This window comes from Palaemon carinicauda, chromosome 31 (assembly GCF_036898095.1).
Source record: "Palaemon carinicauda isolate YSFRI2023 chromosome 31, ASM3689809v2, whole genome shotgun sequence".
In the NCBI taxonomy this organism is placed as follows: Eukaryota; Metazoa; Arthropoda; class Malacostraca; order Decapoda; family Palaemonidae; genus Palaemon; species Palaemon carinicauda.
This window is the reverse complement of record NC_090755.1, coordinates 86,956,627-87,028,715: the sequence shown is the minus strand read 5'-3', so window position 1 is coordinate 87,028,715 and position 72,089 is coordinate 86,956,627. Positions and strand designations below refer to the sequence as shown.

Below are 72,089 nucleotides of genomic sequence, written 5' to 3'. Positions count from 1 at the left end.
CACATATATATATATATATATATATATATATATATATATATATATATATATATATATATATATACATATATATATGCATATATATATAAATATATATATATATATATATATATATATATATATGTGTGTGTGTGTGTGTGTATATAAATATATATATATATATATATATATATATATATATATATATATATATATATATATATATATACATATATATATATACATATATATATATATATATATATATATATATATATATATATATCAAATCTTAACTGATTGTATTTCTCGTTTGCCAACGATTATTTGATTTATGTTGATATTCATTCTTGTTTTTAATGATATTCATATTTTCATTATGCAAAAGCAAGAAAAGAATGCAAATAGGAAAAGAAGGTGCTGGTGAAGAGAACACTTAATAAAGTGAACTAGAGGTTAGAGTATGATATTCTAAAAGAAATGATCGTCTAGAATACTGTGTATAAAGGGAACTGCTAATGTTAAATACACTAAAATACTGTGTATAAAGGGAACTGCTAATGTTAAATACTCTAGAATACTGTGTATAAAGGGAACTGCTAAAGTTAAATACTCTAGAATACTGTGAACCGCTAATGTTAAATACTCTAGATTACTGTTTATAAAGGGAACTGCTAATGTTAAATACTATAGAATACTGTGTATAATGGGAACTACTAGTGTTAAATACTCTAGAATACTGTGTATAATGGGAACTACTAATGTGAAATACTCTAGAATACTGTGTATAAGGGGAACTGCTAATAAGTGCTGTTTACAAAGGGAACTGCTAATGATAAATGTTGTGTATAAAGGGAACAGCTAATATTATGTACTGTGTATATAGGGTATTTCTAATGTTAAGTGCTGTTTACAAAGGGAACTGCTAATGATAAGCGCTGTGTATAAAGGGAAGTGTTAATGTTACGTACTGTGTATAAAGGGAACTGCTAATATTACGTACTGTGTATAAAAGGAACTGCTAATGTTACGTACTGTGTATAAAGGGAACTGCTAATGTTACGTACTGTGTATAAAGGTAACTGCTAATGTTACGTACTATGTATAAAGGTAACTGCAAACGTTACGTACTGTGTATAAAGGTAACTGCTAATGTTACGTACTGTGTATAAAGGTAACTGCAAACGTTACGTACTGTGTATAAAGGTAACTGCTAATGTTACGTACTGTGTATAAAGGGAACTGCTAATGTTACGTACTGTGTATAAAAGGAACTGCTAATGTTATGTACTGTACATAAAATGAACTGATGGTGTAGAATAGTATATGCAGAATAAACTGGTGACGTTGAATATTGTTTAGAAAAGAAATCGCTGCTAAAGATCAGCTGTGTATCAAAAGAACCTCTGCTGTAGATTATTTTGTATAAAGGGAAGTGCTAAGTAAGATGTTTTGTGAATGAATTTGATGGTGTAGAGTACTGCATAGAAAGGAAACTGTTACTGTAGAATATGGTGTTTAATGGAAACTTCTGCTCTAGATATTTTTGTATATTGGGAACTGCTGTATAGAATGTCGTTTGTAAAGGGATCTTTTGGTGTATTGTTTAGAAAGTTAATTGATGGTGTAAAATGTTGTGTTTGTAGGGAACTGCTAATGTAGAATACTGCAGTAGAAAAGAACTGCTGCAGTAGAATATTGTCATAGATGGAACTCTTGATGTAGAATTTATGGTCAAAAAGAATAACTGGTATAAAATACCATGGACAAAGGGAACAGCTGAAGTAGAACACTGGGAAAAGGAATCAGCTGGTGTAGAATAATGTGGACAATGCAAAATGCCAGTGTAGAATGCTATAGATAAACGGATTTTCTGTGTGAACTGAAACTGACTGAATGTAAATATTAGATATTATAGTTCTGTTTTTAGTGGCTCATATCAATAGTGCTATAAGTAACCAGGAATTAGATGCCTTTTTTGCATTCTTTCCTCTATATATTACACTTTTTACCAGAAATGGAGGATTCATACAATCAAAATTATATTTTAAAAGTTTTATTACAGAGTAGTAAGGAAACTGCTTATACAAAATTTTGAGAAGTTAAATCCAAATCAAAACTATCAGCTATATCGGAGAGATAAAAACATGATAGTTTTCGATGTTTTCGTTTAGCAACTGAAGAAAAGAATCTTTTTTTAACCTAGGCTACGGCGGTACCAGCAGTTATCTACAATCGGACGATGAAACCTTAAAGAATATCTGACGGCAGCAATCTTTAAGGGGTTATTCGTATCTCCTCATTTCTCATAGAAGTTTTTAAAGAATTACATATTTACAAGGTAGATCACCTTACGGCCTTAGTGGACGAGTCCGACACCAAGATCGACGTGCTTGTGGACGACGGGGTGGCTGACGGAATGGTGCACAATAGGTGAAGTGATATGCTTGTGGATCACTGGCCTGTTGACAGTGGTCTTAAGGACTGGGGAGGTGATCTCCTTGTGGATCACAGGCCTGTTGACTGTGGTCTGGACAACTGGAGAGGTGATCTGCCTGTGGATGACGGGTCGGTTGACGGTGGTCTGCACGACTGGGATGGTGACTTCCTTGTTGACGACAGGTCTGTTGACAGTAGTGCGCACAATGGGCTGGGTGATGTGCCTGTCAATGACTGGCCTGTTGACGTGAGTGCGCACAATAGGCTGGGTGATGTGCTTGTCAATGACTGGTCGGTTGACGTGAGTGCGCACAATAGGCTGGGTGATGTGCTTGTCAATGACTGGTCTGTTGACGTGAGTGCGCACAATAGGCTGGGTGATGTGCTTGTCAATGACTGGTTGGTTGACGTGAGTGCGCACAATAGGCTGGGTGATGTGCTTGTCAATGACTGGTTGGTTGACGTGAGTACGCACAATAGGCTGGGTGACATGCCTATTGATAACAGGCTGGTTAACAAAAGTATTCACGACAGGGGCAGCATTGACGATTGCGTGGCTGCCGTGGAGGCCAAGTCCACCCCCATGAATACCACCAAGTCCGCCATGAATAAGATCACAAGACACGGACACCGCCAAAAACAAGAGAGGAGAAAGCTGGAAGGAAATGGTGAGAGAAACAATGAGAAAACCGATGGAAGAGTTATTTGTGTGACATCAAATAACCTCATTATCTTGAAATATAATGTCTTTTTACTTCATCTCATGGGATTTTGTAAAATCAACTTTCATAATAATGAAAGTCATAGAAACTATTGAGTTAAGAATTAGATCTTTGTTAACTGGGACAGACGAATTGATTTATTACGATTTCGCATACTTGAAAAGGTGAACACACTGTATATATATATATATGTAGAATATATAGTGGGTGTTAACACCAATCCTCCAAGCTAAGAATGAATACTAAGATAACACTGGGTCATCAATTGGCATAGAGCTCTTGACCTGATCCTAAGACATTAACTATATATGTGTGCATATATCTAAATACTGTACACATAAAAACACAACCATATATATATATATACATATATATATATACATAATTATATATATATATATATATATATATATATATATATATATATATATATATATATATATATATATATATATATATATATAATCTCATGTTATGATGATCATAGTAAAAGCCTAGGCTATGCTGTTACAAAATTCTGGTCTTCGTATTGACAAATACTGTGTAAGATAGAGGAACTAATTGCTAAAATAATTTACCTTGTCATAAACGCAAGAACTAAAAGTTATTTGATGATAGTTTATATCAGTAACAAAAAGGTAGAAGAAAACTATTTGAAGAACTGATGGAACTCTGATAGACTAAATAGATGGACGAAAAGAATAACAGAATGGGTCTCTAGAGATTGTAAAAGAAGCAGGGGAAGGCAAAGAAGATGATGGGTTGACAAACTAAGAAAATTTACTGGTATAAAATGGCATATAAAAATCTTCCTTAAACAATTTTTGTAACCCCATTCTCTGGTAAAACAGAGAAAATTGAAACAGTAGTTGATTTTGTTAATCCTAAACTACACATTGCTTTAGTTCAAAGTAGAAATGTCTATACTTACGAATTTCATCTTGAACACCTTCTATGAGTTGCTGGGTTCACCAAAAGCTGACTGACTGGATGCTTCTGTCAAGACGTCGTGACCTTATATACTTTGCCACCAGACAACAGAGTTGCCATATGATGAATTAAAAACGTTCTTTTCCTCAGCATGTTTATTCACTGTATGAAAGGCTATTTTGGGGAGGGGCAATTGGACACACTATGTTGTTGAAATAGTGAAAGAAGAGGGTCTATATCTCTTAAACTATTAATAATGTTAATAAATATAAACATTTATGGTTATATAATCGAGATAACTTAAGGAAGAGCGAAGTAAATGGAAATGAAGGCCATCCGGTGGGCACTGCATCGCTTTTTCTACCCTTTTTTTTACCCTTAGACAAGGAAATCATTCTTTCTAATAGGTGCTAGAGAGAGAGAGAGAGAGAGAGAGAGAGAGAGAGAGAGAGAGAGAGAGAGAGAGAGAGAGAGAGAGAGAGAGATAATTATGGCGTAGCACTGCAAATGATCGCCCTCTTTTCGTGCAGTTGTGAGGAACCTTATATGGTTAAAAAAAAAGATTGTCTAACATTGCTATATATTAATTTTTTTTTTTCAAGTGGATATTTTCAAGGAGGACTTATCTTTTTTTATTCATATCCTTCCTCTAAAAGCATCGAGGCAATGCCAATGTTACTGGTTGAAAACACCAGCAAAGCTTTTATGAACTTGAAGAATAGTAGAGATCTTGGAGAGAAATTATACTTTTGCTTATATTGAAAATCGGTTCAAATATTTCTTATATCAAGATTTCTTATTGTTTTTTTGTTTTTTTTTCAGAACTTGGGATTTATGAGGTGCGCAGAACAGTTAGGTCTTTATTTTGTACACAAAAAAAAAAATGCAGTATATTTTGTCTTCAGTATTCTTTGTGGTCACTTAATCTTAACACACTGGGTCCAACTTATTAGTTTTTTACCAGTAATCCTGTATCGTTTGAATATGAAAGTAAAGCGCATATTGCAATAGCATGCCTTTTGCTGTGCGAAGACAGATAGGTATTTTGCTGTGCAAAGACTGAAATACTAAGCATTTTGCTGTAAGGAGATTGAAATAGCAGGCATTTTGCTGTGGGAAGACTGAGATACAAAGCATTTTGCTGTGCGGAGATTGAAATAGCAGGCATTCTACTGTGGGAAAACTGAGATACCAAGCATTTTGCTGTACAGAGATTGAAATAGCAGGCATTTTGCTGTGGGAAGACTGAGAAGCCAAGCATTTTGCTGTACGGAGATTGAAATAGCAGGCATTTTTCTGTGGGAAGATTAAGATACTAAGCATTTTGCTGTAAGGAGATTGAAATAGCAGGCATTTTTCTGTGGGAAGACTAAGATACAAAGCATTTTGCTGTAAGGAGATTGAAATAGCAGGCATTTTGCTGTGGGAAGACTAAGATACTAAGCATTTTGCTGTAAGGAGATTGAAATAGCAGGCATTTTGCTGTGGGAAGATTAAGATACTAAGCATTTTGGTGTAAGGAGATTGAAATAACAGGCATTTTGCTGTGGGAAGACTAAGATACTAAGCATTTTGCTGTACGGAGATTGAAATAGCAGGAGGCAGTTTGCTGTGCGAAGACTGAGATGCCAAGCATTTTGCTGTACGGAGATTGAAATAGCAGGAGGCAGTTTGCTGTGCGAAGACTGAGATGCCAAGCATTTTGCTGTACGGATTGGCATTTTGCTGTACGGAGATTGAAATAGCAGGCAGTTTGCTGTGGGAAGACTGAGATGCCAAGCATTTTGCTGTACGGAGATTGAAATAGCAGGCATTTTGCTGTGGGAAGACTGAGATACAAAGCATTTTGCTGTGCGGAGATTGAAATAGCAGGCATTCTACTGTGGGAAAACTGAGATACCAAGCATTTTGCTGTACAGAGATTGAAATAGCAGGCATTTTGCTGTGGGAAGACTGAGAAGCCAAGCATTTTGCTGTACGGAGATTGAAATAGCAGGCATTTTGCTGTGGGAAGACTGAGATACCAAGCATTTTGCTGTACAGAGATTGAAATAGCAGGCATTTTGCTGTGGGAAGACTGAGATACCAAGCATTTTGCTGTACGGAGATTGAAATAGCAGGCATTTTGCTGTGGGAAGACTAAGATACAAAGCATTTTGCTGTAAGGAGATTGAAATAGCAGGCATTTTTCTGTGGGAAGACTAAGATACAAAGCATTTTGCTGTAAGGAGATTGAAATAGCAGGCATTTTGCTGTGGGAAGACTAAGATACTAAGCATTTTGCTGTAAGGAGATTGAAATAGCAGGCATTTTGCTGTGGGAAGATTAAGATACTAAGCATTTTGGTGTAAGGAGATTGAAATAACAGGCATTTTGCTGTGGGAAGACTAAGATACTAAGCATTTTGCTGTACGGAGATTGAAATAGCAGGAGGCAGTTTGCTGTGCGAAGACTGAGATGCCAAGCATTTTGCTGTACGGAGATTGAAATAGCAGGAGGCAGTTTGCTGTGCGAAGACTGAGATGCCAAGCATTTTGCTGTACGGATTGGCATTTTGCTGTACGAAGATTGAAATAGCAGGCAGTTTGCTGTGGGAAGACTGAGATGCCAAGCATTTTGCTGTACGGAGATTGAAATAGCAGGCATTTTGCTGTGGGAAGACTGAGATACAAAGCATTTTGCTGTGCGGAGATTGAAATAGCAGGCATTCTACTGTGGGAAAACTGAGATACCAAGCATTTTGCTGTACAGAGATTGAAATAGCAGGCATTTTGCTGTGGGAAGACTGAGAAGCCAAGCATTTTGCTGTACGGAGATTGAAATAGCAGGCATTTTGCTGTGGGAAGACTGAGATACCAAGCATTTTGCTGTACGGAGATTGAAATAGCAGGCATTTCGCTGTGGGAAGACTGAGATGCCAAGCATTTTGCTGTACGGAGATTGAAATAGCAGGCATTTCGCTGTGGGAAGACTGAGATGCCAAGCATTTTGCTGTACGGAGATTGAAATAGCAGGCATTTCGCTGTGGGAAGACTGAGATGCCAAGCATTTTGCTGTACGGAGATTGAAATAGCAGGCAGTTCGCTGTGGGAAAACTGAGATGCCAAGCATTTTGCTGTACGGAGATTGAAATAGCAGGCAGTTCGCTGTGGGAAGACTGAGATGCCAAGCATTTTGCTGTACAGAGATTGAAATAGCAGGCAGTTCGCTGTGCAAAGACTGAGATACCAAGCATTTTGCTGTAAGGAGATTGAAATAGCAGGCATTTTGCTGTGCAAAGACTGAGATACCAAGCATTTTGCTGAGCGAAGACTGATATGGCAGGCATTTTACTGTGTGAAGACTGAGATAGCAAGACTTTTGCTGTGTGAAGACTGAGATAACAGGCATTTTGCTGTGCGGAGATTGAAATAGCAGGAGGCATTTTTCTGTGCTAAGACTGTGAAAGCTGGCATTTTGCCATGGGGAGACTGAGATAGCAAGCATTCTGCTGTGAGAAAATTGAGGTAGCAGGACTTTTGCTCTGCGAAGACTGAGATAGCAAGCATTTTGCTGTGAAAAACTGAGATAGCAAGCATTTTGCTGAGAGAAAATTGAGATAGCAGGCATTTTGCTATGTGAAGACTGAGATAGCAGGCATTTTGCTGTGTGGAGATTTAAATAGTAGGCATCTTGCTATGTGAAGACTGAGACAGCAAAGCATTTTGCTCTGCAAAGACTGAGATAGCAAGCATTTTGCTGTGAGAAAACTGAGATAGCAAACATTACTGAGATACCAAGCATTTTACTGTGCGGAAATTGAGATAGAATGCATTTTGAAGTTTTTATAGTTTATAAATTATGAAATATCCAATTTATTGTTATTGCTGTTCTTAAAATATCATATTTTGGTTATTCATTACTTCTTTTGTAGTTCATTTACTACCTTGTTTCCTTTCCTCACTAGGCTATTTTTCCCTGTTGGGGTCCTTGGGTTTATAGCCTCCTGCTTTCCCAACTAGGGTTGTAGCTTAGCAAGTAATAATAATATTAATGATAATAATGGACCGAGTTTATAGGGATACTTCTCAATATCCCTGAGGCCTCCCTCCATATACTATCAGAAATAAGCACCAAGACAGCCCCTTTTATTATTATTATTATTATTATTATTATTATTATTATTATTATTATTATTATTACTACTACTTGCTAAGCTACAATCCCAGTTGGAAAAAGCAGGATGCTATAAACCCATGGGCTCCAACAGGGAAAATAGCCCAGCGAGGAAAGGAAACAAGAAAAAATAAAATTTTCAAGAAGCTTAACAACATTTATATAAATAACTCCTATATAAACTATAAAATCTTTAACAATTCAAGAGGAAGAGAAACAAGACAGAACAGCGTGCCCGAGTGTACCCTCAAGCAAGAGAACTCTAACCCTAGACAGTGGAAGACCATGGTACGGAGGCTATGGCACTACCCAAGACTAGTGAACAATGGTTTGATTTTGGAGTGTCCATCTCCTAGAAGAGCTGCTGACCATAGCTAAAGAGTCTCTTCTACCTTTAACAAGAGGGAATTGGCCCCTGAACAATTACAGTGCATGGTAAGCTACAACCCTAGTTAGAAAAGCAAGATGCTATAAGCCCAAGGGCTCCAACAGGGAAAATAGCCCAATGAGGAAAGGAAATAAGGAAACTACAAAAGAAGCAATTAACAATGGAAATAAAGTATTTTATGAGCAGTAACAACAATAAGTTAAATCGTTCATATGCAAACTGTAAAAACTTTAAAAAAAACAAAAGGAAGAGGAATAATATAGAATAGAGCCAGAGTGTATCCTCAAGCAAGAGAACTCTACCCCTACCACAAAACAGTGAAAGACTATGAGTCGTGGTATGACAATGAAACAATATCCAACAGATTTTGAAGATTTGTGAACAAAGCCCTCAGAAGAATATTGAAAGTTGAATGACAGGAGAGGATTAGAAATTGAACTATAAAAGAGATTGCTCGAATGCCATTTGTGGATGAAATCATGATGAGGGGTAGATGGAGATGGTTTGGGCATGCTCTTTGCACTCCCCAAAAGAGATTAGTTCACCAAAATCTCAACTGGACTCTACATGGCATTCGAAGAGTTGGAAGACCCAGGCCTACATGGCTGATCACGCGAAGTAAGAGATGATGAATGAAGAAGTAATAATTTAAAATCTCAAGATAGAGACATGGCATTAGAAGAGTTGGAAGACCCAGGCCCACATGGCTGATCACGTGAAGTAGGAAATGATGAATGAAGAAGTAATAATTTAAAATCTCAAGATAGAGACATGGCATTAGAAGAGTTGGAAGACCCAGGCCTACAGGGCTGATCACGTTAAATAGGAAATGATGAATGAAGAATAATTTAAAATCCCAAGATAGAGACGAGTGAAGGAATCTAATCGAGGCCCTTTGCGTCAAGAGAGAGAGAGAGAGAGAGAGAGAGAGAGAGAGAGAGAGAGGGGGGGGGGTGATCATGATGATGATGCATATACCCATAGTGAAAGTTATCCACGAGAAAGGCTCTTATATAATGTGTAATGTCATATTTCCAATTTAAAAATAAGGAATATGTATGATATGGTCTCCATTACTTTTATTAACTTTCTCGTGAAGTATGTACCTTTCACAGTTACTGGCGGAATACAATAATTAAGAGAAAAGGATAAGAACAATATAAAAAAACTCATTACAAAATTAACATCACTGAGGCACTAATATTTTTCTATAATAATAATAAAATAATGATAATAATAATAATGATAATAAAATAATAATAACAATGATAATGAAAATATAAATAATAATAATAATAATAATAACAATAATAATAAAAAATAGTAATAATAATAATAATGAAAATATAAATAATAATAATAAAAATAATGAAAATATAAATAATAATAATAATAATAATAATAATAATGATAATAATAATAATAATGAAATAATAATAATAATAGTAATAATAATAATAATAATGAAAACATAAATAATAATAATAATAATAAAAATAACAACAATAATATTAATAATAATAAATCTACATATATCAATCTAATTCAAATAAATTAGTTCCATAAAATATCTAATACACCACAAGTATACCAAATGGAATATTTGCAACGTCATAATAAGTACAATGAAATCTCTCTCTCTCTCTCTCTCTCTCTCTCTCTCTCTCTCTCTCTCTCTCTCTCTCGTCTCCAAGTCTGAGGGCTCCTTGGGCTGGTCTCTACTTTCTAGTAAGGGGGGAAGGGAGAGAATGTAAGAAAGGAAAACAATGAAAATAATATCTAGAAAAGCACTCTGAAGAGTGCAGACCTCCACCACGGCAGCAAATTTCTCGACCTTTTACTCGACCTTGATCTTGACCTTTGACCTACGACTTTCAAAATTGAATCACTTCCACGCCTCAACATGGCAATTTATCCCCGAAAGTTTCGCTACGAGTGAAATTGTGGCCAGGAAGTTGTTCGCAAACAAACAAACATACATACCTCAGAGAGAGAGAGAGAGAGAGAGAGAGAGAGAGAGAGAGAGAGAGAGAGAGAGAGAGAGAGAGAGAGAGCGAACACGCAAACAGACAAATGAGGGCGAAAACATAACCTGCTCCTCCCAACTTCGTTGGCAGAGGTAATGATGAGAGAGAGAGAGAGAGAGAGAGAGAGAGAGAGAGAGAGAGAGAGAGAGAGAGAGAGAGAGAGAGAGAGAGAGAGAGAGAGAACATGCAAAAAAACCAACAGACAAATGTGGGCAAAAACATAACCTGCTCCCAACTTCATTGACGGAGGTAATGATGAGAGAGAGAGAGAGAGAGAGAGAGAGAGAGAGAGAGAGAGGAGAGAGAGAGAGAGAGAGAGAGAAACACGCAAACAAACAAACAACCAGACAAACTAAGGCAAAAACATAACCTGCTCCCAATTTCATTGACGGAGGTAATGATGTGAGAGAGAGAGAGAGAGAGAGAGAGAGAGAGAGAGAGGAGAGAGAGAGAGAGAGAGAGAGAGAGAGAGAGAGAGAAAGGTGGGGCTAGTCTCTTCGTTCCCAAACTTCTCATAGGGCAGTAGGGTGGCATGAGTACCGTAGGGTCAGGGAAGGGATGCACTGATCCTGGAAGGTGGATTATAATGTAGCTTGTACTGTGATACCTACAAATTCATTATTATTATTATTATTATTAGTAGTAGTAGTAGTAGTAGTAGTAGTAGTAGTAGTAGTAGTAGTAGTAGTAGTAGTAGCTAAGCTTCAACCTTAATTGGAAAAGCAAGATGCTATAAACCCAAGGGCTCTAACAGGGAAAGTAGCAAGATGCTATAAGCCCAAGGGTTCCAATAGGGAAAGTAGCAAGATGCTATAAGGCAAAGGGCTCCAACAGGGAAAGTAGCAAGATGCTATAAGCCTAAGGGCTCTAACAGGGAAAGTAGCAAGATGCTATAAGCCCAAGGGTTCCAATAGGGAAAGTAGCAAGATGCTATAAGGCAAAGGGCTCCAACAGGGAAAGTAGCCTAGTGAGGAAAGGATTATTATTATTATTATTATTATTATTATTATTATTATTATTATTACTAGCTAAGCTACAATCCTAGTTGGAAAAGCAAGATGCTACAATCCGAAGTGCTCCAACAGAGAAAAATAGCCCAGTGAGGAAAAGAAATAAGGAAATAAATCAACGATATAAGAAGTAATGAACAATTAAAATGAAATATTTTAAAAACAATAACAACATCAAAACAGACATTTCATAGCTAAACTATAAAATGACTTATGTCACCCAGTTCAACATAAAAACACTAACTGCAAGTTTCAACTTTAGAAGTTCCTACGATTCAACTACCCGATTAGGAAGATCATTCCACAACTTGGTCACAGCTGGAATAAAACTTCTAGAGTACTATGTAGTATTGAACTTCTAGAGTATTATTATTATTATTATTATTATTATTATCATCATTATTATTATTATTATTATTATTATTATTATTATTATTATTATTATTATTATTATTATTATTATTATTATTATTATTAGCCAAGCTATAACCCTAGTTGGAAAAGCAAGATGCTATAAGCCCAAGGGCTCCAACAGGGAAAAATAGCCCAGTGAGGAAAAGAAATAAGTGATGAGAATAAATTAACAATATATCATTCTAAAAACAGTCCAGTGTCAAAAACAGATATGTCCTATATAGACTATTAACACAGTCAAAAACAGATGTCATATATAAACTATAAAAAGACTCATGTCAGCCTGGTCAACATAAATACATTTGCTCCAACTTTGAACTTTACAGTATATAGTACTATATAGTATTGAACTTCTAGAGTACTATATAGTATTGAACTTCTAGAGTACTATATAGTATTGAACTTCTAGAGTACTATAAAGTATTGAACTTCTAGAGTACTATATAGTATTGAACTTCTAGAGTACTATAAAGTATTGAACTTCTAGAGTAAACTTCTAGAGTACTATATAGTATTGAACTTCTAGAGTACTATATAGTATTGAACTTCTAGAGTACTATATAGCATTGAACTTCTAGAGTACTATATAGCATTGAACTTCTAGAGTACTATATAGCATTGAACTTCTAGAGTACTATATAGTATTGAACTTCTAAAGTACTATGTAGTATTGAACTTCTAGAGTACTATGTAGCATTGAACTTCTAGAGTACTATATAGCATTGAACTTCTAGAGTACTATATAGTATTGAACTTCTAGAGTACTATACTATGTAGTATTCAGCCTGACTATTAGAATTAACTGCCTACCTAGTATTACGAACATGATGGAACTGTTCTGGAAGATCTGAATGTAAAGGATGATCAGAATTATGAAAAACAAACGCTTGAGTGAAGACTCTGAATTCAGTTTTCATTGAATATTAACTATTAGCAAAAAGAATTCAAACCAATTCTTTTTAATACAAACACCTTTCACTGTCTTGGTTTAGAGTTCTCTTCCTTGAGGGTACACTTGGGCACACTATTCTATCTTATTTCTCTTTTTTTTTTTTTAAGTTTTTATAGTTTATATATGAAGTATTTATTTTAATGTTGTTACTGTTCTTAAAATATTTTATATTAATTGTTAATTACTTTACTTGTAGTTTCCTTATTTCCTTTCCTCACTGGGCTATTTTTCCCTGTTGGAGCCCTCCGGCTTATAGCACTTTGGTTTTCCAACTAGGGTTGTAGCTTAGTAAGTAATAATAATAATAATAATAATAATAATAATAATAATAATGATAACAATAATAATAGAAATAATAATAATAATAATATTAATATTAATATTAATGATGATAATAATAATAATAATAATAACAATAATAATTATAATGATAACAATATTAATAATAGAAATAATAATAATAACAATAATAATAATATCAAAAATAATAATGATAATAATAATAATAATAATAATAATAATAATAATAATAAAGGCAGTGGTATAACAAGGGGGGGGAGGGATGACATTGGCCAGAGCCCAATCCAGGTATCAGCTGTGAATGAGATGACAAAATTATGTCATGACTCATCGTTGTCATTAGGCTGAAAAAAATATTAAATTCTAGCCTTCTCCGTCATAAGGTTCAATACTACACAGTATTCTAGAAGTTTTATTCCAGCTGTGACCAAGTTGTGGAATGGTCTTCCTAATCGGGTGGTTGAATCAGTGGAACTTCTAAAGTTCAAAGTTGCAGCAAATGTTTTTTTATGTTGAACAGGCTGACATGTCTTTTTTATAGTTTATATATATATAAATATATATATATATATATATATATATATATATATATATATATATATATATATATATATGTGTGTGTGAAATATCTATTTAAATGTTGTTATTGTTTTTTTAAATATTTTATTTTATTTGTTCATTATTTTCTTATATCGTTTATTTATTTCCTTATTTCCTTTCCTTGCTGGACTATTTTTCCCTGTTGGAGCCCTTGGGCTTATAACATCTTGCTTTTCCAACTAGGGTTGTAGCTTAGCTAGTAATAATAATAATAATAATAATAATAATAATAATATGATAAATATAGATAAGTGAAAAATTATTAATAGTATTAATAAAACTTTCAACTGGGATCCACAAGGAACTAGAAGAGTTGGACGACCCAGGCCTACGTGGCTGAGGATTAAAGCATGAAATAGGAAATGATAAATGGAGAAGTATTGATCTAAAAGCTCAAGATAGAGATGACTGGCGAAACCTAACCGAGCCCAATAGGCAAAGGAGGAAATGATGATGATGATGATGATGATGATGATTATGATTCATAAAAATAAAATAGATAGAAATTACTAAACACGATTATGAAATTTTTATAATCTTTTTCCCTGGATTTACGAATGTAAGCTGTGTTTTCTTTTAAATGTCAAACTTTACACGCGTAAATCGACAGAGCGAGTTTTGTGGAATTTTCTCACAAATTCATGAGTAACATTTAAATTTTAGAGTTGTCAAATAATACCTAAGATATCGTAAAAGACTGTTGAATGCTGTGATACATGATACACAATTAGATGTTTTATGTAGTAAATACCGCGCAAATTTAAAAGAAATATATACCCGCGCTTAAAAATACCATTTATACCTCCGCCAAGGAAGTTATAAACTCAATCAGTTTATTTACAGTATTTATGTGTCTGTCTGACTGACTGTGGACAAGATTACGGCAAAACTACAGGACGGATTTTGACGAAATTTTCATCACATAGATTTTAGGTAAGAGACGACCCAACTAAATTTTGGAGATCATCCGGATCCGGTTTTATATATCCGGATTTGCAATTTTTCCATTTGAAGGATAACATCAAAATCAATTGATGGATTATGACATAATTTCCACCACAGATAGCTCTTGGGCTTCGGCCACACCGCACGCGATAAGCGTGGAGGTAGAGGCACGACTCGGTCGGCAGGCCAGTGACAAAATGTTGCGCGGGAACCTCTTTCCTCTAACCTCGTTGCTAGTCGCGCCTGGTGTGGCCGAAGCCTTAGGCCATGGACAACTCCATTAACTTTTGGAGATAATCCGGATTCTAGATCCAGATTTGCATTGCCACAATATTAAAGTTTACATCCAAACAAATTGACAGATTTTGACGAAATTATCACCATTGATAGATCATAGGCCATGGACGATTCAATAAATTTTGTTCATGGGCCAGATCAAGATACTGGGTTGTAGCTTAGCTAGTAATAATAATAATAATAATAATAATAATAATAATAATAATAACAATAATAATAGTGACACACATATATATATATATATATATATATATATATATATATATATATGTATTATTATGTATGTATGTATATATATATATATATATATATATATATATATATATATATATATATATATATATATTTACATATATATATGTATATATATACATATATATATATATATATATATATATATATGTATATATAGGCGTAAATATATATATATATATATATATATATATATATATATATATATATACACACAGTATATATATACATATACATATATATATATATATATATATATATATATATATATATATATATATATATATATCAGTGCTTCTCAACCTTTTTCTGGTGGTGGCCCCCCTTCAATCCAGTGCAAGTTCTTGTGGCCCCTCCATGCCAACTTTGAGTTCTAACCCCCCCCCCCCCACCCGCCATCCGTCCATCACCTTTATACGCCTGGGGAAGTAGGTATATTAATGGTTCTAGTTTGAATGGTACCATGTACTCAAACTCTAATTTCAGGCTTAAATCAAATAACAATATTAATTGGAAAAATATTTTATTTGAATACTTATTTATTTACAAAAGTAATACAAAACAAGGAATACATGTAGGTACAATTGGCTTTATTTTGAAAGGTTTCAGTGGGATCCCTGTGACTGATGCAAGGCTGCCAACTTGTCAATGTTTAGCTTGAAAGCTGTCAGAGAGAGACGTAAATCGCCTCTTTTTTTTTTCTATGGCAAGGCGATTTCATGTCTTTGACAGCAGGTACATCGCCCGACTGAAACCAGTCTCAACCAAGAAAGACGTGGGAAAGGAAAGTAAGAGCAACTTCACATCTTTCCAGAGTATTGGGTACTTCTTATACACATCTTGATTCATCCACAGCTTCTGGTGTACTCCACGCTTGATCCTTGCTTGAGCTCTTGTGTTGTTCTGAAGTTCAATGAGACTTTCTTGTAGGGTGATATCAACTTCAGATACATCAGCAATGAAGGGATTCACAAACCAGTGTGGCACAGTCATTTGGAGTAGGTCAGAGAAGCGAGTTTCCATATCATTATGCAACTGCTTCAGATGGTCAACATACATTGCTAGGTCATCATCAAGCAGCTCGGTGGATATAACTGCTAAGGAAGGAAACTGTGCAAAATCTCGTCTTCCAAGGTTCAACCAGAACAGCTTGAGTTTCCCTTTAAATGCAGTAATTGCCTCCTTGCAGGAACACAGGGTGGAGTTATTTCCTTGAAGCTCTTTGTTCTGAACATTTAGCTTTTCAAATATGTCAGACCGGTATAAGATGTCACTCTTTGCATCAACAAGTTTCTGTCCAAGTTCTGTCCCACTAAAGAAAGAGATAACACTGTCCCAAAGTGCAACAAAACGGTTCAGGCAATTACCTTTAGAAAGTCACCTGACTTCAGTGTGCAACACAAGTTGTTCAAATTCTTCATTGATCTTTTCACATAATTGCTGAAAAAGGCTACCTTTCAGTGCACTATTTTTTTATCAAGTTGACAGCCTTCATAACATGCCCAAGTGCTTCATGCAGACGTCCTGCTAGGTTTATGGTAACCAGCTGCTGCCGGTGAACAACACAGTGTACACAAACGACAATAGGAACAGATTTTTTTTTATTAAGCACTGAATCCCTGATACCTTCCAATCATAGCAGCAGTGCCATCTGTTGCACAAGCCACAATGTTCTTGAGTGGAATTTTGTTCTCAAAATAGACCTCAAGTTTTTTTAAAGATGAATTCACCTTTAGTGTCAGTTGTTAATTTCAATGCGAAAAGCATTTCTTGACATATTTCATGAACATCAAGAAACCTCACAAATGCCATCAGAAGAGCAGAATTATCAGGTAAAGTTGATTCGTCGAGTTGAAGCGAGAATTCATTCACCTGCAGTTTAGAGACTAATTAGCTTTCAACATCAGCTGCCATCTTATCAATACGGCGTGATACTGAGGAGTTGCTCAGAGGAATAACACTATAGTCAATTTTTTTTAGCGAGGCAGATTTGCATCGACTCGCAGCGGTGCCCTTTTGGCTCTGAAAAGTTTCCTGACCGCTGATTGGTTGGACAAGATAATTCTAACCAATCAGCGATCAGGAAACTTTTCCGAGCGAAAAGGGCACCGCTGCGAGTCGGTGCAAATCTGCCTCGCTAAAAAATTGACTATAGTTACCTCTTGTGGACTCTGATTCGTGACTGTTGAAAGCACTACAGCTTAATAGTTTTTGTCAAGGGTTATAGTTCACCCTTTTACCACTCTGCCACAATCGTTTCCTGCTTAAAAATTTAATTGACAGAGAGAGAGAGAGAGAGAGAGAGAGAGAGAGAGAGAGAGAGACTATTGAATATTTCACTGTCTGCAAAAATTACCTGGTATATTGAATCGAATGATGTTTAAACTAATCTCAGGCATGATAAACAGAATATTCGAAGCATAATAATGAATTATTTCAAAATATTACGCATTTATATATTTTGTGGGTCCTAAATTTTCTGTGCGCCCCACTCCATGGGCCCCTATTTTTTTCAAATTTTGCCTTGTGGCACCTGAAAAAATCTCATGGCCCCCACGTTGAGAAACACTGGTGTATATATATATGTATATATATATATATATATATATATATATATATGTGTGTGTGTGTATATATATATATATATATATATATATATATATACACAAACATATATATATATATATATATATATATATATATATATATACATATATATATATAAATATATATATATATATATATATATATATATATATATATATTTATATATATATATATATATGTATATATATATATATATATATATACACAAACATATATATATATATATATATATATATATATATATATATATATATATATATATATATATATATGAGTGTGTATATATATATATATATATATATATATGAGTGTGTGTATATATATATATATATATATATATATATATATATATATATATATATATATATATATACACACACTTACACACACACAAACACTATTATACAGAAGAACATATGTTCAAGTCTAGGGACAACTGTGAGCTGTTCCAGGTGTTATAGCACACAGTACCTGTTGCTTCAACAGGTTAATTTCGCACGGTTAAGACCTTATCTCAAACAGAAAAAGAAATAAAAGACAGTCCCGCCACTTAATTATAAGATAAGACAAGTTTATCACATGCATTATCTTATAGAAGAGAAATTATCTCTTTTCTTCTTCGAAATCGTGAATAGTGATCCGGTTAAAATTTAGCAAACACAACCTTTACTACGATTACTCTACTCTACTCTACACATCAACTGCCAAGGTTTTTAGTGAATGGAGATTTGAGTCTTGTGCCTTATATATATATGGTAAGATATGGAATTAAACTACCATTAATAATCATTAACAAATAAATTATCTTATTAGAATAAGCGGTTAGCGTAAATTAATATCACCAAGTATTAAAATATGATGTTTCTTCTTCGAAATGTTGAATAGTGATCCCGTTAAAATTTAGCAAACACAACCTTTACAACGACTACTCTACACGTCAACTTCCAAGGTCTTCTAGTGAATGGAGATTTGTCTTAAGCCGTTGTGCCTTTTATATATATGGTAAGATATGGAATTAAATTAGAATTAATAATTATTTACAAATAAACTATCTTATTAGAATGCATGGTTAGTGTAAATTGATATCGCCAAGTATTAAAATATGACTTATTGGAAGGCTTACCGGTACTTGTGATAACTTTTATTTCTAGTTAAGTAATGTTTAAATCGTATTTCACCAGAGGATTTACCCGGTTATTCTTTATTAATTGTATAATACGACATTATTAATAGTAAGGAAATGACAAGATGCGAAAATTAAAAGTAACAGTCAATGTAAGCTCTGGAGAAAGTAAATGATACAATGGAACATTTTTTTTTTTAAACTTAAATTTGGAAAGTAATCGAAGTTATGGGTACAGCACAGCAGTAAAAATTGAATAACCAAAGGATATAACTCAATATATCTAAGTAAGTTAATGAAATATTTAAGTAAATATAAATTAATGCTGTCTATATGAAGTTACTAATAAGTTTCACGCACTTGTAATGTGCCCACAATTATGGGTTTTACTTTACTGTAGTTAAAATTTGGTTTTTGTCTTAAACTTTGGAGATACGTAGTTTGTAAGTTTGGAGCCTTTGTACATCAGCGGCCAGTTCCTTCCTTGTGCATAAAAGATGGATACAAACTAACCTAAACTTCCCCACCTAACCTAACCTACAAGCCGTGTCCTTACCTACTTACCTAATACTGTTGTATTTTTAGTCGGCCGTCATAATACATACAACCCTTAAGTTTTTTGGACTGGTTTAATTGGAAAATTGTCTGAAAACCCCATTTTCAGGAGTGGCTCCATCTGGGAGTCAAACGCAGGGTTGCGATTTAGTCATAGAGTTAGCTAAAGATACTGTGGTATAATGGGAGGGAGGTTACAGAAGGCTTTGGTAGTTACATAGGTAAGGATACAGTGGGGTGTATGTCGTTGGTTGGGACGGGCGTAAACTTTCTTATTACGTGTCAAATCGTTTTTCACTATGGCAAAAATTGTTCGGAGCCTTTGTATATCAGCGGCCAGTTCCTCCTGTGTGCATAAAACATGGACAACAACTAACCTAAACTTACCCCATAATCTAACCTACAACCCGTGTCCTTATCTACTAACCTAACAGGGAGCCAGCACCCCCTGCGATCCCCCTTACACTGTCGTATTCTAAGTCAGCCATCATCATACATACAGGTGGCCGCTATCATACATACACCCCAATTGTTCTGTATCTGTCTGAAATATAATATTGTTTAGCTAGTTTTATAATTTACAAATTATTATGATATAGTGTTACCTTGCCAGGAGTGAAACTAGTTAGGAAGTAAATACAGGATTGAGGCTCAGTCTTAGGGTAAGCTAAGGATACGGGTAAAATGGGGACTTAGACCCCCAAGGTAGGTAAGGGTATGATTCCTTGGTTAGGTTAAATGGTGTTTTTGAATATGTATCTCTTTAAAAATTGTGCTTTTTCAATACCAACCAACTACAACAGCTCCAATACGGCTCCTATGTTAGGTTAAGTGGTGCCTTAAATACAATTTTCCCTTAGGATTCTCATCAGAAATATTCAACGTACTGAGGTACACAAGGTTTACAAGCTTAATTTGTTCTGGGGGTGAACTTATAACCTAAAAGGCTTGTAAACTAAAACAATTTTTCCCTTGAGAAATAAATGGAATTCACTCGATGCATTCCACACGTCCATAACTACACGTACGTTCATTTCTGAAGGTTGGTAATGATATTTAAAAGAAGAAAATATAACCCCCTAACATCAGAAATAAATATAAATTAATGATTCACAATAAAGAATTGAATTATATCGATAAATTAACTCGCACTTCAAGTCGTTGGGTCTTGCACAAGGCCAACTGACAAAGGACAGAAGGCCATGTGTTTCTCCTGGTTTATCCTAAAGAAGGTGATTTTTCTGCCCTTCATAGTGATGTAGGCAATCCTGTGTTAGAGGCTGATCCTCTTGCTATGTCTTTGTCGAGTGTGCTCCAACTGATGCCCGCTACACACTGGCTGAGAAGCGCCATGTTGCACCATTACTTTCACCACTTTTCAGCGCTCTGAATTCGTACGACCAGCTGTTTATCTCTTTACCTGGGTTCTTAAAGCGAGATCTCAGGCTATATGCCACTGGGTTGGCCTCTGTGCTTTTTAGACCATTCTCCTGAATGTTTGCTAGAGTGCAATCCAGTGTGTATCCTAGAGCGCCAACCATCACCAAAGTCCAAACCATCGCCATTCTTGATGTCTTATTCCTCGCCACCTCCTACAAAGAAATATGGCCTTCCACTTATGTTATGTGGGCCTAAAGTCCTCTACTCTTACAACAATAATCAAGGTATGTCAAGAAAATCTTCTCCGAAAGTGGCATTGAGAGTGATGATCAAGGGAGGACTCCGAGAGATTAACATCGTAAGATTTTCACCAAGCCAGAGCGCCAGCAACAATTGGGTAGCAGCATAGTTGCACGTCCAATCTCCCCCAAAATTCGGGTCAATCTACCAAGAGATTGGAAGCAAGTTCTCCAAACTGCAATTCAGAGGCACGTCTGCCAAACTACAATTCCTAAACACGTTTGCCAAAGTGTAGTTTTGGGGAGCTATTACTCATAGTGGTAACGAATTAACTCTTGGTTAAGTCTCGGGGCAGAGAAACTTGCTTGTTTTTAATAGAAAAACTGTGATTCACTCAAATTTACTCAAAGTTGACGACCCTATGCTACACCTTTGGACTTCTCTTGGACTAAAGGTTATTCTATCAAAAGAAGGGCCAGCTTTAGCACTTAATCCCACTAAGGGGGTTTTAACAACATCATGTAATTTTAACCTTTAGCATGATCTCGAGTGGCCAGTCAACATTCTACCCTCAAGTCAGACTTCCTTGTTTGCCCTACACCCTACGGGGTTGACGAAGAACTCCGTATCAGAAGAACCTAGCTCTCCTTCCCACAAGAGATTCCATTGCCCCTCCAACTATGATGAGTGCGCTTGCTCTCACAAGTCTCTAGAACAGTATGCACCCTAAAATTCTGGTACACGTGCTCGCAAGCAATACATCTCTGAGGGCACGAAATGTTTGATGAATGTGCTGCATTTCGAATACCTTCGGCTCTGACAATGTCAGAAGATTTTACCTCACCTAATCTAGTAGGTGATGTAGTAGACATCATAAAAGAGCTTGTATATCACCTTCTACATTAGGTTCTCATGCACACCTATAACAGGCACAACAACGACGCACTCAACACTAGCGTGTATAGTTTTTAAGAGACGCGTGATCCTGTGAATCCACAAGCTCCAACTTGAGTGTATTGTCCGGTAAGAGAAACAACTTACATTGCCCAATCAAGCGAGCAGTATCTTCAGGATCACTCGCCTTGGTGCTCAATGCCCAAATACTCTAGACGTGCACACAAGAAAATTAGTGTTCCAAGTTCACTTATTCCCTTCACAGCAAGACAGGGAATAAACCATAACAACACAAGCAACTGAGAAGCTACCACGTGCCCTTAAGCTAAGAGTCTTATTCCGAGGTTACCATTTTTGGAAAGGAAGGAAACTACTCTCACAAGAATAACTAAACACGCTTTCAAACATGTCTGATCTATGATAAAGATTATGGATTTTCGGCCACTTAAATCTCGTGCTTTACCTGATCCCCACTAGTTTCAGGGCTCTTTTGGAGCTTCAAATTTTTCCAACTAAATTGTTTCATGAATTCAACTGGCTTTCATTAGATCAGAGTTAAACTAAATGTAGATAGCAGGCTCTGGTAGCCTGCATCATGTTGAAACGAATGTAGTAAGTAACAAGGTTTGTACTTAATGTGTAGTGCGTGGATGCAACTTGCAAGCTTGGGTATAGGGAAACTTTCTCCCAGCAGTTCTACTTCACTTTGTATGGAACATCATTAGTAAGGCATGTTTGAATTCCAGACTAGTATGATTAATTGAGACAAAATAAAAGGGCATTAGTTATTAAGTAGCTTATCTAATTGAATACCTGATAATGTAATTTATGACTAAAGGTTCCATTTTTATGCAAGAATATACCTTTTGTGAGGAAATATACATCCATATTTCAATCAATTTCTTTAACAAATATTTTGTTTTCAGAATAGTGTAGTAAATGAAAGAGCAAAATGACTTTAGCTGACTACAAAGAAATTGTTGCGGTCTCAGCTACAGTTGTGACCATTATTCAGTTTCTCAGTGGCATCGATATATGCTTCAAGATAGCAAAACAAGGTTCAACGGGCGACTTGTCCGGCTTCCCATTTGTGGGCGGAGTATTTTCAACATGGTAAGTCTTTTCAGATTTTAATTATCTTGTCCGGCTTCCCATTTGTGGGCGGAGTATTTTCAACATGGTAAGTCAGTTCAGATTTTAATTATCTTGTCCGGCTTCCCATTTGTGGGCGGAGTATTTTCAACATGGTAAGTCAGTTCAGATTTTAATTATCTTGTCCGGCTTCCCATTTGTGGGCGGAGTATTTTCAACATGGTAAGTCTTTTCAGATTTTAAGTATTTTGGAAGTTGGTTTGATTTATATCTTTACTGGTAAGCATAATTTATTGACTAATAATCTTATAAAATCAATAACTAAATTGATTAACCCTTTTAACCCCAAAGGACGTACTGGTACGTTTCACAAAAGCCATCCCTTTACCCCCATGGACGTACCGGTACGTCCTTGCAAAAAAATGCTATAAGAAATTTTTTTTTCATATTTTTGATAATATTTTGAGAAAATTCAGGCATTTTCCAAGAGAATGAGACCAACCTGACCTCTCTATGACAAAAATTAAGGCTGTTAGAGCAATTTAAAAAAAAATATATTGCAAAATGTGCTGGGGAAAAAATAACCCCTTGGGGGTTAAGGGTTGGAAATTTCCAAAGAGCCTGGGGGTAAAAGGGTTAATTATCATCCTAACTTCTTAATATGGAAGGTCAGGTAGCCTATTATCATGTCACCTGGTAATAATTTTTTCCTTAGGAAAGAGATTGAATATAATTTATCGACTAATATTCTCATAAACCCGATAATTCAATGGACCAATTTCCATCAGACTTTCTAATATAGAAATTCAGTTACCCTGTGGTATGATTTCACCTGGCAATATTTTCTTCTTTACGAAAGAGATTGAATGTATTAGTTATAGTTACAATGAGGGTTGTTTACGTATTTTGAATTGTATTAACGTATGCGGGCCTTAAGGCCTGGCCCTGGGGCATGGGAGGGTCTTCCATACCTATGAAGAACTATAGTCCATTTCTTTTAGCGATGCAGATTTGCACCGACTCGCGGCGGTGCCCTTTTAGCTCGGAAAAGTTTCCGGATCGCTGATTGGTTGGATAAGATAATTCTAACCAATCAGCGACCAGGAAACTTTTCCGAGCTAAAAGGGCACCGTTGCGAGTCGGTGCAAATATGACTCGCTAAAAGAAATGGACTATAGGGTGGGGAACCCTCAGTTGCATCACAAGAGGTTTAGAATCAACATGGAAGAAAGGAAGCAGGAACAGAGGTTTAGTCAAAAGGCTAAAAAGTGTAGCTAGTGACCGAAAGAATGCTGCAAATACCTTTTAAGTAATGCTCATAGGGTACCGACGGCACTAACCCATATAATTTGGCTACTACAGTTATGTTGGGCTGAAATTTATTTACTTTTCCTAAACGTCATAAACGTTGTAGAAGTTTTCCGAGGAAAGAACTGCCAGTGATTTCGGCCTCCTTGAAGCGTTGTAAACGTTGAAGAGGCAGAACGTTGAGTGAAAGTGGTGTTCTAGCCAGTGATTTTCGTACAAGTTTCAGGGTATAGTCAGAATCCACTGCTTTCACTACAGAACTTCATTGGTGCTTACTATAAAAAAATTACTTCTGTAATTTCTTAAGTCATATTATTTTGATTGTTATCATGAACACTGGGGCCAGTCTTTTAAACTCTGGGATTCAATAAATTTTGACTTTTGTACTAATGACTTTTGAGTCTTAATAGAAAGCTATTGTACTGCTTTTCCACACTTACTAAACATTGACTCTGCTGTTTGTGTATCTGTTTCATGGGTGAAAGTCCCCAGATGGTCCAAATTCAAATAAACCGAAGAGAACTACTGTCCGGCTGGGAGGAACGGAGAGAGTAAAGGTCCCCATTTTGTTTTGTTTCATTTGTTGATGTCGGCTACCCCCCAAAATTGGGGGAAGTGCCTTGGTATATGTATGTATGTATATGCAGCTTATCGATTCATTATTTTTCTTTCGTACAGCATGTGGTTATCATACGGATGGGTTTTACACGACATATCCATGTCCGTCACTAACGGAGTAGGACTCTTCCTTCAGGTAAGTTTGTAATATGTTCAAGTTGCATAGTATTACAATCGTAAGATCTTTAAATTTGCTTTCAGAGTTCAGGCGATCAGATTAATGTACGCTAAAACATCTGTAACTGACGATTCTTTGTCCACATTGATACCATTATGAAAAATATAGATGTACGCTAAAAGTCACCTGTAAATTTGCAAGCACTGGGTAAAATGTATCGCTCGGTATTGTGGGGTACTGTAAAGTCATGCTTCCTAACATGGAGATATGACTGTGAAGTCCACTTTACGATATTATACAAGAACTGTAAAACAGATTCCTTTTTTCTAGTAATGTAATCATAATCATGAAGTTCTTTTCTTCAATTAAGATTAATGTAATTGATAATTTAAAAGTAATTTTTTCATAATGGCTCTTTCAGGCAACATACCTGCTAATATACATTAGGTACTGCATTGCTTTAGGACCTTGGTACTCCCTGAGACGTCAGATGGTCGTGCTATTCTCCGTTGGGCTCACAATGGTGTATTTGACTTTCTTCACAGGTAAGTGTTTTATGGTATTTATAATATGAAGTCGATGTCTAACAGGATGTAGATACAGGAAAGGGGGTTCCCAGCCCCCTCGTCCCGTCCCTTTTAGTCACCTCTTACGACACGCAGGGATAACGTTGGCGCTATTCTAAATAGTGGCACCCTAGCAGTACCAGCTGAACTCGGTTGAGTCCCTTGTTAGGCTGGAGGAACGTAGAGAGTAGAGGTCCCCTTTTTGTTTTTGTTTCATTTCTTGATGTCGGCTACCCCCCAAAATTGGGGGAAGTGCCTTGGTATATGTATGTATAATATGAAGTTACATTAAAAGGCTTTTGTGTGTTGAAATTTTGCAAATTACAGCTTATTAGTGATATACAACTTGAATTGTTTTTATCAAATTTTTCTAACTAGTGTGTTTAGGATATTCCTCATATCCTATAGCCATGTCGTCCTGATGGCCCGCCCGTTACTTCTCTTTCTCCCACCCCTTTGCTCGTTGGAAGCTTCTACTTCACGGTAGCTCAGCTGCAGCGTGGAATGAAGTGGCAGGGTCGTATGGGAGCACCGAAAGGCGATAGGATATGTAATGGCTCCTCACTTATCCTTCCCTTTAGAGGATTAGACTGAGAAAGGTCTGTTCGGGGTGCAGATACCTGTGGTTATCTTAGGATACGTCCCTAATTATACACGATATTTTCAGATAGTCGCTCCGGGGTTAGAACCCTGTGATACCTGACGGTAATTCTCTTATAATATCAATCGCAGAAATATTATACAGTAGAAAGTTGCAGGAGGGAACTTCCATCAGGACGTCATGGCTATCTCACCCATAAATAGATTTTTCCTACGTCAAAATCCCTTTTATAAATATGTTTAGCCTGGAAAAGACATGATTTACTATTTCATTATATTCCAAGGTAAATAGATATGGGGTTTTTAATGACTGGATGCTACCAAGATGGCTGAGATAGATAGAATTTGAAAAATAGATGATTTCATTTTAAAGTCGAGACTCGCTTGCGACTCGCAAGTACAGAAAGTTCACAGCTTACAAACTTAATAGGTTCCAAGAGGCGGCTTGTAAGTTGAATTTTCTTGAATTCTGGCCTAAGGTAGGCCTTGCTTAACTCGCATGCCTACGATTTTCAGCTGTAAAAGTCACCAAATAGTCATGTTTTATATTGCCAATGTTGTTTCACTTAATGTATTAGATTACATAATATATTTTTATTAGAGTATTTCATCATGAACTTTTGTTACAATGTATGAGATTTATTATTTCAGTTAGATTTGAATTTCGAATGTTTGCTAAGTTGAAGACCTTTTGAAATAATGAATTTCATCAAAATTTTGTTTATAATCTCTGGTATATATTCAGTTACCCCTTTTACCCCCAAAGGACGTACTGGTACGTTCCACAAAAGCCATCCCTTTACCCCCATGGACGTACCGGTACGTCCTTGCAAAAAAAATGCTATAATTTTTTTTTTTCATATTTTTGATAATTTTTTTGAGAAAATTCAGGCATTTTCCAAGAGAATGAGACCAACCTGACCTCTCTGTGACAAAAATTAAGGCTGCTAGAGCAATTTAGAATAAATATACTGTACTGCAAAATGTGCTGGGTAAAAAATAACCCCTTGGGGGTTAAGGGTTGGAAATTTCCAAATAGCCTGGGAGTAAAAGGGTTAAGTTGAAGACCTTCTATTGAAATAATGAATTTTATTAAAATTCTGTTTATAATCTCTAGTATACATTCAGTTACACAATGAAATTCGATCAAACGTATCTATTTCAGACGTTGCTTCCGAGATAAAAGAGTCCCGGCTGGGTTTGGTTTGCTGCGCTGCCAGTGTTCTCTTTTGCGCCTCTCCTCTGATATCCCTATCGGAAGTCTTTAAGACTCAATCGACGGAATGCCTGCCGCTACCTCTAATTTTCGCGACTTTTATAGTGACCGGATTGTGGTGGCTGTACGGCGTCATCATTGAAAACAGCTTCGTCCAGTACCCTAACCTGATTGGCTGCGGACTATCGGGTCTACAGCTAATGCTCTTCGTTATTTATCCAAGAAAGAGGAAAGGTAATTAATATGTAACGTTTGGTTTGAAGTTGTCAGTTTTGAGATGATAAAGAAATGCATGTTTTTTGAGTTTATATAATACAGTATACTATTACTGTTAAAGTTTTTGCTGTTTTATAATACAAATTGCATTATTTGTTGTTGATTTATATTAGTTTTCTGTTACATAGAGCATGGAAATATTATGATTTTATGTTAAATATTTAGATTTATAATTAGATAAGGTCAATAAATTATGTGTAAAGTATCTGAATAAAATTGTAGTTAATTTTCAGAAAAATAAATCGGTTTAAAATTATGAAAGATTCTTCATTGCAAATGCAAAGGAAACACAATGCTATAATTTTTAGGAACAAAAATACATTTAAATTAGGAAGATAAAAGGAAAAAATCATGAAAAAATTTCATGGTTTTTACTTTTTCATACAAACTGTACCTTTTTTCCTTTTAATATGAAGGTCAGTGGACTGGCCCTTAATTCAGTATGTCCATAAGGGAGAATTAAATTAGAATGGGACTTATCCCTTATGGAATTGAGAGCCCCAGTTTCATAAAGTTTAAAATGTTACACTCAATGTTCCAAAATTGAGGTGCACTTTAGAAATTTTGGTTTAACGATTCAAGACGCTTTCTTGGTTGAATGAAGGTTTTGGTTTTGGTGTGTGGATATGCATGTTATAAATTATATATTATTTAAGGTTTATTCAGCAGAGAAACATGTACCAGAGTACTTTGTATCACATTAAATCCAACCTTTTATAAGGAGATATTGTCGGAAAATGTGGTTTAACGATTAAAGATGTTTTCTTAGTTGAATGCAGGTTTTGGTTTTGGTGTGTGGATATGCATGTTATAAATTATATATTATTTAAGGTTTACTCAGCAGAGAAACAGGTATGAGAGTACTGTTTGTATCACATTAAATCCAACCTTTTAAGGAGATATGGTAGGAAACTGTTAATGATGTTAGTAGCATCGTATTTATTTTGGTATTATTTTCGTTACCCTTATCTGGGAGTCACATAGCTATATCGTTTATAGCAAGAGCTCATTAAATGAAAGTATTATTCACCTTCTCAGAAGGAAAACAACTCATACAATTAAAAATATTTCATATGACCGTCCAGTATTCTACTAGCAATGAAGAGGTCTTACAAATAAATCTATAAAAACGTTGCTAGTCTTTAACATTTCCAGTTTATCAAGTCAGTGAATTTTAGAATTGTAACAGAAAAAAAAAATCTAAATGTGAGAGCACCTTAGAGTTAAACATCTGAGCTAGTCTCATGAAACTTGAGAATGGTAACTCATTTAAAAATGATACAACACTGTATACTACAAACCCATTATTCCTATTATTGCCATCAATCCTAGTCAAAGGATAAAACACAGACTTGTATGAGAGTTATAAAAAGCAAAGTTTCCCCTAGAGTCCTAGCATCTTGCTATTGGTGAGGGCTCCTGAGAACTGCTACCTATGTCCGACTTATAACTCGACCCTAAATAATTGCTCTAAACTAAGTTTGCTAGACATTTTATTACCTTTTTTCAATTCCATTCTCTATTCTCAGATTAAAGTTTTTTTGACATCATGGGCATATGCTACCAAGGTCTAAGCAATGTCAGGCAAGGCAGCCTATCGGGACTATGGTCTACCCCAAAGCGAAAGCTAAAATCCATAAAAAAGAAGGCAACCGTGCTTACCCCCATACACGTTAACCCTTTTACCCCCAAAGGACGTACTGGTACGTTTCACAAAACCCATCCCTTTATCCCCATGGACGTACCGGTACGTCCTTGCAAAAAAATGCTATAAAAATTTTTTTTTTCATAATTTTGATAATTTTTTGAAAAAATCCAGGCATTTTCCAAGAGAATGAGACCAACCTGACCTCTCTATGACAAAAATTAAGGCTGTTAGAGCAATTTAAAAAAATATATACTGCAAAATGTGCTGGGAAAAAAATAACCCCTTGGGGGTTAAGGGTAAGAATTTTCCAAAGAGCCTGGGGTAAAAGGGTTAATAGAAGAAGTATGTGTTGGAACATAGATTGGGTTACTCTCAGAACCTGAAGGACAAAAGAATTGTACAGCATGCCAATATAATTCAAATCTTTGATAAGGCGGAACAAGGTTAAAGTCTAACACCAAGCTCTGCATTTAGGACTGGGTCCGATTATGATGGACTGGCCAACAAGAACGCACTGAGAGCATTGTGTATGTCAGATGTCTATTGTAAGCTCTAGGGCAGCCTGTCAAATAGAGCTTTAGTATGGTAGACATCTTGGAAAAACTTTGGTAACCTATATCCTATGATGAATAAATTATATTATATTCCAATATCTTTAACTACGGTAAGCAGCTCCTCTAGGAGAAGGACACTCCAAAATCAAACCATTGTTCTCTAGTCTTGGCCAGTGCCATAGCCTCTGTACCATGGTCTTCCACTGTCTTGGGTTAGAGTTCTCTTGCTTGTGGGTACACTCGGGCACACACTTCTCTTATTTCTTTATCTTTTTTGTTAAAGTTTATATAGGAGATATTTATTTTATTGTTGTTACTGTTCTTAAAATAGTTTTCTTTTTCCTTGTTTCCTATCCTCACTGGGCTATTTTCTCTGTTGGAGCCCCTGGGCTTATAGCATCCTGCTTTTACAATTAGGGTAGTAGCTTAGCAAGTAATACTAATACTGGTGACCTCTGCATGGAAACAAATATTCTGAGGACTCTCTCTTATGAATTAAACAGCTTTTAATGTGAGTAGAGGCCTATGAAAAAAAAGGCCTAGCTATGATTCATTTTGACTCCACTTCATTGAGGAAAATCCACACTAAAACAGAGAAAAGTACACCTGTACCACATTTAAAATGAGAAGAATTATTAGTAAATTGACCTTAAAATGTCTTTTAGACAATCAGAATAAACAGAATGCGTAATAGAAACTAATTAAATTCAAATCCTAAAACTATATATCAGTTAATCAATTAAATAACCCCAAATGCCAGATTTACTAAGCATATCACAATGAATAGTATTCAAAGCACATTAGTTCTACTTAAGTCTGAAGAGGACGAACCATTCTGTAAAAATATGGCTTCTTCCTACTCGACAAATATTTTGTCCTTTTAAAAAAGATGACTTTAGTGCCACTTGAAACAACTTGAATCATTGATAAGTTAGTTGGCTTACAACTGATGTGTGAGGGGGAAACTCTACCCTCTTGTCTTCCACAGACTGTCCACTTTTAACTTTTCTGGAACCATTACGGACGTACTGTTGCTATGCTCTTACACTGTTGGTTGTTTTTTTTTCTACTTTGATTTGTTTTATTTGTGAATCCTCGTGTGTGTGTACTTTTTGTGAAGGGAAGACTGTACACAGTACTCCCCCCCCTCCCCACACCCCATTGGAGGTTTCATTCACACTTTTCCAATGAGAAGATGATAAATTCCACGGAGTGTAACTCTTCATGTTCTGGTAGTAACTATTCCATGGGAGAGAGTTATCCAGTTCAAACTGAGTGTTACACTTACTTGTGTCTGATAATGAATATCAATTTGATCTGACATGCACACCTAGTACTGCTAGTTTGTCCCTGAGTAGTGACTTCTGATTAATACTCTGTAGTGAGGTGCCAGTGCCAGTGTGTGTTCCCCGTATTCACCTTGTGGGAAAACCACATTGAAGTGGTCTATGTTGCTGAGGAGGCCATTTGTGAAGCTTCCTCTCCCAAGGGAGAACAGTCATTATCGGTTGGCCAGACCATGACTCCTCAGTGGCATAAAAGAAGAACGTTGGCAAGAGTAAGAAGAGGGAGTTTGCTCTCTCTACCAACCTCTTCTCCCTTGTCGAACACTTCTTCAAGAAAAGGAAGAACAGTAGTGTGGGAAGGCCTTTTGCTAAAAGTTCCTCAGGACTTATAGCAATTGCTCTCCTTTCTCTGAAGGGAGTGACAGTACTCGCGTGTTAGTGGTACCACCGGGTTACGTTGAGCTGAGCACAAGCCCGTTTTACAGTTACTGCTGTTGCACCGGGTGTAAGTGGATGAGCCTACATGGACCAAACAACAGCAGCATAGGCCAGTGAAGGGTTGAGTATATGAACCCACTTTACCTGTATTGTTCCCTAACCTTAGCGCATTGCTCCATACAGGTCAGAAATAGCTTGCCAGCTGGTACCACCTTCATCAGTTGAATGATCCTGCCCGGACCTATCTCCAACACCAAATGACATGCCAGTAAGGGAATTGATCACGTTACCTACTTGAGCTGATGTTTAACTCAGCCCCCCAACCAGTACCTTCAAGGGCAGTTAGTGATTGTAATAAGCCTTGTGTAATAGCTACTTCTATTATCATCTGTCACAGGTGAGCAATCCTATCCGGACCAATCACCAGCACCATAAGGTAGAAATGGAGGCCACAGACGAAGCACCTGCCTCATAGGCTGATGAGAATAGGGATATCCTGTAGTTAGAGGCTATCTTTCTCCTCCAGAAGGGAGGCAAATATCAGTATTACACTTGTACCAGTAACAGGGGAGCAATCCTTTATGGGACCAATTGCTAATTCAGTCCTAGGGGTATGAATCTTTTGTCCTCCCTCCTTTTTCTTCTGATACCTTGAGGACTGTCTTCTTTCCTTCTTCATCACTGGCACTGAAATGTATGAAGGGAAAAAATGGCATAGCCTAACAATTCCCCATGCCCTTGCTCGAGAGGTTAGTCCCTTGCTTTTTTGTCATTAGTCCATGATCATCAAAGCCAGGCCGGTCACCGTCACCCGGAGTGAGTGTACGTAGTACCACTCCATATTTCAATCAACCAGTGGTGCCAGAGACCGTCTCCCAAATGTGGAACAAGATCTTTTGCGGCCCGACCATGTTTTCCATTTATGTATTCCTAGATCCATTTTTTATTTGAGAACTTGTATTATGGGAAATGGAACAATCCAGGGAGTGAGCTGACAAGCACCGATTCCTTGTGATGGGAAGAAGTCTCGGAGGTCTCTGACCTGAAGTAGTTGGCCTCTGTCAGATGTGACACAGACTTTTTAAATGTCAGACCACTGAGCTGGAGCAGCCTTTGACAGCCAAGGCACCCACAATCCTTGAAAGCTCTAGTTGGTGAGAGAAATTCTGACGATCCATGTGGTACGGAACCTGACTGCAAGTGCCCAGGGTCGGACCCTTCTAGCAAGGCCCTGGATAGGGTGAATGTTCTAATTTGCTGGTATGAATATTTACTGAGGTTTGGCTTATCTAGAAAGTCCTTGGCTTTCCTGCTGGCACTGAATTTAATATTCTTCAGACAGACACTGTAAAATCATACACCCATATGTTTATCGTAATACTGTACTGTTTTTCACTCAATTTAAGAGTTTTTATTACACTGGTAAATGAGACTCCCAAGATGCTTTACACAAATCATATCACAAGATATAACAAGATCTATGCTGGTATTAAATTCAGCCTCTGTTTATCCATTCAATATACTGTATGGCTGTAATACCCAGCAGAATTCCTTCACACTGTATTCATATCAACTATTTAAACAGCCTTATAAAAATGCCTGCACATTGTACCAATAATTACAACTCTTACTGTCAAACACACAAAACTTCCTGGTGTGTTTTGACAATATCCAAAGGTCTGCAGTTAACTCTGTTGTTAACTCTGTTGCATTCCTCACAAGAACATCTGAAGGTTCACAAATATCAGAGCATACACAAATACGTTTCAAAGCCAATTAATTCTGATGACTTAGAAGACAGGGACAGGCCATGTATGCTACCTTTATTATAGTGTTAGCACGTGTTTTAGCAATATCCAAAGATGCGCAGTCTAATCTGTCACATTCCACGCAAGAACCTCAGAAGCTTCACAAATACCAGTGCATAGACATATAGGTCTCAAAACCAATTAACTCTGATGACTCAGAAGACAGAGGAAGGCCATGTATGCTACAACAGCACAACATTCAAGCTAAAGAATACGGAATTGTGAAAGAAACACAAATGGGAGGCAAAGAAAAAAGTAAAAACCGTACATAACTATAGTCCATTTCTTTTATCGAGGCAGATTTGCACCGACTCGCAGAGGTGCCCTTTTAGCTCGGAAAAGTTTCCTGATCGCTGATAGGTTAGAATTATCTCGTCCAACCAATCAGCGATCAGGATACTTTTCCGAGCTAAAAGGGCACCGCTGCGAGTCGGTGCAAATCTGCATCGCTAAAAGAAATTGACTATATATTACTACATTTATTTACTACATTGTTTTTTCACGTTCCATATTGATCTCTGATGTTTAACCCCCAAGAACTTTGAGGGGTGGCTATTTGATAGTACACTATAAGAAGCCCATAACTACCAGTCAAGGGTTGAAAAATAGTTAATGTAAGCTGCCTGCTGCCTAGGATTTGTTAGTAATATTATTCATCATCTTTGGCATAGGATTGACAAGGTAATTTTGCTATTTGTCATGGGTTTTCCCCTAAGAAAATCTTTGTTGATCTCCTTACTTTTAGATACTGTAACATTAACAACTTTTTTGGAAAGTCTGTAACTAAAATTCAGATGGTTAATTTTACATACTGTACTATAGTTTGAAATTAATGAATGAGCTTCCACATTACAAAAGATTTTATATCCTTGCTTTTAGAGTACTTGGTAATGAATGAGCTTCCACATTACAAAAGCTTTTATATCTTTTCTTTTAGAGTACTTGGTATAAACTACTATACTTCACTTTCTTGGTCTGGATTATTATTCTTATTGCTATTTTTATATATCATATCATAAACCAGTGAATGATAAGAGGCTTTCTTAACCCTTTTACCCCCAAAGGACGTACTGGTACGTTTCACAAAACCCATCCCTTTACCCCCATGGACGTACCGGTACGTCCTTGCAAAAAAATGCTATAAAAATTTTTTTTTTCATATTTTTGATAATTCTTTGAAAAAATTCAGGCATTTTCCAAGAGAATGAGACCAACCTGACCTCTCTATGACAAAAATTAAGGCTGTTAGAGCAATTTAAAAAAAAATATACTGCAAAATGTGCTGGGAAAAAAATAACCCCCTGGGGGTTAAGGGTTGGAAATTTCCAAAGAGCCTGGGGGGTAAAAGGGTTAATGTAGATCAAACCAAAATTTTATTTTGTAGAGTAGTCTAATGTTGCTTCTTGGAGAAATTAGGTACGTAGTATTTAAACAATAGCTATTACCAGTACTTTAAAGTATGTGGTTCTCATGTAATAGCTATAGTGATCTTGTTATTAAAATAGCTTTCCATTCTCAACCTTTTTGTTTCTTTTTGTAGGGTTTAAAAGATCCAGTTATTCTTGCTTCTACGTTTAGAAACTATTGTAGTAACTTCAAAGGTCAGTAGAAAGCATGTTTGGGACTAAAATAAGCGTTTCCCTTTATCAAAACTCATAGACGCTTGAGAAAATACTTTTCCACGGAATCAAAAGTTAATTTTTCTTGCATCCTTTTTCACGGCGTAAAGTAAAACACGGAAAATTTGGTTTCAGTTGGTTCTTTTTGAGATTAATTATGTTTGTTGAATTACTTTTTTTCTTTTTGTGTTTGAATAAAAAATCCAGATTCTGCTGATTTCAACTTCGGATGGAGAAAAGTTTAACTTTTGTTTGAGAATGTGCTCTTTACATTCAAGTACTAACGTTCCAAATTCTAGTCTAGACACTGAAGTTCCATGAATAAGAACTTTTAACCAACCCTTCCAGACTAAAATTATTTTTCTCATCCTTACGAATTTGGTTATTGAAACCTGTTGGTTTTCTTTCTTACTCATATGTTTCGTAATAGAATAACATTACTAAACGTGCATGTTTTGCTGGTTTTAATGGATAATCACATTGTTTAATTATTTACATGAAATCTCACATGGATTTTATTTTCCAACTAGTGAAGTGTATACTACGCTTTGAAGTGTCCATTGTATCTCCCTGTTAACAACTTTTTTCCCCAAATACAAACTACAATTTCATATACTCTATATGGTACTTTATTATCTAAACTATTTGTAAATGAAAGCGGCGTCATCATCATAATTAGCATTGGAAGAAAGTATGTAATCATGGTGAAATGAGTTTATCTACCTTGACATGTGCTTTCCCTATTTAAACTGTCACCCGGTCGATGTGGCTTGGCACAAACAAAGTGTCTATATACTGTGGTATTATCTCCAAGATTAGTACTTTATTTAAGCTCGGTGATGACCTGTGATCGGTTGTCAGAAGAATTTCAGCATAACCGACAAGAGCTTTGAATAAAAACCTGCTCGACTAATGTCGCCTAGAAAATTAAGTCTCTAAAAGTAATCATGTTATCCAGTTACTGTACAAGAGAAGAGAACAAACTTCAATATTAAATTTTGCATGTTTACATTTTATGTGGACATTGTACGTACGCAGTGAGGGAGATGGTAAGCAAAGGCCAAAAATGTACGAGGTTGAAAATTAATACCAAGTAAGGGCAAAATACAGGAATACAGAAGTCCCTCAACTCACAAACATTTAACAATCACAAATCCAGCTGACAATAACAAAAATAAGATAAAGAAATACAGTATTAAAACAATATTGTATCATTTCATACAGAAAGCAAAATGTCATTTGTAATAACCAGATATCTATTCCTTATGAAACTCGGCTATTTGTTGACTTTTGCTGCTAGAAATCATAGACATGGGATTCAAGTTAGGCCTATGCTAGGCCAAAATTTAACAAAATTAAACTTACAAACAATTGGACTTGCAAACAGCTTCCTGGAACCAATTAAGCTTTTAAGTTGAGGACCCTCTGTAATCATGGTACCAAAGTAATTTGAAACATCACAACCAAAGTCATTTGAAACATCGCGACCAAAGTAATTTGAAACATCATGACCAAAGTAATTTGAAACATCACAACCAAAGTAATTTGAAACATCACAACCAAAGTCATTTGAAACATCGTGACCAAAGTAATTTGAAACATCGCGACCAAAGTAATTTGAAACATCGCGACCAAAGTAATTTGAAACATCACAACCAAAGTAATTTGAAACATCTCAAACAAAGTAATTTGAAACATCACAACCAAAGTCATTTGAAACATCACAACCAAAGTCATTTGAAACATCACAACCAAAGTCATTTGAAAGATCGCATAGCCATAAAAGTAGTCATTTTAGCACAAAACAGAATAACAGGAGCACAGTTGAAAATATCCGACTGTGCTCTACTCGACGTAAAAATTGACAGGACCAAATGATTGGGGGTGTTACTGGCACACCAAGCCTAGAAATTGCGCAAGAAACAGACACAAAAAAGTTCAAGCCTGGCAATTCCGGAAGAGGAATCTATAGTTTTTGCTAAATGTAGATTATTATTAAAGGGATGGAGATTTACGAGCCCCATGAGTCAAATTTATCAACTACAGAGCTGGTAAATTAAGGAGATAAATATATAAAAAAAATAAGAAAGAAATTAAAACCTATTATAAATAGATATCTAAATTTTGTCTTTTAAACTAGTGTTTCTTAAAAACATAAAAACAGAAAACTACTCAGAATCAGATAAAATGTCAGTTAAACTTATCTAACCAAAACATAAATCTCTGTTTTAAAAAAAGTACATTCATAAATATATATGTTGGATGGTTAAAATAGTGCCACACCCACTGCACTTGAAGACAGTTTTGTGAGGTGCACGCATTAAAAGCCATGGGTCCACTTTGTATGACCAATACCATCCTCCTATCTCTTTGGCATGACAATTCCCATGCAGAAAAGATCTTCAAAAACACAAAATAACACAGAGCTATGAAAAAACACGTCTAAACCTTCACAGGTGCTTAGAAGGAATGATGGGAGAAGAATGGGTAGTGGTAATGGTGGGGGGGGGGGCAGTAGCTGTAGAGAACGGCACCTCGTAGTAACAGGGGATGTTGAGGAAGGAGAAGACTAATTGGTAAGGGACCTCTGGTAGTGGTTTCGCACGCCCCAGTTATTATACCGACACCCTATAAGGGTGAGCGAGCTGGGTATATTCCTGGTATTCCACGCAATTTTTTTCTCTGGTATATTTAGCAGTATTTATACCTTAGAAATGGTGTTTTAAGGCGCATTTCACGGAGCGACACAGGTCCCTCGCCCAGAAATAGATTTTTCCTTCGTCAAAATCCCTTTATTTGCTTTTAAACTGTTGGTATCAGGTTCATTATTCCAGATCACTTTCCGTTTAGCTACTATGAAATGTTTCATGGTAGTTACATAATCTTTAACCCTTTTACTCCCAGGCTATTTGGAAATTTCCAACCCTTAACCCCCAGTGGTTATTTTTTTTCAAGCACATTTTGGAGTATATTTTTTTAAATTGCTCTAACAGACTTAATTTTCATCATAGAGAGGTCAGGTTAGTGTCAGTCTCTTGGAAAATGCCTGAATTTTCTCAAATAATTATCAGAAATATGAAAAAAAAAATTTTATGGCATTTTTTTGCAAGGACGTACCGGTACGTCCATGGGGGTAAAGGGATGAGTTTTGTGAAACGTACCAGTACGTCCTTTGGGGGTAAAAGGGTTAACTTGTAGTTTAATGTTCTTTCGTGGTAACACTACTGTATTGCTAATTTAGTCTTTTCATTACCAAAAATCCCAATATGTATGTACAGGAATCCTACAGTAAATATGCTTAACCCTTTTACCCCCAAAGGACGTACAGTGGAACCTCTACATACGAATTTAATCCGTTCCAGAACCAACTTCGGATGTAGAAATTGTTCGGATGTAGAAACGAATTTTCCCATAAGAATACATTGAAATAGGATTAATCCGTGGTTGAGCACAAAAACTTATGATAACTTCTTAATAAACTACTACACATAACTTTCCCATGAGAATAATGAACACTAAATTAGATAATAGACATGTAAATAAGAAGAATAGACATGTAAATAAGAAGAATTAGCAAAAAATGATAAATAAGAAACGGGTTTTTAGCGACACTTTACCTTAGAAACTCCAGCGCAGGTGTTGTTCGTCTTCGCTACGCAGAGAGGAGAGAGGAGACGGACGGACGGCGAGGAGGTAGAGAGGTTAACTACGATAAACGTAACACTACCGTAACTTATTCTAACTTACACTAAGTGAACTTTAACATAACTTAGCTTATTTTTTTTTTTTTTTTTATATTTTATATTTTTTTTTTACATTTTCTTTTTTTCTTTTTGATGATTATGTAATTTTAATCACTATCACTTACATTTAAAATTGACTGAATTTCTTTTGCTTCACTCTTTTCCGTTTTCTGTGTTTCACTTTCTTCCTCTTCACTCTTTGCCGTTTTCTTCGGTTCACTTACATCCTCTTCATCGCGAGTTCGCTTCGCAGTTTTTTTAAAGAAAGCATCGATAGATAATTGCTTCGTACGGCTTTTCAGAATGTTTCGAAAGTGCGTTAGGCAAACATCATCGAATTGAGAAACTACACGACAAACCTGCAATTTATTTGGATGGTATTTGTCGATGAAGTCGACCACGTCTTGATATTTTCCTAACACCTCTTTTATTTGCGCTGAACCTAACACATGTTCTACCTCCTCGCTCTCTTCCTCGTCATCACTCATGTGCTCCGACATAGCATGGAGTTCCTTGAGCTCATCCGTCGTCAGTTCGTCGTGATGTTCGGCGACGAGTTCCGTAACGTCATCTGCGTTGACCTCCAGACCCATGGACTTGCCAAGGGAGACTATTTCCTCTACGGCTTCCGCTGCACCGACCACGGGATCAGGTTCGGGGTCAAAACCCTCGAAATCTCGGGGAGAAACTGCATCAGGCCACAGCTTCTTCCATGCAGAATTGAGGATCCGTCGAGTTAATCCCACCCAAGCCTGATCAATGATCTTTAAGCAGTGCACGATATTGAAGTGGCCCCTCCAAAATTCACGCAAAGTTAAGTTGGTGCTTTGCGTGACATTAAAGCACTGCTTGAATAAGTGCTTGGTGTACAGCTTCTTAAAATTAGAGATGACTTGCTGGTCCATGGGCTGGAGGATAGAGGTGGTATTTGGTGGAAGATACAGCACCTTTATGAACTTGAATTCATCGAAGATATCATCTTCAAGTCCGGGGGGGTGAGCGGGTGCATTGTCAAGGCATAGCAGGCACTTTAAAGGCAATTTCTGCTCATGAAGATACTTCTTCACAGAAGGACCGAAAACTTGGTTTACCCATTGCACAAAGAATTGCCAAGTGACCCAGGCCTTCGAGTTGGATCGCCAGAAAACATGAAGCTGATCCTTATCGACGTTGTGTGCTTTAAAGGCCCTAGGGTTCTCCGAATGGTAAACAAGCAAGGGCTTGACTTTAAAGTCCCCGCTAGCGTTGGCACATAGAGCAAGAGTCAACCGATCCTTCATTGGCTTATGCCCAGGCAATTTCTTCTCTTCAGCAGTGATTTAGGTTCGACTCGGCATCTTCTTCCAAAACAGCCCAGTTTCATCACAATTGAACACCTGCTGCTCTACGTAGCCTTCTTCCTTTACGATATTTTCGAATTTCTTAACAAAGTCAGTTGCAGCCTTTGTGTCCGCACTAGCAGCCTCTCCGTGGCGAACAACTGAATGAATCCCGGACCGTTTCTTAAATTTCTCGAACCAGCCACGAGATGCCTTGAAATCATCTGAGGAAGGCTCGGTTGAACTCTCCCCAGCATCACCCACAGAGCTCTCCTCCTTCAAGTCCGTAAAGATGGCGTGCGCCTTCTCGCAGATAACGGTTTCGGTGATGGTGTCGCCAACGATCTCTCTATCCTTAATCCACACTAGTAGAAGTCGTTCCATCTCTTCTATGATAGGGGTACGGCGTTTGGAAATTATAGTGATCCCCTTAGAAGGTTTCACTGCTTTAATAGCTTCCTTCTGTTTAAGGATTGTCGAGATCGTCGACATATTACGGCCATACTGTTTAGCAAGTTCACTCACGCGGATGCCACGCTCATGTTTTTCAATAATTTCCTGCTTAATTTCTATAGAAAGCATTTCCTTCTTCCTTTTCTCACCACTACCACTACCACTGGCAAAACTAAGCCTTTTTGGACCCATGATTTACGTAAATTATCGTTAATGGATGCACGTAAAAAATCACGATTAATTCACAGTTAATATCAGAACGCAAAGAGCACAACCGCAAGAAGCCGACGAGAACAGAGGACTGACCCAAGCCGCGCTAATTGAGCGTCCCTCCGAGGTCGATGTGCTGCCTTCTATCGGCGGAAATAAAAAACACTTCAGGCGCTATGAGCACCGACTACGCGTACGAGTATTGTTTACTTCGGGTGTCGAAAAAAACATTCGGGTGTAGAGTCGGAACGTGTTCGAATTGTACTTCGCGTGTCGAAAAATTCGGATACAACCGGTACGACGAAAATTGCTACTTCATGTGTCGAAATAAAATTCGGGTGTAGAGTAAAAAATTTGCTCGAATTTTACTTCGGGTGTTGGAAAATTCGGATGTAGATACGATCGGATGTAGAGGTTCCACTGTACTGGTACGTTTCACAAAACTCATCCCTTTACCCCCATGGACGTACCGGTACGTCCTTGCAAAAAACTGCTATTTAAATTTTTTTTGCATATTTTTGATAATTTTTTGAGAAACTTCAGGGATTTTCCAAGAGAATGAGACCAACCTGACCTCTCTATGACAAAAATTAAGGCTTTTAGAGCAATTTAAAAAAATTATACTGCAAAATGTGCTTGAAAAAAAATAACCCTTGGGGGTTAAGGGTTGGAAATTTCCAAATAGCCTGGGGGTAAAAGGGTTAATGTCAACATCTCGCACTTTGTAGATCAAGGCAATATGATTTAGAGGTAAGATTCATCAAAATAAACGTCTTACGTGCACATACTTTTTACGTATACAGAATATAGAATTTTCCTTTTTTTGTATAAAATATTAAAATATAATACAATTTTACAATAAGAGTTAATGGTTGTCATCAGCAGTCAAAAGTGTCACCAATGATTGTCCTTATTCTGTTTTTTTAAACTTTTTATATTGATGGAAGCCGTTTTGGTAACGAAATACATTCACAGAGTCACATACCATATTTAAAAAACTCAATACAGGATATATGATATGGATATATGATTACTAGTAGTTTCCAGTTTTGCTAAATTAATCATAAAAATCTACACTACGGAACTAGCGCCCTCAGTGCCCCTCATGTGATGTACTGTTGGCATTTAACTACACCCACATTTTAATCCTCTATCTATGTTCCTTCTTCCTTCTACCTTGCCAACCATTTTCCCTCAACTTTCACTCTATAGTGCAATAGAGGAGTGGTTTTCCTCCAGGTACACTCTGTAGTAAATTAATCTCCCCAGCTCTAGGCCGTATAGCCCAAATTTAACCCTTTTACCCCCAGGCTCTTTGGAAATTTCCAACGCTTAACCCCCAAGGGGTTATTTTTTTCCCAGCACATTTTGCAGTATATTTTTTTTTAAATTGCTCTAACAGCCTTAATTTTTGTCATAGAGAGGTCAGGTTGGTCTCATTCTCTTGGAAAATGCCTGAATTTTCTCAAAAAATTATCAAAAATATGGAAAAAAAAATTTTTATAGCATTTTTTTGCAAGGACGTAGCAGTACGTCCATGGGGGTAAAAGGGTTAATACATGTAAATCAAAATACATTATTGTACGATACTACTGTGACAGAAAGACTGAGAGGATGAGAAAATAGTGTGCTACTATAATTACCATTTACCAATAGATCGCTTCATTACTGTACTTTACTGGAGTTTTTTAAAGTAAAGAAAATGGGAAAATTTTGATAAATTCGGGTAAACGTCGATAAACCAAACTTCTGGGGGAAGAGGCAATATGAACATCAGGGAAGTATAGAAGTAAATATTTCATTATCAAAGTTATGCTTTTGGATATACTTAGTTATATGTAAATGTAGTATTTGAGGAAGAATTAATGTAAGCAACTGATCATTTGCATAGAATTACTATATTAAATTACACTGTACTATCAATAGTAAAATGCATGAAGTTGCATAGAAGTATATTTTTATGAGCTCCTATGATATCAGAACCATAGGTGATCCTGTAAGGGAATATTTAATATATATGTTGACTTTCTAATTGAATTATAGTCTTTTTAGAGTTTATATATGACATACAGTATTTGTTTTTGACGTTGTTAATAGTTTATATATGACATATCTCTTTTGACATTACTTTGTTTAGAATGATTTATTGTTAATTTGTTCTCTTCAGTTATTTATTTCCTTATTTCCTTTCCTCACTGGGCTATTTTTCCCTATTGGAGCCCCTGGGCTTATAGCATCTTGCTTTTCCAATTAGGGTTGTAGCTTGGATAGTAATAATAATAATAATAATAATAATAATAATAACTGACTTTTCAGGAGAACGCCTGGGAGAGTCGAGAGCGATTTAGTCTCCCATCGATATGAAGCATATGTCTGCCCTTCGATCAAAACCATTAAGTGTTTCAGAAATACCTTTCCGGCCGAATCTCACGGTTTTGTATGGAATTTACGTGGGGGGAGAGTTAACCCTCCTTTGCGTACGAAACAGGCACACATTTGAATCAACTTTTTGAAGATATCATATTTTTTAATCGACGTAAGTGTTGAATAAGAGAAATAAATTCAGACTTCTGGTAAAGGATAAAATATTTTTTAATCGACATAAGTGTTGAATAAGAGAAATAAATTCAGTCTTCTGGTAAAGGTTAAATTTACATAAAGATTTCGTATTTTGAACAATATTTTTGCATTTCTGGATGTATATTTTTATACAATGGCCTCCGATAGAAAGGCAAACTGACAATGTTACAGTTTTGCTCTTGTATTAGATTGTAGTGTTTGAAATTGTGCCTGTACCTGTAATCATACTGTGATCTAGCAGTGCTAAAGAGCTATTCAGAAATGGTGTTTTCCTTCAGATACGCTTCCTTGAAACGAGGTAAAATATTTTGATAATCATAGAGGAATGCAGTAATTGAGACGAGGTATACAATATACTTATTAATATTTGTCTTCCATGGATTAACCCTTTTACCCCTACCATAAGGTTAAATTTCGAGCACATTTTGCTATATAATTTTTTTTAAATTGCTCTAACAGGCTTAATTTTTGTCCTAGAGAGGTCAGGTTGGTCTCATTCTTTTGGAAAATGCCTGAAGTTTCTCATAAAATGATCAAAAATATGTAATTAACAGTGTTTTGCAAGAATGTACCGGTACATCCTTTGGGGGTGAAAGGGTTAGGGTACTTATAGTAGTCAATTTAGATGAGAAACTAGTGAAAAGCGAATTATAAACACATGACATTATCAGTTAAGCAAGGATATAAAGGAACTTGGTGAATACCATAATGATTTTCATTATAATGCACTAGATTGTCTCAGTAGCCTTTTGAAATGCCATGTAAGTTATTTATCCCAACTCACTATGTAAGGAACTTAATTTAATATATTTTATTAAATTTTATTTATTCACTGTTTTGTTTTGGCGGCACAGCGTATGTGGGGTCTTAGCACCGTAGATTTTTTTTATGACTATTTTGGAGTAATATAACCATTTATTTCTCAGGATGTCATCAAGTTAGCAATGACCTCGGGTCCTGATTGATTTTTTACCTATGGTAAAAAAAAAATTATGATGCTTTTTAATGTTATGATAATATAACTACTGTATTTTATTAAAATTATACATGTATTGTTATCCATAATTGTATTTTCACATGGAAAAGCTGTGAAGTGCTTGACTGATTCCCATTTTGCTTTTTTGATTTTTTTTCTTAAAACTTATATGCTTGCTTGAGTGTATGGTAAGAACCACTGACTTTGTATTGTATACTTTATTGATATCCAGTGTGATTGATGATTGTAAAGTTTTTAATTTTGTTGTCTGTTAAATGCAATATATGTGTTATTATCCATTCAAGAATATAAGCTCATGGATGTAGATGAGAATTTGATAAACAATTCATTTTTCTTTTTATCTACTGTTGTCGTCCCTCGGCCATACGTCCTAAGAATGTCAAGATCAGTTAGGCAGTTCGGCACTACAGGGATTAGTGAATATTCTTCTTTGCTTTCAGCTTTTCCCATTTCTATATGGGGTCGCTGTATCTAGTCAGCCTTCTCCACTGAAAAAGATTCTGCCTTGAAAAGCGACAGCTTGTAATGACCTTTTGTTTCTATCACTGGTGCTATTTGTATCACTATTTTTTTTCTTTTCTAATAACCGTTGATATTCACTTCTACTTTTACTTCTTGTAACACATTCAACCCAATATTAGTTTCTCTCTCATTATTTTCCTCCATAATTTATTGGATTCTCATCTATACTATTTGTTGAAGCCAGGTGGATTAGGTAGAAGGTTATACATATCATATTTTCCACATGTATATTATTTCCCACATGTATATTTTACATTAATTTTCAATGGTCTTCCATTATACACATTCATTAATTGCTTTGTACAACTTGACTCGTGTGTAGGCTAGTGCTTCCATATGACTACTATGTTTGGAGGCTTTTTGGCCTTTTTATTTTTACTTTCTCTCCATGATATTATGCTCTCCATAGCTAATTGCTTCCATCATTATTTTCTCAATGAGCTCATCATCCTGTTAAGAAACTGGACTACACAACACTTTTGGTATCTTGATTGTCTTAGATTTTTTGGACATCTTTTTATTTTCATTTCTTAAATTAATCCTCTCTTGGGGTCATCTTGTCCGTTTCTTTTGAGCATTATTGCTTAGTCGTGTTTTTCTACTGCCTCGCATCTAAGGAAGCAGGCATTGCTACACTTAGCATTTCCGTACGAGGTTCACTCCATGAGAACCATCCGTAATATTGTGGCTTAACACCATTAGAGACCATTTCTTCCCAGTAATACTCCTTTCCTTCACCATCTCAGTGTCAAGGAGTTGAATGCGTTTTTTGTTATATGTCTGGATTAGTGCCAACTACTGACCATCCCCACTTCCCTTCACCATACCTCACATAACCAATATGTTTATACCAATGGAACGATTCCGAATGCAGCTTCGGAAGTGAACGTGACCATCCTTTGAAACTTGAAGAATTTCTGGTTCTTCCATTTTAGTAACTAGCGTGGCCAAGGTTTGTGTGTACACAGTCATCGAGTTCTCAACCTCCAGTCAATGGCCTTCCCTCCTAGAGGATAGACTGTGCCCTGTAGAAGACTTGCTCATTTCCAAGCCCCAGTTGAAACAGTTTTAAGAATGCTATAATTTTCTGGCCAAAGCTATCATCTCCATAGACTGAAGTTCATTAACTTTATGTAGGAATATTTATTTGAAAATCAATTGTCAATCGATCTTTCTCTTTCTCTCAATGCTCTCTTGTTGCAGTTGACTTATATGTGAATCCTTTGTACTTTAAGGGTTATACATCAGTTTTGTGGGACTTAATTCAAGTTATCCACTTCACCAATATCACCCTATTCCTTCTGATAAGGAAGGCTTCATTTTTTGTGGGACTTAATTCAAGTTAGCCACTTCACCGATATCACCCTATTCCTTCTGATAAGGAAGGCTTCATTTCTTACCGCCTGTTCATATTGAACAGAACGAGATCATTCCTAACCTGTTCATATTGAACAGAAACCAATAATTGCAAACAGAATATATTCCTCTATATCAGTGCACAAAGCATGCTGATGAGACTCCGACTTCAACCAAGGGATTAGTGCCTCACATAGTAAACACTATAGTTATTACTAAAAGATCTTTTGCAGTGCCATTTTGGTCACTAGCTCCATCCTATTTTCGGCTCTTTGATTTTCCTCCTTATCCACTTCCATGATTCCATCTTGCTCTTCAACTTTTAAACTATTGTACATACATACATATACCAAGGCCCTTCCCCCAATTTTGGGGGGTAGCCGACATCAACAAAGAAACAAAAACAAAAAGGGGACCTCTACTCTCTACGTTCCTCCAGCCTAACAAGGGACTCAACCGAGTTCAGCTGGTACTGCTAGGGTGTCACAGCCCACCCTCCCACATTATCCACCACAGATGAAGCTTCATAATGCTGAATCCCCTACTGCTGCTACCTCCGCGGTCATCTAAGGCATATTGTACACTGTATATATTAAAACTGCTACTTTTGCTTCCAGTTGGCTTGCCCTTCATGGAATAGTCTTCTCCAAATTTCTGTCATCCATCCATTGGAGAACGTTTCCTTTTAAATGGTGTTTGGAAATGGTGGTGTAATTCTTCTTACCAGTGGTGTAAATTACCCTCGAGTCTTCATACGAGATGAAAAGTACAGAATTACACGAGTTTGTTCCTATGCATTTAAACCTTTTGTCCTTGAAAATAAGGGATATAGTATGTCTTCAGCAGCTCTGGAACAGTTATTTAATGGTTAACAAGGTAGCTAGTTAACAACAAATTGCTGTGTGACAGTGATTGTTCCCAATGCTTCCCTTGTAACAAGACCCCAATTTAGTGGTTTGTATTGCTGTGGAGGCAGCTCTTGTAGCTTCTACTCAAAGAGTGGGGTTTTCATCGGTTGCCCACACCATGACTCCTGTCTGACAGCAAGAAAGAATTGTTGGCAAGTAGGACAGTTCACCCTCTTTTTTTTTTCTCTATCAATCTGTTCTCCATCCTCCATTCCTTTTGCCGAGAAGACAACGAAGAATATAGTCGAGTGGGAAGGCCTTTCCTCAAGACTTATAATAATAACTCGTCTCCTCAGGGAGGGAGTGACAGTACTTGCCTGCTAAAAGGTACTTTTAGGGTCAGTCAAGCGAGAGTAAGCTGGTGTTACAGTTAGAACTGTTGCACTTGGCAGCAAATGAGTGGGCCTCTTTAACAAAACATAACAAAACATAACACTGTAGGCCAGAAGAGTTGGAGTGTATGCGCCCACCTGTAGTCAGCAATACACTTTATCTGAAGCAAGCCTAGTCTCCAGTTAGTGTATCCAATCCTCCCCAGGTTTTGCTCAAGTTTTTCCGGGATGACTCCTAATGGTTCCTAGGTTTTTCTTTCCATAATCTTCTTAGTTTCCTCTTCAGTTCATATTTGTTGATTTCTCTGTGCCTTTGTCCCTAACTTTGATGCCCCGTTTTAGCTTCATCAATCAAATATACTCTAGGTTTTTTATTCACCCAGATTAGGTCAGGTTTGCATGACCATTTCTTACATTATAGTTCGATGAACTAGTCTTTTCTGAGGGACTATGACTACCACTTATCATTTACAGTAGGTTATATTCTCTGCAGATCTTCCAGTGCAAAACCTTTGATGGCAGCACTATACATATGGTTGAGCATTCACTTGTTATTGCTGTATGGTTGACGGTCTTGATTTTGTTCGCACTTGTGGCCTATAAGCAATGTTGATATTTGTCCAAATATTCCGTTTTGTACTTATCGTATATGTAATGACTGGTTTCATGCAGCTAATAAAATATAAAATTACAGTTTATTTCCTCTCTACTTGCTTGCATTTCATAATGTAGTTGGGAGTACCTATTTTTTTCTTATTACATAAGTGGTTATTATTTCTTCTTATGATTACGTTTTCTCATTCTTTTTATAGAGCTAGACAAATTTTACCTCTTACAATTCTATGATTGCTTAACTTTAACTTGTTTAGCAGTGTTAAATATTTAACTAAATTAACGTTTTCCCTGAGAATAAAATCTACATTGTTTTTCGTTTCTCCATTTAGGCTTCATGTCTAATTTTTATATTTATTTCTATTAAAAATGGTGTGCATGATTTTCAACTACCTTCAGTCTCCTTGTCACCTATGGCCAATTACTATTTCCAGCTACATCAAGCGTGTGTCTCTGGTACTGACCCAAACAGATGTTTGTTGTCAAAGGTCTCTTTCCTTCGCATTTCAGTTCTTTCCTTTTTTTTCTTTTCAGGATCTTCATTAATAGAGGTTTTCTGTTTCAAGGTGCTACTGACTACTCACTTTCACTCTGCTTGAGATGATATCCAAGTGTTCTTTTTTATTTGTTGATAGTTCATTTCTCTTCCAACATCTCTACTTGTGAGAACCTTTCCACAATTGCTCTTGGGTTTAATGCTTTATTGATAGTATTTTTTTCTGGTTATTCTGTTCATGCTCTCTATGTCTTCCTTTGTCCAGTCAACTATTCCTATTATATCTTAACCCTTTTACCCCCAGGCTATTTGGAAATTTCCAACCCTTAACCTCCAGGGGGTTATTTTTTTCCCAGCACATTTTGCAGTATATTTTTTTTAAATTTCTCTAACAGCCTTAATTTTTGTCATAGAAGTGTCAGGTTGGTCTCATTCTCTTGGAAAATGCCTGAATTTTCTCAAATAAATATAAAAAATATGAAAAAAAAAAAGTTTATAGCATTTTTTTTGCAAGGACGTACCGGTACGTCCATGGGGGTAAAGGGATGGCTTTTGTGAAACGTACCAGTACGTCCTTTTGGGGTAAAAGGGTTAATACTGGTATAGCCCAAGTATTGATGGCCTTCAGTACTGTATTTCCTTAATCCTGGAGAAGTGTTTTCTTCTGATGTTTACTTTCATCTCTTTGACATTATCAGTTCCCAAGACTCCAAGGTATCTGTAGCCAGTCTCTCGATTATCTTCAATAGAAATTAGATTCCTTCACTTTGGACATTTTTTTCATTTCATTATATTCAAAACTGCATATTTTGAATGCCAAACTCCATTTTCATATCCTTTATGATCTGGACTGTCAGTGCAAGGGAGTGCAAGCACAGCATCTTTTGCAAATATCTTAATATCACCCATGAATATTATGTGCCTGACGACTGTGCCCTCTTCCCAGTTAGTAGCCATTCCTAGTTTAAGGGCCATTGTCATTAGTATCATGGAGACTAAGAACAGCAGTGGTGATAGTGAATCTCCTTGGAGGAGTCCTCTCCTGATATTAACTTCTGCCCGTGTAGTTCATGAAACTCGTAAGGTAGATTTCCTGAGCTGGATTGTGTTGGTGATAGGTGTCTATTCCTCTTATGCATCTTTAAGCATTCAGTCAAAACATGAATTAAGAACCATATCGAATACTTTCACGTAGAAAATCTATGCCAAACCTAAGTTTGTCTTCCTTTTCTTACAATTTCTCATCATCATCTTATCTAATACAGTGACACCTTGGAGATAAAACTCTCCAAAATTTAAAGAATTCGGTAATCAAGTAAAATCTAACAATTTTTACCCCGGGGATAAACTAAAAATTAGGAGGTCAAACAATTTGAAAGAACCTGTATTGTTCGAGACACTTGGCGAAGGCAAATTACATGAAGAAAAAGGCGACTAGCCTAGATAACAAGTAGTTCTTGTCCGGTTCAGACTTGCAAAACATTTTTCCATTAATGTTTTTGTTAATCTTGTTTACCTTATCGTTTTTAGTGTTATCCGTAAACAATGGTTCCTCAAAAAAGTTGGTTGTAGCAATGATAAGCCAAAATAGGAAGGTTTCAAGAACCATTGTAGAATTAAGAAAGGAAATTATTAAAAAGGCAGCAAGAGGTGGCAACGTTACCATTATTTCCAAAGAGTTTCCTTAACTGAAATTGACAATTTGCAAGATTTTGAAGAATAAATAAGCTAATGTATCAAAAGGAGTAACATCTCTATCTAAACGAACAATTAACCCTTTTACCCCCAAAGGACGTACTGGTACGTTTCACAAAACTCATCCCTTTACCCCCATGGACGTACCGGTACGTCCTTGCAAAAAAATGCTATAGAAAATTTTTTTTTCAAATTTTTGATAATTTTTTTTAAAAATTCAGGTATTTTCCAAGAGAATGAGACCAACCTGATCTCTCTATGACAAAAATTAAGGCTGTTAAAGCAATTTCAAGAAAATATACTGCAAAATGTGCTGGGGAAAAAATAACCCCTTGGGGGTTAAGGGTTGGAAATTTCCAAAGAGCCTGCGGGTAAAAGGGTTAAGATCATCCAGGAAGCTGAGAAATTGTTATTGGAATAATGAAAAATAGTTTGTGTGTAATAATAGTGTTTCAGAGACAATCGTATGTGAAAAGGCAAAGCAAGTTCTTCCACTGATTCAACTGCCCTATTAGATCATTCCATAATCACAGCTGGAATAAAACCTTAAGATAACTGTGTAGTATTGAACCTGATGATGGAGAAGGCAAGACTGAGAATTAACTAACTGCATACCTAGTGCTGTACTACTTCCAGGATGGAAGAATCTGGGAAAATCCGAATGCAGAAGATGGTCAGAATTATGAACAATCTTATGCAAAATGCATAGAGAACTAACTTAACAACGGTGCCAGAGATTAATATCCAGATAGAACAATACTCTAAACAAGGTAGAATGAAAAAATTGAAACATTTCTTCAGAATGGATTGATCGCAGTCTTGATTCTACTGAGAACCTGATCTACTTCTTTGGTGTTCTCTCCAAGTAGCCTCACTATTGTGTCTATTTTTTGTGGCTGCCTTATTTTTCAGCTCATCTATGATACTCGGCTTTTTTTTTTTATTTTTCATCAATTTCTTTTCTTTTGGCTACTGTAAGCTATTCTGTTTTGATTACTGGTCCTTTTTTGTTCTGCTAGTATTTATACAGTGGTTTGGTTTCCTTATTGTTCCCACAAGGCTATCATCCTTCGGCTGTACTGTACCCTCAATGATTTGGGTTACCAAGTACGCAGCATTTCAACAATTCAGTGTTCTACATTTTTGTCCCGTTTCCTTCTTACTGGTTGTCCATGTGGCTAGTACTGATTATTGTCAGTAGCAAGTGGTGTTTATTCAATTTAATCCCATTTAGGCCAGTAGCTTCTTGGTAACACTCTGACCACCTATCTGCATATGAATGGTTGGTCTGATTGCCCGATTTATTATTATTATTATTATTATTATTAACATTGGTAAAGGTGAAGTAGCAACGTCAGTCATGTTGAATTAACGACAATCACTTGCGAAAAACACCAAACAAAACAATTAACGTCTTAGCTGGCAAGTCCAAAACAGAAGGATGACCTGGAGGGCGCACGTAGTAGGTGTCGGTGGGGTAGTCCAACTGTGTTCTCTAGAGCCTGTCACGGCCCTCCCCTTTGATGAAGGGATTATCTAAATGGAAGACAGCCTGTGAATAGTGGTTTTCACACGCCCTTGTTGTATACACGACACCCACAAGGTGATCGCGCGAGGGTAGTAACCTCTGCATTCCATGCTTTTATCTTTCTCTAGTATATTTGGAAGATTTATATTAGAAAAGTGTAAAGAAGGACCCTTTTCACCGGGCATCACAGGCCTCTTCCCAGAAATAGATTTTTCCTTCGTCAAAATCCCTTTATTATTATAATTATTATTATAATTACAAATTCTAGTTGCAAAAGGAGAATTTTAAAATCCAAGGGCCACAATGGTGAAACCAGCCCAATGCATAAAAAAATTTAAGTGAATAAAATATAAGAGAAACAATAAATTATCAAATCAAATTAAATATGTACAAAACTGATGTCTTAAGTGTTCAAATACGTGCTTTAGCAATGTCTGTTCCGTAGCAAAAATGTATAATTCTAAAAAGCTTTAATAGTTATGAAACTTCAAGAGGGAGAAATAGGTTTTCCAATATTATGACTTTAGATATTAGATGTAGCATTTTTTACTATTGTGTATTTAAGGTGTATTGATGTACTTAGGGGATTTTTCGATTAAATCATATTGATAACATGAAATGTACTATGTGATCTATCATGAACAGCAACGAATGCAAAATAAAATAAAAAACAGACTGTATGTTTTGATAAATTCTTTCAAGCCTTTAATTTTTGGGGTGATATATGAAATAAAACATTTTATAAATTGTCTTGTGAATCATTTCATACTTATGGTAAGGTTCTGCCCAAGAAATTCAGATAGCAATTTCGTAAAATCTTCACTGCAATTTATTTTGATGAGCAATATATTAATTATTGAAATTCATTTTTTTTAAACTTTATTTTATAAAGCCTAATTTCTGCTTCAATACTTAATCGATTCTACTGAAATCTCTTCCTGTTTCTGCATTGAAAAGTATAAGCCATATGTACCCATCTTAACCCTTTTACCCCCAGGCTATTTGGAAATTTCCAACCCTTAACCCCCAAGGGGTTATTTTGTTCCCAGCACATTTTGGTTTATAATTTTTTTTAAATTGCTCTAACAGCCTTAATTTTTGTCATAGAGAGGTCAGGTTGGTCTCATTCTCTTGGAAAATGCCTGAATTTTCTAAAAACAAATTATCAAAAATATGAAAAAAATAATTTTTATAGCATTTGTTTGCAAGGACGTACCGGTACGTCCATGGAGGTAAAGGGATGGCTTTTGTGATTGATTGATTGATTTAAAGTTTTCAGGCATCCTGTGGCTTTTGTGAAAACGTACCAGTACGTCCTTTTGGGGTAAAAGGGTTAATAAGAAATTTTCATTTACCTATAGACTATCGATCTAACTCAATTTCATACATATGGTTTCCACTTTCATACTACTCCCTCAACTCTTGCTTCTGTCTAGTGTCTCTCCAAGGTAACAGACATGCTCTACTTCTTCAACGACCCGCCCATCATTCCCATCAAGATTGTCAACTCGTATATGCCCCCATTTGTGCTTTTTAACCCTTTTACCCCCAAAGGACGTACTGGTACGTTTCACAAAAGCCATCCCTTTACCCCCATGGACGTACCGGTACGTCCTTGCAAAAAAATGCTATAAAAATTTTTTTTTTCATATTTTTTATATTTTTTTGAGAAAATTCAGGCATTTTCCAAGAGAATGAGATCAACCTGACCTCTCTATGACAAAAATTAAGGCTGTTAGAGCAATTTTTAAAAAAATATACTGCAAAATGTGCTGGGGAAAAAAATAACCCCTTGGGGGTTAAGGGTTGGAAATTTCCAAAGAGCCTGGGGGTAAAAGGGTTAAACATTTTGGGCATCTAAAATATCTCACTCCACGTAGATTTCCTAATCCAGAGAGCCTCTAGTGACATTCTGTTATATCAAGTATCCAGAATAAAGTTGTTGCATTTCTCACAGCAACCACGTAACCACTTTCATACTGTACTCTTTCCTTTGCTTCCTTTTAAGCTACAATTCGATTATATTGCTTTCAAGTCCTCTCCTCTTCATACTACTCTTGCACCTTTTCAATCATTCCCCTACCACTTCCTCCGATTCTGCTAGAATAAGATTTAATATACAAACCATTTCGAACAAGATTAGCACAAACATTTAGTCAAAGCACTTACATATTCAGTATGACAAATTTGTAGATAATTTATATTTTTCCCTAATACAAACCTGGAATTATTAATCAAAGCACTTACATAGTCAACCAATCTTCTATTTCTGGGCTCAATCCCTGTGCCGCCCAGTGAAATGCTCCTTATGCACCATTTCAAAGGAATATAACTGCTAATATTACCAGAGAAAAAATGTAAAGGAATGCTAGGTTGAACTAGCTCGCTCACCTAATGGTGTCGGTATAGACTGGGGCGAAATACCAGAGGTCTCGTACCATTTAGATTTCTCCTCTTCGAAATCCCCCAATAGTGAGGTGCCGTTCAACCTCCCCTGCCTCGCAGACCAGTACTACTAACTCAACCCACGCTTGCCCATCACTCCTTTCAAGCACCTGTTTGATATAAGTCCAAGTGTTTTATTTCGTGTGTTTCATTGGATTTATCATCAACTTTCTCTCGATGGCCGATTCCCAAGATACCCATCGAAGTTAAGTACCTTATCCATGAGTTTTTAACGAGATTGGGCAGTGTCATCTTTGTTTTTATTATTTAGAAGTGTTTATATATGAGCGGCGTCCCCGTTCTTTCTTTCGCCTCTGCCCTTTGTCTCGTTAGTTCGTCCGTCTTTTATATTCGTTCGATCCTTTAGGAGTTTTTTCCTTATATTCATTTAGTACACCAACTTTATGCTTTCATATAGCAATATTCATTTAGTACACCGACTTTATGCTTTCATATAGCATTTATTTTATGTTATCCTATGATATCGGTGTTAGCGTTTCATCAGGAGTAGGTTATGTTGGTATGCCTGCATTCGTGCGTGTTGGTGGATAGCGTCAACATTGAGATTGTTTCGCTAGTTCTAGGAGCTTTAATTTCGACCATCTCACTTATTATTAGTAAAACCTTTTGTTTTATTACGCTCCACCTAGTTTTACGTTTGGTTCGAGTGGGACTCTCGCGTATTTTGTTGTTTTTACTGTTCGATCTACCGCTTCAGTAACTAGGTTGGTACCCCTGCTTTCCATCTGCTGATGGCGTCATGCTTCCTCCCCTACCACTCGCCCGAGTCCCTCTCTCGCCATTTTTTTTTTTTTTCTGCATGCCTAACCTTACTTACGTGATTTCGCTTTTAATTCATTAATTATTTTTATGTATTTGTGCATTGATATTATATTTATTGCTTACTCCGTTATGATCATATTTTTGGGATTTTCATGTCATGATTAGGGGATCTCCAGTTGGTAGCCCTGTCTACCACTGCGCACTGGCGATTTCCCTGTACCATTACACCCCCCCCCCAACAAGTTGGGGAGGTTATTCCATCCCCCCCCCCTTCAGTGTACACCCTTCCTCTCACTCGATGGTTGTTGGTTATGATTTACGGGTCAAATATGCTTGTACCTCAGTCTTCCATCAACGTTCCGACATATTGAGGACTGAGTATACCAACGGGGTATGACTTAGTCTCATTCATTCATACCGGGCGGTTTCGTCTCCCCCCTCCCGTCGCCATCGGTCGGGGAGGGGGAAGGCCGGGACCACCGGGGACTATCACACGTGATTAGTCGGTATATCTGCACCTTGGTGTAACCTTGCTTTTAATTACGGTTGTTAGAATGAGCACTTATATTAGGAGTGTCCTCCCCTACGGTACCTCATGCTATTATCGTCCGTATAGGACTTATTATATCCCATATCATTATTTTATATTCTACATGAATCATTACCTTTGTCCCGGTACCTCAGGTAAGGTAGGGGGGGGTTCCACTGGCTCCCCCCGCGCTCTCCCGTTGTACCCTCCCGTCATCAGACATCGGAGCCGCCGAGCTCTTAACTACATGATCGGTTGACACTGACACGGTTTTGATTAATATCCTCCCTCCGGGAGCCCTATTCATTACAGACATTAGTTTTTGATCATAATTGGCGTTTTCTATTTATGTACTTTAAGGATGTATCTTGGGTACTTTAAGTTTACTTTAAGTTACTTTAAGTTTACTTTAAGTTTACTTACCAACCCTGTTCCCCGGCCACGGGGGCCCCGGAACTAGTTATGATTATATATTAATCACTGTTTTTTGCATCCTTTTTCATACCCGGCTCTGCCGGATTGCTATTGGAATAGTCTCAGTTCTCTGCATGTTTAGTCTAAGGCTATACATTTATTTTATTAACTGGCAGGTCCCGGACCCTCCGGGACCCCTTATAGAGAAACTAGTAGATGCTCATGGACTATTCCTTTTACAGGTGGTCCGTTGCCGTGACAGCCTGCGCGGCCGTCCTTCACCAGCCTTGCGGCCATGCTGTCTGTCGGTCCCACGCGGACTGTGGGATCCAGATGGACGATATTTTGGTATGGCACCCTGACAACTGCCTTATCTGTTATGACCTTATCTCCACCCTCGCTTCAGATTCGGTGAGCCTCTTTCAGTCATTTTTGTATTTACTTCCCTTCACTGGGCGACATCAATATGATAGATAATCATTGACTTCTGTTATGAATCTTCGGGTTCATTTATCATTTTGTCCTCGGGTTTGCTAACCTTATCCCCGTTCTTTCAGAGTTCCCAGGCGGTTAAAACTTCAGCAAGAGCCACTTTGAAATTGTGGGTAGGCGGCTTCGCCCGTAACGTAAAGGCCAGGAAGCCCTACGTCCTCTCAGAAGATTATTGTAGACTTATCTACCCGAACGCAAAATCTTCGGCAGCAGTGCCTAGGCAAGTGGCGGCTCCTATAATTGCTGACATTGCGGAAATCGTAGAACTCAATCTCGTCCAGGATACAGACATCCCTGACGACCCGGACCCCATTGAAGACAATGTTACGGCTCTGACCTTAGACATAGAGCCCATGGTTTTTGACGAACCTGACACAGGTAAGGTTGTAAGTGAGGCAGGTGGGTCTGGCGCTAAGACCTCTCTTCTTAGCCCCTCTTTTTCTCCAACTTCTAATAATTTTTCCTTTCTTGGTTTTGAAGGGAACCACGAATCCTCCCCAAGATCGCTCTCGGTTCCTGCCAAGGTCAAATCTCAGAAAAGACCTTTAGTGAGGACTCGTCAGAATCCTACACTACCTGGATCATCGAAGCCCAAGAAGGCTCCCCTCCCCGGAGCTCCTAGTGACTCGACTAGCACTGCCCCTATGTCTCAGGACCCGGGAGTGCAGTCATCCCCCTTAATTACCACAACCAACCTCGACCCGGAGGCCCTCACGAATATGTTGTCGAGGGTCGTTACAGAGCAGATTAGTTCTATACTTTCTGCCGTCACCAGAAGACTAGATACCCTGGAAAGTGGACTGCCTCAACAACAGCAGTTCCTCATCCCGGACGCCTCAAAACTTCCACCCTTCACGAAGAACAACCCGTGGAAAATGGCGCTCCACTGTCCTTTCACGGACGGAATGTTGACCATCGAGGGTTTTGGGACCAGGCCCATTGAAGATTTTGAGTTCTTCCCTCCCGGTCTTCAATTTCCTTTCCCCGGCTTCGCCCGGCTTACGGAAGAGGCTCTTGTCCGACTAGATAAGGTCCCTAAAGAGACCGTTATCTTTCCGAAGGAACAGGCTCAGTCTGTTTGGGTTCGAACCTTAAATGAGTGGGGTTGTACAAACACCATGCTGACCCCCCACAAGAGTACTTACACCATGTTTCTTGTGGACGAACAGACCCCCACTCCTTGCGTCACCAAAATGGTTGAATTAGCCCTTCAGGCAGTGACCGAAGATAAGCCTTTGCCACAACTCCGGGAGACAGATCCTACATCTCTGCTGTTCCCATCAGATAATGAATGTTGGCTTAACATTCAATCGACATTCACTTCTGGTAAGCTATCCGCGGACTGTGCATCGACGCAATTCTGTGAACGCCTCCCAAGACTACCTGAAACCTTAATCCGACTCGAGTTCGAGTCCCGGTCTGGGTTTAGCCGGAGCCTCAACATCTCGACTATGGCGGAGATGTTTTCTCTTACTTATGACGAGGAACACTCTTTTAAAGTTATGACTAAAGCCACCCTGCAATCTTTGTTAGCAGACTGCTACGACTTCTTGGTGACCAAAAGACGTTGCCGTAAGCATGTCTTATCTGAAGCCACTATCCGCCATGAGCCAAATAAGCTCATTAAAGCCTCTGCTTGGGGTCCGGACCTTTTCCCGGAGGACATGGTCAACTCGGTATTGAGCGAAGCTGCCAGAGTGAACCAGAGCCTCAAAGTCCGTTGGGGTCTCACTCCCAAACGGAAGTTCGAACAATCGAGCATTCACTCCCGGGGCAGAAAAAGGCTACGCCCTTATAGCTCTACCCAATTCCGCCAACCTATTCAAGTAGTCCAGTCGGCCCCGGTCTCTCAGGGCATCCAACCCTCCACCTCCAAGTCTCAGCCCCAAGTGAAGTATGTCCTCGTCCCTGAAAACCAAGTGGCTTCGAACTCGTTTACCTCTCCTGTTTATAACCCGGTCTATGAGTCCCGGTTTTCCTCCCAAGGATACCAACGAGGCAGGGGCCCCGGTTCGAGGGGTTCTTTTCAGAACAGAAGCAAAGGGAGATATTTCTCCCGTGGAAAAGGGTCACGTGGTGGCCGAGGCGGTAAAACCTCCAACTACTGACGGTCTTCAGGTAGGAGGGAGACTTTATGTGATCCGGAGTCGCTGGAAATTCAGTCCTTGGGCCTTCAGCATAATCTCCAAGGGCCTGGGGTGGAGTTGGATAGAAGGGCCTCCTCCACCGAACAGATTCCATCAACCCTCGACACCGGACCTACTTTTGTTTACCCAAGATCTTCTTCGCAAGAACGCGATCAAGGAAACGAAATATCTGAAGTTTCAAGGTCGCTTATTCAGCGTTCCGAAGAAAGACTCCGACAGCCGAAGGGTCATCCTCGATCTGTCTCGACTAAACTTGTCCATTCAATGCGACAGGTTTCACATGCTTACCGTCTCGCAGGTGCGAACCTTGCTTCCCCGTGGGGCCGTCACCACCTCCATCGATCTTACCGATGCTTACTATCACGTTCCAATAGCGAGACACTTCCGCCCATTCCTAGGATTCAGACTGGACGACAAGGCTTACACGTTCAAAGTGATGCCTTTCGGGCTCAACATCGCGCCCAGAATCTTCACGAAACTGGCGGAATCGGTCATTCAGGAACTCCGATCCCACGGAATCCAAGTCGTCGCATACCTGGACGATTGGCTAATCTGGTCAGACAACGTCGAGGATTGTCTCAAGGCAACAAACAAGGTGATCCAATATCTTCAGTTTCTGGGATTCCAGATAAACTTCGGAAAGTCTCGTCTGACACCAAAGACCAAATTTCAGTGGCTGGGATTACGGTGGGACCTACGTTCTCACACTCTATGTCTCCCCAGGTCCAAGAGGATAGAGATTGCGAAAAATACCAAACGCTTTCTCGGGGAAAAGGTAACTTCCAGAAGGAACCAGGAGAGGATTCTAGGGTCCCTACAATTCGCTTCAGTGACAGACCTCCTTCTGAAAGCGAAATTGAAAGACATCAACCGAGTTTGGCGCTCCAGAGCGAACACCAAACGTCGGGACAAGAAGACACGCCTTCCTCCCATTCTTCGGAAGAGGCTTCTCCCATGGACAACCGCCAAGAGCCTATCAAAATCGGTTCCGTTGCAGTACCCCCCTCCAAGGATAGTCATCCACACGGATGCCTCCCTATCAGGTTGGGGAGGCTACTCCCAACACAGGAAAGTTCAGGGCCTTTGGTCTACAATGTTCCAGCAATTTCACATAAACGTCCTGGAGGCCATGGCTGTCTTACTAACCTTGAAACGTCTTTCCCCGGCCAAGAAACAACATCTGAGGATAGTCCTCGACAACGAAGTCATAGTCCGTTGTCTAAACAGAGGGGGCTCCAAGTCAGGTCCCATCAATCACGTGATGGTGGCAATCTTCTCCCTGGCGGCCTCAAACCAATGGCACCTATCCGCCGTTCATCTGGCTGGAGTTCGGAACGTTGTGGCAGACGCACTCTCCAGGACGGTACCGTTGGAGTCAGAATGGTCACTAGATCGCAAATCCTTTCAATGGATCCTCTTCCAAGTGCCGGATCTCCAGGTAGACCTCTTCGCGACGGAATCCAACCACAAGCTGAAATGTTATGTGGCCCCCAACCTGGACCCTCGGGCTTACGCCACGGATGCCATGTCTCTCGACTGGAACGCCTGGGAAAGGATTTACCTTTTCCCACCGGTGAACCTACTGATGAAAGTGCTGGACAAACTTCGAACCTTCAAAGGTCAAGTAGCCCTGGTGGCCCCCAATTGGCCCAAGAGCAATTGGTTTCCTCTTTTACTGGAGCTGAATCTCCACCCTCACCAGATTCCCAACCCGACTTTGACCCAGATAGTACAAACGTGCACTGTGTTCGCTTCCTCAAACATTCAGACCACCCTAACTTTATGGACTTCATGAAGTTTGCGGCACACAAAGGGGCTAACATAGACCCCCAGAATACTTTATTTTTAGAATCTGACAAGAGAGACTCCACTCTTCGTCAATATGACTCAGCGGTCAAAAAACTAGCTAAGTTTTTGAAAGATTCTAGTACTGACTTTATGACACTAAACCTAACGGTAACCTTTTTCAGAACCTTGTTTGAGTCGGGCTTAGCAGCCAACACTATTACTACCATCAAGTCTGCCTTGAAGAAGATTTTTCTAATCGGCTTTAATATAGATCTAACAGATTCATTGCTAGCTTCGATCCCAAGAGCCTGTGCCAGACTGAGACCATCTTCTCGTCCTAGCCCGATTTCCTGGTTTCTCAATGATGTTCTTAAACTAGCGTCAGAAACCGTCAACGATTCATGTGAGTATATCCCTCTACTCAGGAAAACTCTCTTTCTCGTGAGTTTGGCATCTGGCGCCAGGATTTCGGAATTAGCTGCCTTATCAAGGGATCCAGGCCACATAGAGTTCCTTCCGTCAGGAGAGGTCCTCCTCTCCCCAGACAAGGTCTTCTTGGCCAAAAATGAAGACCCTCAGAATAGATGGTCCTCCTGGAAAATCATCCCTCTCCTTCAGGATCCTTCCCTATGCCCGGTTACCACTCTAAAGTCCTTTCTATCAAGGACTTCCTATAAGACCTCGGGACCCTTGTTCATCAGGGAGCGGGGAGGGACTATAACTTTGAAAGGGATCAGACAACAGATCTTGTATTTTATTAAACAGGCCAATCCAGAGTCTTTTCCTCACGTCCACGACATTCGGGCGGTAGCGACCTCAATAAATTTTTTCCATCATATGAACTTTACAGATATCTCTAAATATACCGGATGGAAATCCCCCTCAGTGTTCAAGCGGCACTATCTTAAACAATTAGAGGCCCTTCAACTCGCTACCGTAGCTGCAGGGAGCGTGGTATCCCCCGGACAAATTCCTTCTAACTAATCCCTGAATCCTATATCTTCCACCTTCTTCCTCTTACCTGCCTCACTTACAGTTCCTACCTGAGTTCGGTTTGTTGTATCACACCCATGGGTGTTCCTAGTTCGTAACATTGCCATTTTATTATTGTTCAATTTATTCTTCCATACGAACTGTATTTCTTTAGTGTTCAAGTGTATGTAATTTGTTCCAGTGTTTGACCTTAATTGGTTTTGTTTTAAGTTAATGTTCTTTTGTCTTCCCTTCCTGGGATATTATACCTTATCATGCTGATGTTATTAAAGACGTCCGTCTTCTACGTTAACTTTTGATTAAACCACTGTTTGTTATGTTGATTTTTATTCGTTCCCATATAGTTAATAAAGTTTGGGTTCGTTTTCTCTGGTACTATTTCACTGCGCGGCACAGGGATTGAGCCCAGAAAAGGGATTTTGACGAAGGAAAAATCTATTTCTGGGCGAGAGACCTGTGCCGCCCAGTGAACCCACCCTATTTGCTCCCCCCCTGTTCAGACCCCAAACTTAAGGGTGCTGTAAGGAGTGATGGGCAAGCGTGGGTTGAGTTAGTAGTACTGGTCTGCGAGGCAGGGGAGGTTGAACGGCACCTCACTATTGGGGGATTTCGAAGAGGAGAAATCTAAATGGTACGAGACCTCTGGTATTTCGCCCCAGTCTATACCGACACCATTAGGTGAGCGAGCTAGTTCAACCTAGCATTCCTTTACATTTTTTCTCTGGTAATATTAGCAGTTATATTCCTTTGAAATGGTGCATAAGGAGCATTTCACTGGGCGGCACAGGTCTCTCGCCCAGAAATAGATTTTTCCTTCGTCAAAATCCCTTTATTACTACATTTCAAGGAACAAATTTCATTATAAACCCCTAGAATTCAATAAAATACAGTGCAGTGATGATGGCGATAGATCAGTTTAAAGTTGGTTTCACATACCGTATTTACGGGCCTTCCAGTCCGAATTAAATTTACGCACATCACTTGAAGGGCACGAGGATACAAATTTTATCTAAACTTACCTTAGAAGTCTTCAATCTGGAAGTTTAAATCGCAGGAGGAGGAAGACCCAACGCTCCACTTGTATCTGTAGTAGAATGTCCTTGGAGAGGCAGTGAAGTGTTTTGCTCAATTCCACCCAATTCTGTTTATGGAGTAAATATTTACTAGTTAGTTATATATCTAAATGCTTATTTGATTAATGCTGCCTTGTTGAGTTAATTCCTTTGCTAATACGAGGCAAAACAATCACATTGACTTGCACTGAACCGAAATCTAATGCAGAATGTATTTCAACATGAAAATATTCCCCTGAAGAAGAATACAGTATATTGTTTTTCTCAAACTTCTTCAAGCTGTGTTATGTCTAAATTAATACTGTTTTGGCTTTTACCTGCTAATGAGCATGTATCGGATAAAAATGACTTACCTACCATAGCTGAAGTTTGTGCGGCAGCTGTATTCACGGTTAGTCTCCATCCCCAAAGATGAGTATCACACAGCTTCCCTCTGCCCAAGGAATTTTCGTTTTCAAACCATTAACTATATTTGCTCTGGAAAGAATCATCATTACATTATGGATTGGTTTAATAAATTGGAACCTGAAACATTCTACATATAAAAATCATTCATTTGTATCTATCAGTTACATATGCAGTTTCTAAAACATAAGTCTTGTACTTATGTACGTCAGGGAAGCAGTAACAGCTTATGCTACTAACTCAACGCGGGTTCCATTTCAAATCAAAACAACAGCTTAGTATAAAAGTTACCAATTACTCTTTTTGTCATAAATTGAATTTCCATAACCTAGTCCTTGATTTTTGTTACAAGCACAATTCTAGAAGTTTTTTTTTTCCTTCAATAATTAATGGTTTTCTGAATTTGAGTCGTAAGGTGCCTGGAAGGACATTAATCACAAGTGCCTAGCCTAGGTACAATTGAGGCCAAATAGAAACTGCAAAAACTGCTAAAGGTCCACTTATGGTACAAACCCTCAACTTCAGATAATTAATAGACCATCTATAGTCAATTTCTTTTAGCGATGCAGATTTGCACCGACTCGCAGCGGTGCCCTTTTAGCTCGGAAAAGTTTCCTGATTGCTAATTGGTTGGACGAGATAATTCTAACCAATCAGCGATCAGGAAACTTTTCCGAGCTAAAAGGGCACCGCTGCGAGTCGGTGCAAATCTGCCTCGATAAAAGAAATGGACTTTGTCCCATTCATAACTCTAATATTGCTACAACAATCTCACAGTCCTGCCTCAGCATTTGCAGGAGTTTCATACCCGAGACCTGTGCAAAAAGTGAAGATCCAGGTAAATTGGAATAGCGAATCATCCAGAATCAAACTTGGAGTTCTTGACTGCAAGGTTCTGGGTTTTTGCCACAAACTGGGATGAACGTAAAAGAAATCTTTATCAATTGGAATGAGATACATGAGAAATACCATAAAATTTGCCTACTCTTTTTGCTGAGGCTAATTCCAAGCGAAAACGACTTTAGAGCGAGGTCCTTATCCAATGCTTGTCATACTGCTTTGTATAGTACAGTACCCTTCTTAGGGACCTAAGGACTCTCTATATCTCACGAGTGTATTTCAAGTTCACTTGGTGAGTAAGACTTCTTAAAGCTCCTCATGAGTATGGACAATTCCCATGATGAAGAATGGTGCAAACACTTCAGTTGGAAGACCTAACTCAAGGCTGAGCAATAGCCTTTCACCTCTTATGACTGAAAGGAGCTTCTTTAGGTGAAGGTAGAGGAAAAAATCTGCAATCAATTGCAGAGAGGCTCCAACTGGAGAATTAAACCTTTTAAGGCGCCAATCGCAGAAAATTATACATTTGGCTTGATAGACTGATGCAGAGCATTTCTAGAGATAACGAGATTTCTCCTTCGAAGAGCCTAGTAAAAATCCTCTTTCTCAGAGGAGATGCTGGATAGTCTCCATCCTTGAAAAGTCAGGGATGTCAGTGAGCTGTGGAATCTCTGCATGTGGGACTGGCAAAGCAAGTTGGGCCATAGGGGAAGTTTCCTTAACACTTCTGTCAGGAGCATTAGCAGGTCTGGGTCCCATTCTACTTGTGGCCATTCGGGAGCCACCAGGGTCATTCTGAGTTCTGGCGTAATAAACATTTTACTGATTACCTTTCGAATAAGGCAAAACTGAGAAAAGCATACGCATTGAGGCCGTCCCACTAATGTTGGAAGGCATCCCCTAGAGCTGCTGCTGAGTCAAGGATTGGCGGACAATAAACCGAAAGCTTGCTGTTGAGTTTTATGGGAACCAGGTCTATCGACAGGGAAGCCCAAAACATAAGCAGCCTCTTTGCTAAAAGGGGATAGCAAATACTCCACTCCTTCCATTTGACTTTGGTAACTTAAACTTGTCAGTGATTACAACCCTCTTATCTGTATTAAATCCTTCCAACAGCTCCCCCAAGTTGTCTGGAACCCAGAAGTGAGCCCATTTCACCAACTCGCAAAGGAGGTATAAAACAGTACTGTACCTCCTTGTTTGTTAACGTATGCCACTACAGTGATGTTGTCGCTCATCAATGCCACATGGCCTATCAGCTGTTGTTAAAAAGACTCCAGGGCCAGGATCACTGCTTTCAATTCTGATACATTGATGTGAAGTTATCTTTATTCCTCGGACCAACACCCTCAGGCTATCTCGTTCCTCAGGTGTGTTCCCCACCTTTCCTTTGATACGTCTTATAGTGGTGGCAGGGGATGTGGTCTAATTAATTTCTGGAGTTCAGTTAATTCGAAACTCTCTTATATTCAATATATGGGGCTTTATTTAATAATCAATTTAAATGAATCAAAAGTATCATTTCTTTAAATAAAGCACTGCATCATTTAGATAATCTTCAATCCATTACTTTTAAATGTCTGGAGTCCCTTAATTCAAATCACACTTGATACATTATAAAATGTCCATTGCCCTAAAAAGAACGTGATTGGAAAAATTAGCCCCTCTAAAGATCCGTTGCTATAGGGCCAAAAAGGGGAAAAAGGGGTGAGGAAATGCACATGAAAAGAACCGTTGCTCCAATATCTCCGCAGAGAAATGGCCAATTAGAGGGCACCGGTACAGGTAAACTTAATCATTAAGCAATCGACACATCGATTAATGAGCAAGAGTCTAAAGTAACCCGTAGGTTATAAAAGCAAGGTTATAACCTCAATAGAAAAAACTCGGGAGGGATAACTAGCCTATAGAGTTACCAACCATCTATTCAATCCACACCCTCAAAGAGAAATGGACAAATTGGTAGAAAACCAATAACCATAAGTAGTAGTTATTCAAAGCAGGAGCCTAGAACACTTTCATAGAAGGAGTTCCCAGCCCCAACCTACATAAAGAAACCTCAAACGTTAAAAGAGTAGGGCTTTTATGTTAACCTGTAGTAGAATTCACTACAGTAAGTAGAGAACTCATCTTAGTTATGTAAGATGGTCTCAGATAAAAAAGGGCAGAAAGGCCTGTGCCCTAAAGGTACCGGTGTTGCCGGTACCCCAGGGGGGGAATAGCATTGCCGCCAACATCTTCATGTGCCCAAAGGCACTGGTACCGATATCCACACCCATAGACTAGTACTAACCCCGCCGCCAGTAACGATAATGCCGTCAGTGGCAAAAGTGCCCAAGGGCGGCGGAGATAACGGTCAAGGGATTCCGCAGAAAACACCTTGCCAAAAGATAGGCAGTGGCGCCAGTGGCGGCACAGCCGTAAGCAGCAACATATCGCCAGAACGGGTACTATAAAAGATTTTGCACCAGGACGACATGGCTCGAGCCCAAAAGATGTAGGGGTAGAGAGGGGGGATGTTGATGAAGGAGAGGTCTAATTGGTGAGGGATCTATGGTCGTGGTTCAATCACGCCCCGGTTTTCTATACCGACACTCAAAGAGTGAGCGAGCTGGGTTTATTCCTGGCATTCCATGCATCTCTTTTTTTTCTGTGGTATATTCAGCAATAACTATGCCTTAGAAATGGTGCTAGAGGAGCATTTCACGGAGCGACACAGGTCGAGCCCGAAAATAGATTTTTCCTACGTTAAAATCCGTTTGTTGGAATCTAAACCAGGTAAGTAAATCTTAACCACGTTACATTACTCTGACTTGAAATTATCCTATATCTTTCCTTCAATGTCAGCTCACCTCCCACAATGCAAGAATTAGCAATATGAATATCAGGGGAGGTAAACAGAATTTTGAATCAGGGGAGGTAAACAAAATTTCAATACTAAAACTTCTTACCTCACCTGATGTTCATATATATACTCACCCTCCTTGCCACTTACAGAAGGATAGGGATAATTTCAACTTTGAAACTGAAGGGACAAAGAGTACTGTATCTGGTGCAGCCATTCTACAAAGAGTACCGTATCTGGGACGGAAGTTCTGGGCTTCTTACAACTTACTGCTAGAATGTTCCATTCCTTTACCAAAGGTGATAATTCCTCTCTTTCAAGGTCTCCTTTTTTCTTCATCCTCATCTTCCTGTACCGCAGGTTAAGCAGAAGGAAAATCAGGTGATTTCTCTGTTTGTTTACTTTTGTACATAGGGACTGCTGCGCATGTGTGCAGAAGACTCGTTCTGGCAGTTGATACACAAGCCTACATTTATCACGCTAGAATTGACTCCTGATGAACTAGCATCTGAACTTGCAAGCAAACGACGTACTGTACACTGCCATTCGAAACGTGATGCAAACGTTTGACTTTAGTTGAAATGTTATTCATCCCATCGGAATTTAAGGGAATCAAACAATATGCCATGCTATCCACATAACTAAAATGCGGTTGTTTAGGAATACTTACTTATGCAAGTGAAGGGAAACTAGGATCTAGACCGCCCATTTGCTATTCTGTCTCACGATCTAACTGTCTAATGGAGCGATAAGGATTGTGGCATTGCAAGGGTTTAAAGTAATTATAAAATTTGAGGCTCTTGGCAAGGCTTGGGATTCTATACTGTAAAGCAAACCATCAGAATCTTTACTGAAAGAAACACTATTAACATTAGACTCAACTTGAGAAGTTAGGTTAGGTTTGGAAAAATGGCAAGTAGGATCAGAACTACTGCTTTCAAGAGAGAATTCACTGAACTTCTGAACTTCAATAAAGGAAGCTAGCAATATCAAGAACTTATGAAGCTCATTATTATCAAAAGTTGGTTGATGGCTGATTATGTAAATCATCTAAGGGTGGAGGCAGGTCATTATCGTAGTTATCCCCGATACAATCAACGAGCCTTTTCTTCCCTGGTAATCAAAGAATTTGACACTATACGAGAGGAACTTGACTCCATGGCGCAGCGAACATTCAGAACCATTACTAAAGAAATGCTATGGTATTAAGCTCACTAAACCCAACTATGGAAGTCAGGTTAGTGTAAGCAACCAAGAAGGCAAGTCAGACTTTTGGCTTATAAGCAAAGATTCCTTGGCCTTCCGAGAATGACAGAGGAAGTTGAATAAGTTCAGAGCTCTTAAGGCTCATCGTTAACAAAAATTTATCAACTCCGGAATGAACAACTAATCTCTTTCCATTGAACTAACAATCACTTTCCCCAACTGTCATGAGAATCAAATAATTAGCAATGAACTCATAACAAATGTAATACAAACTATATAAGATCCTCAAAGTAAGTCTAATCAAACCAAATAGATACAAAAGGAATAAATAAAAGGAAATACAAAAGAGAACGGAATTACGTGGTGTCCGTGATGCCATCCCCGATGTCGATATCTTGCCAATGCAGGAGCTGATAACCAAAGTCAGATATAGCTTACTATTGCTCAGTCTAGGTTATCCAGTTCCATAAACACTTGAACTTAAAGCATATTTTCCCTCAGAAGAACAAGGAGACATCATATGCCTCATGCCAGTTATCTAAAATAGTCCTTTACCTATGCGGGAATGCTAACAAATCAAGCAAGGAAGACAAGATATAATAAACACTTACACTTACCACAATATAGAAGGAGGATAAAGTCTTGGTTTTACAATAGCGACGGAATTACTAAATAACAAGAAACTGCTTGTACTCCAAACCATTAACCATCAAATTGTTTAATTACTTTATGGGGAGCATGTATCACCCGAAAGAAATCGCCGGGAAGTTCAGACCACGCCTGAGAACATACGAGGACAGGACCAGACACTTCACGCCCAAGAACCTAGCTGACTGCGACTACGTCTTCATCCGGGTCGATGCTCACTGCCAACCCCTGACTAGACCTTATCGTGGCCCTTACGAGGTTGTCAGAAGAACAGCCAAATCTTTCCTCTTGAACGTCCACAGACAAGAAGATTGGGTGACGATCGACCAATTAAAACCAGCGTACCTTGAAAGCAACAAGATCCCCCCAGGCCCTGGTAAACCCAGGATTCAACCTCAGAACAAATCATCCACCAGATGGGAGAAAACCACGCAACGACAGGAGAAAACAATTCCTCCGAAGGAGAGCAACCTTCCCCTTCGCTCAAGCACCAGAGGGGGATAACGTCGCTCTCCATGATACAGGGATTAATCACATCAACCATCTCCGATGCCCGCTGTCGGGGGGGGGGGGGGGGGGGGAACTTGTAAGGATATCGTCTTACCTGCCGTGTTTCCTCCCCCTGGACTCTTTTCTGTATATTGTAACTTTATTATTTATTCCACACAGTGGATTTTTGTATAACGATGTTGCACTCTTTGAGAGCTTTATTTTCATATATAATAATGTATATTTTATTAAGCTACTGCCTTGGTATATATAATTTATTTTTGAATGAAAACACAAATGATTTTGGCGGTTGGAAAAGTTTCCCTCCCGGGCTACTTATCCGTCTGCACCGTGTAATATAGTGACCGTTGCATGTTCAGTAAATTGTCAGTTTCTCTCTGCTCGTCTTGTTGTCCTCACAAAGTTCATAGAAATAAGCATTTTTTTTTAAATGGGCAGAGGATACCATTAGGCCTATGACTGTTACAATATCGTAATTGATTTTGATTTGCAATGCTGTTAAATTGCTAGAAAATAGAAATACAAGTATACAGTATTGCAATTTTGCATATAAATTGTTAATTATCACCATAAATACTATTTATTCCCATTTCATAAAGGGAAAATTTCCCACAATATTTTGCTTGTAATATTGCTTTATTTGCAATTTCACATGTATTTTGATCCTTGGCAATGCATAAGGCACATTTAGAACGAGTTTTCTTAGTTTTTTCCTACGGAGGAAAACCGTATGCCCTGGATTTGAACATTTATCTTTAATGAATTAGTTTGGCTTCCAATGTTACTAGATATCAAGATTGCAATTCTGCCCATAAGTTAGTGATTAGCAGCCAAGAGAACTGTATTTTTTACCTCTTTTAGAGGAAAAATGGCAGGTTTGACACAAAGATGATGACCAATGGCTAGATTGGCCATATCCTTGCGCTATTCAATTACTCGAATGATTAAATGACAGCATTAAAAAAGGGATTTTGACGAAGGAAAAATCATTTCTGGGGAGAGACCTGTGACGGCCGGTGAAAAGAGTCCTTCTTTACACTTTTCTGATATAAATCTTCCAAATATACCAGAGAAAGATAAAAGCATGGAATGCAGAGGTTACTACCCTCGCGCGAGCACCTCGTGGGTGTCGTGTATACATCAGGGGCGTGTGAAAACCACTATTCACAGGCTGTCTTCCATTTAGATAATTCACCCGCCATGAAACAGTCCCATATCAATGTTCTCGAAGCCATGAAAAGCCCGGAATTTGAAAGGCAATAAGAGTACATCCTTACTATTTGCTAATCAAGTCAAAAGCACTAGTCTTGATGACTGATAAGTCACTAGGTTTTAATGGCCATACCAACTCTGTATATGTCAATACTCCACATAAGAGTATACACGAATACAGACTATGATCTACGTTCGCGTAGGAAAAAGTCTACTGGTTTTTCAGACATATTTTCATTGGTTTTCGACAGTGTTGAGTACTTTTTTTATTACTGGAAGTTTTTATGTTTAGGACCGAGGGAAAATAGGTAAATATTCATGAGTAACCAACAATCCGGTCTGAAAATTATAGAGATTTTTCTTTTACATTTTATGGTTTTTTGAAAAATTTCTGTGTTAATAATTGCTGGATCCCTGTACTTTTCAAGTTATGAGGACATATGAAAAACAAGAAAACAATATTTCACAAGGCAACCAAAATCAGGGATATGATCTAACCTAAAATTCACCATCTAACCTACCTAATGGTGGTCTATTGGAAATGTTCCTGCCTGGCGTCCTGCCAGACGAGTCAAACTCAAACTCGATAGTTTCTTGTAGTGTCTGCAACCTCCCCATCCTTGTGAGCTAAGGATTTGGGGGTTTGGGAGAGCCTATAGATCTACCCGCTGACTCATCAGCAGCCATTGCCTCGCCCCCCCCTGGGTCCTAGCTTGGGGGGGGAGGGGACTTGGGCACTGATCATATGTATATATGGTCACTCTTTAGGGCATTATGCTGCTAGTTAGGGCAATGTTAATGTCCCTTGCTTATGCCATTCATGAGCAGCCTTTAAACCTTTAAACCAAAGGGGAAGGTGGCTACAACCACCAACCACTTAAACTAAGTGTCTTTTAGGTTAGGTCATGTTCTAGCCCCAATGCAGGTAGGTTAATAGGTAAGGCTACGGCACTTAGGTTAGGTTAGGTTAGGTAAGGTTAAGTCGGGAACCTCAGGTTAGGTGGCGTTCTAGTTTGTTTCCCTTTTAAAACTTTTTCACTCATAACTTTTGGAGTTTTAAAGGTAGGTTAATAGGTAAGGCTACGGCACTTAGGTTAGGTTAGGTTAGGTAAGGTTAAGTGGGGAACCTCAGGTTAGGTGGCGTTCTAGTTTGTTTCCCTTTTAAAACTTTTTCACTCATAACTTTTGGAGTTTTAAAACATCTATAATTTGAAAAATATTGGTTTCCCCAACTATTTGCATCAGAACAGTTAAAAGTATCTTTAAATACACCAGAAACACTTTTTTTTTTAAGATTACTAACTAGCAAAACAATACTTAAAGCTATGAATGATTGTCCTGTTAGCATAAATAAACTCCCTAATGAAATGGACAGTAATAAATAGGTCTAAATATTTCTTGCTTATGTGAAAAAAAAAAATTCATCCTTAAATATTGCATAGAAATAAAGTACAAGAAGAAAGTCACCTTAGTCCTACACAAAAATATTAAAACTAAAACACCATGGTACTAGACATATTCTATACAGCATAAAATGTATCACACTGTAATAATATCATACATCTTTGTTCATAGAATATACATATGCTTTTGTAACAATTTTACCATAATTCAAGTCAAAACTTACTATTTTCAGTTATAAATAAAATGTT

At 37.9% G+C, this 72,089-nt stretch overlaps 2 protein-coding genes across 2 annotated transcripts; one reads left to right on the top strand and one right to left on the bottom strand.

Annotated features, from left to right (window-relative positions):
* Positions 1-2,019: 2,019 nt before the first annotated feature.
* Positions 2,020-4,210, bottom strand: LOC137624611 (uncharacterized). Its single transcript, XM_068355573.1, has 2 exons — positions 4,072-4,210; positions 2,020-3,073 (listed from the first exon to the last, which is right to left on the bottom strand). The coding sequence occupies exons 1-2, from the start codon at positions 4,078-4,080 to the stop codon at positions 2,339-2,341; spliced, it is 744 nt and encodes a 247-aa protein (XP_068211674.1). The 5' UTR covers positions 4,081-4,210; the 3' UTR covers positions 2,020-2,338.
* Positions 4,211-18,518: 14,308 nt separating this feature from the next.
* LOC137624610 (sugar transporter SWEET1-like) lies at positions 18,519-44,046 on the top strand. Its single transcript, XM_068355572.1, has 7 exons — positions 18,519-18,754; positions 18,994-19,019; positions 23,136-23,322; positions 25,288-25,363; positions 25,767-25,890; positions 27,677-27,961; positions 43,398-44,046. Exons 3-7 carry the CDS (start codon positions 23,162-23,164, stop codon positions 43,427-43,429), a joined length of 678 nt encoding a protein of 225 aa, XP_068211673.1. The 5' UTR covers positions 18,519-18,754; positions 18,994-19,019; positions 23,136-23,161; the 3' UTR covers positions 43,430-44,046.
* Positions 44,047-72,089: the final 28,043 nt, after the last annotated feature.

Bases quoted from the DNA above. Each gene is read 5' to 3' on its own strand.
- LOC137624610 (XM_068355572.1), top strand. From the start codon at position 23,162: ATGACTTTAGCTGACTACAAAGAAATTGTTGCGGTCTCAGCTACAGTT. The intron at 23,323-25,287 runs GTAAGTCTTTTC...TCTTTCGTACAG, and splicing joins GGCGGAGTATTTTCAACATG to CATGTGGTTATCATACGGAT. The intron at 25,891-27,676 runs GTAAGTGTTTTA...TATCTATTTCAG, and splicing joins GTATTTGACTTTCTTCACAG to ACGTTGCTTCCGAGATAAAA.